This window comes from Pan paniscus, chromosome X (assembly GCF_029289425.2).
Source record: "Pan paniscus chromosome X, NHGRI_mPanPan1-v2.0_pri, whole genome shotgun sequence".
Lineage (NCBI taxonomy): Eukaryota > Metazoa > Chordata > Mammalia > Primates > Hominidae > Pan > Pan paniscus.
Window position 1 is genome coordinate 54,139,361 of NC_073272.2, and position 71,565 is coordinate 54,210,925.

The 71,565-nt window shown below is 44.1% G+C and overlaps 2 protein-coding genes and 2 pseudogenes across 4 annotated transcripts; 2 read left to right on the forward strand and 2 right to left on the reverse strand.

Moving 5' to 3' along the window:
• The first annotated feature begins 14,178 nt into the window (after positions 1 to 14,178).
• LOC129393040 (protein SSX2) lies at positions 14,179 to 28,643 on the forward strand. Of its 3 annotated transcripts, XM_055106392.2 has the most exons (8): positions 14,179 to 18,435; positions 19,778 to 19,866; positions 20,308 to 20,422; positions 20,959 to 21,054; positions 22,906 to 22,955; positions 24,956 to 25,091; positions 27,445 to 27,549; positions 28,013 to 28,643. In XM_055106392.2, the coding sequence occupies exons 2-7, from the start codon at positions 19,798 to 19,800 to the stop codon at positions 27,543 to 27,545; spliced, it is 567 nt and encodes a 188-aa protein (XP_054962367.1). In that variant the 5' UTR covers positions 14,179 to 18,435; positions 19,778 to 19,797; the 3' UTR covers positions 27,546 to 27,549; positions 28,013 to 28,643. The 3 variants fall into 3 exon arrangements, with proteins under 3 accessions (XP_054962367.1, XP_054962368.1, XP_063457982.1); XM_055106393.2 differs by lacking the exons at positions 14,179 to 18,435; positions 28,013 to 28,643 and adding an exon at positions 20,027 to 20,167 and having other exon boundaries at positions 19,304 to 19,866; positions 27,445 to 27,981; XM_063601912.1 differs by lacking the exons at positions 14,179 to 18,435; positions 28,013 to 28,643 and having other exon boundaries at positions 19,304 to 19,866; positions 27,445 to 27,981.
• An 8,425-nt stretch (positions 28,644 to 37,068) lies between these two features.
• LOC129395287 (protein S100-A11-like) lies at positions 37,069 to 39,701 on the forward strand (annotated as a pseudogene).
• A 7,793-nt stretch (positions 39,702 to 47,494) lies between these two features.
• LOC117977571 (protein SSX2-like) lies at positions 47,495 to 63,258 on the reverse strand (annotated as a pseudogene).
• Positions 63,120 to 64,354, reverse strand: LOC129395289 (sperm protein associated with the nucleus on the X chromosome N5). The gene is made up of 2 exons (XM_055106396.1): positions 64,210 to 64,354; positions 63,120 to 63,567 (listed from the first exon to the last, which is right to left on the reverse strand). Exons 1-2 carry the CDS (start codon positions 64,282 to 64,284, stop codon positions 63,424 to 63,426), a joined length of 219 nt encoding a protein of 72 aa, XP_054962371.1. The 5' UTR covers positions 64,285 to 64,354; the 3' UTR covers positions 63,120 to 63,423.
• Between the last annotated feature and the right edge of the window lie 7,211 nt (positions 64,355 to 71,565).

A 71,565-nucleotide genomic window follows, 5' to 3' on the forward strand; every position in this document is an offset into this window, starting at 1 on the left:
AATCTTCATATATATATACGTATATATATGTGTATATATACACATATGTATATATACACATATGTGTATATATGTGTATATACGTATATACACACACACATATATGTATATATACACATATGTGTATATATGTGTATATACGTATACACACACACATATACATATGTATATATGTACGTATATATACACATATACATATGTGTATATGTGTATATATACACGTACATATATACATATACATATATGTGTATATATACATGTATATATGTGTAATATATACGTGTATATATATATAAAACTCAAGTGGATCATAGATTTAAATCTAAAATATAACACTAAAAAAACTTTTACAAGAAAGCGTAGGAGAAACGTCTGAGATCTAGGCATGGTGAATGGTTCAAAAAACATAATCCATAAGGAAAAAAATAAATTAGATTTCATCCAATTTAAAACTTTTGCTCTGTAGAAACCGTGTTAAAAGGATGAAAAAACAGGGTGTAAACTGGGAGAAAATGTTTGCAAACCACGTATCCAAGAAAGGACTCACATCCAGAATATATAACGGATACGTATAGTACTCTCAAAACTCAACGGTATGCCAGGCGTGGTGGCTCACGCTTGTAATCCCAGCACTTTGGGAGGTCGAGGTGGATGGGGGGTAGATCCCTTGAGGCCAGGAGTTCGAGACCAGCCTGGGCAACATGGCAAAACCCATCTCTACTAAACATACAAAAATTAGACAGGCATGATGGTTCGCATCTGTAATCCCAGCTACACCAGAGGCTGAGGCACGAGAATCGCTTGAACCTGGGAGGCAGAGGTTGGAGTGAGCCAAGATCATGCCACTGTATTCCAGCCTTGGTAACAGAGCGAGACTCTGTCTCAAAAACAAAACAAAACAACGGTAAAAACAAACAAACAAATAATTCAATTAGAAAATTATGAAGATATATGAACATACATTTCACTGAAGAGGAAATAAGCAAATAAGCACATGAGAGGCTGTTCAACACTTACTTGCTTCACTAGATGCAAATTAAGACCACGATGAGGCAGCACTACACACTTATTACAACAGGTAAAATAAAAGACATAGTGACAATACGAAATGCTGGAAAGGATGCAGAGAAACTGGACATCTAGTAAAATGCTACTGGGAAGGTAAAATCTTACAGCCACTCTGGAAAGCAGTTTGGTAGTTTCTTATAAAACTAAACATGCAGTGACCATACAATTCATCAATTACACTTCAGAGAAATTAAAATGTATGCCCATCTAGAAACTTGTACATAATTGTTCATAGCAACTTTACTTGTAATAGCCAAATAGCCGGATATAATCAATATGTCCAACAATAGGTGAATGGTGAAACTGTGGTACATCCATACCATGTAATACTACTCAGTAATAAAAATGAACCATTGGCCGTGCGCGGTGGCTCACACTTGTAATCCTGGTATTTTGGGAAGCCGAGGCAGGCAGATCATGAGGTCAGGAGGCAAGTAGATCATGAGGTCAGGAGTCTGAGACCAGCCTGGCTAATACGGTGAAACCCTGTCTCTACTAATAATACAAAAATTAACTGGGCGTGGCGGCGTGCACCTGTAGTCCCAGCTACTTGGGAGGCTGAGGCACGAGAATCGCTTAAACCCGGGAGGCAGAGGTTGCAGTGAGCCAAAACCGCGCCACTGCGCTCCAGCCTGGGTGACATAGTGAGACTCCATCTCAACAACAACAACAACAAAAATATGAACTATTGATACACAAATATTAATAGCTTGGATGAATCTCCAGGGAATTATGCTGAGTGAAATAAGCCTCTAAAATGTTATATACCATGAGATTTCATTCGTATAGCATTGTAGAAAACATAAAATTGTAGAAATGAAAAATAGATTAGTGGTTGTCAGGGGTTAGGGATGGTGGATGGGAGGAGAGTGAGTATTACTAAAAATGAGTAGCACAAGGGATGGCACTGTGGTGATGGAAATGGTCTGTACCATTTTTTTTTTTTTAATTCCAAGATTGAGTCTCACTTTGTCACCCAGGCTGGAATGCAGTGGCAGGATCTCTCGGCTCACTGCAACCTCTGCCTCCCAGGTTTGAGCCATTCACCTGTCTCACACTCCCATGGATCTGGGTATACAGGCACGTGCCACCACGCCTGGCTAATTTTTGTATTTTTAGTAGAGAGGGGGTTTCACCATCTTGACAGGCTGGTCTCGAACTCCTGACCTCAAGTGATCTGCCTACCTTGGCCTACCAATGCGCTGGGATTACAGGCGTGAACCACTGCACCTGGCCATGTTCTGTATCTTTTTTTTTTTTCCTGAAATATAAGCCTTATTTTAAATTTAAAGAAATATTAAAAATAAACTTTTTTTACAAATTATAATCAAGCACTCAAAACAATTTAGGAATTTTAATCACTAATTCTTAATTCAAAATAATGACAACCATAGAATACATTCTGGTGTTGGCCAATATGAAGTTTACTTAATATTAGTATTTTACATATGACTAACCATTCGCCCTTCCTAAAATTCAATGATAGCAGTGATTTGACTTTACAAGATGAAGCCTTTTATGCAATACCCCAGAGATAACTTTTTCAAATACAAAACATTTATACCAGCAAGGAAATTATAAAAACATATATAAAGTATACTGAAGGACGTGATTTAAAGGCTCTTCTGTATACATAGATATGTTTTACCTTAGAAAGTACAGATGCACATCAAAACACTTTCACTGAATATAGATGCCACTACATTCTCTTACTTACGTTACGAAGCAAAAGGCAGGTTCATAAACGTTGTTCTATTGTGTATCAACTGAAAAAAATGGATATTCCACACAAAGGCTTTCAAGACACATGGGAGTGGAATGTGCCTACATTTAGAGCAGAGCTTTTACAGGACCACCTGTCTCCAGCCGGCTCCCAGGGACCACTGAAAACAGCTGCTACCCTCAGAAAGACAAGATGGTCTTGTTAATGATTTCACTGGACTCTCGAATCTCATCCTCCTTGATCACCAGTGGAGGCGCAAACCTGATGATGTCACCATGGGTTGGCTTGGCCAGAAGTCCATTATCTCGAGTCTTAGAATCACCTTCCAAGCATCACGATCTTTGGTTTCTTTAGTAACAATAGCGTTTAATACTTCTTTTCCTCACTGGGCATGGTGGCTCACGCCTGTAATCCCAGCATTTTGGAAGGCCTAGGCAGGTGGATCCATTGTTTTCTTAGTTGGACATGATCCTGGCATTTAGTGAGTACCTATTACTTAATCTAACATAACACAACTTTAATATTTCATCTCCATATGGTAAGAGCAAGAGAAAAAAACATTTCAAATTACATGAAAAGTTCACTTATAAACATGTATCTCACAGTTACCTCATTTGTTCATTTTAACTATTATACCTAGATTACTTATGAAAACTGACATATTAAACAAAGCCAGTCGGCCGGGGTCGGTGGCTCACGCCTGTAATCCCAGCACTTAGGGAGGCCAAGAAGGGCAGATCACTTGAGGTCAGGAGTTCAAGACCAGCCTGGCCAACAAGGTGAAACCCCATCTCTACTAAAAATACAAAAATTATCCAGGCATGGGGGCGCACGCCTAGAGTCCCAGCTACTTGGGAGGCTGAGACAGGACAATCTCTTGAACCTGGGAGGCAGAGGCTGCAGCGAGCCGAGATAGCACCACTGCACTCCAGCCTGGGCGACAGAGGGAGACTCTGCTCTAAATAAATAAATAAATAAATAAATAAATAAATAAATAAAGCTAGTCATTTGGAGTTATTTTCCTATTAAAACATTTTTATAGCCTGTAAATGTCAGGTATCCACCTGAGCAAAAACCTTAAATATATGAGTATTTTGCCAATAACTCAGAAAATACAGCTGTTTTATTACACCCACAATATTAAATTAGTCTTACTTATCAAAGAATTGCACATAAAAGACCATTCTGTTTTTAGGTTAGGTTTATGTTTCATAACCTTAAAACATCCAACAGAGACAAATATAGAACCAGTAAACCCAGCCAAAAATGTGTGGTCACAATTTTGAAAACATTTCTCATTTTATTTTACCAACAATTTTAAAACCAGCTTATTTTTCAACTACTTAATTAAGTTGCATGAACTAAATGCGTTTTAGTTAATTACTGTATATTTATATGAGTACCTAGTTAAGCCAATCTGAATAGGATTCTTTAAATAATTGTTTGCCAACGATTCCAGATTTTACCATGTAGACACATTTAACATAACACATGTACATACGTATGAATACGCCCAAACACAGATACGTACATAAACAAAGATAACTTTCATTTTAGAATTTTGATTATGGGACAGTAAAACATACAAACTCACCAATTTATAAAAGACGTTGGATCTAAATTATATTTCTGACAAAATGGAAGAAGGCTAAACTTTATTTAAGATTTTTCTCCTCAATAGGTAATCTTATGAAGGTGGTGACCCAAATTTTGGGTAAAGCAGTTTGAGTCAGTTACCAACATGTTGAATTAGACAAAGAATTGTTAACTGTAAAAATGTGACTGAATTATGTGAGAAGGCCCAAAAGATAAGTGGTATTCCAATAAGCTTTGTATAGTGTTCTCTTGGTCTCAATTCCTCATCCTTGAAGATAAGAGTGTTGTCTTCCCTTTTAGTATAGGAAGGAGATCTTTTACATGGGAATTTCATCTTTTGCTTTTAAGAAACACTACAAAGGTCAGTGATTTTATTTTATTTGTATCTGATGTCTTTCAACTGTCTTTATTTTAATAGTCAGTATGCCAGAGTAGCTGAGGAGTTTTGGAAAAAGAGTTTTGCTTAAAGAAGGATAAAGAGGAAGAGGTAAACAAAGGAGAGGGGAAGGCTTTGGAGAAGAAAATCTCAGCTAGCTTTAGACAGTATCTTGCAGTGAGGCAGCCTTTGAGTCTTGAATGTGTTCTGGAGCCTCAAGATACCAACTGAGATAGGAGTCCCATTTGGACTGTATTATTTTAGTTCAGTTTGAGGAAAACAGACTGCGTGAATGATCCCCATAATGTTGGCACATATTACCAGCTGGCATCCCAGAAAGAGAGAACTATGTTGGCATGCCTTTGAACTTTGAGAGCCTGTGTGTAAATAAATTAATCTAGGTGATTCGGTTTAATGCCTAATACACAAAAGCCAAATTAAACTCTAAGCATGCAAACGATTCAGAAAATAAAGTACAAACTTACCAGGAAGCATGAGAAGCCTTCCCTAACAGAAAAATCTCTGTAACCAGGCCTCATAACCGGAGGGAGAAAATCCCTCTTAAACAGGCCGTCTCTGGCTGGGTGTAGTGGCTCACGCTTGTAATCCCAGCACTTTGGGAGGCCGAGGCAGGCAGATCACTTGAGCTCAGGACTTCAAGACCAGCCTGGCTAACAGGGTGAAACCACATGTCTACTAAAAAACACAAAAATTATCCAGGCGTAGTGGCGCACACCTGTAATCCCAGTTACTCGGGAGGACGATGCACGAGAATCACTTGAGCCTGGGAGGTGAAGGTTGCAGTGAGCCCAGATCACACCACTGCACTGCAGCCTGGGCGACAGAGCGAAACACTGTCTCAAAAAAAGAAGAAAAGAGAAAGACAAGATAAAAAAGACAAGACAAGAAAAGAAAGGAAAAGAAAAGAGGAGGTTTCATAACCAGGAGAGAGAGAAAGACCCTTCCTAACAAATTCCCAAATAAAACTGAACTCAACTCCTCAGCAAATGGCAGTTTGATCCAAGAAAGACTCACCAGGGGGGAAAGAGGCAACCAGAAAAGCAAAAGCTCAAGGGGACCAAGTACGCAGACCTCACACCATAGTTCCAGAGGTCATTGATATCTCCAAGGTGAGTCAGCTTCGGACCCCACTTCTGACACCACAAATATCAAAGTCAAAACCTATGGAGACGAGTCTCTTTTTTTAACTACAATATTAAGGATGTTACATTATGTTTTTGTTTTTGTTTTTTGTTTTGAGACCGGGTCTCACTCTGTCGCCCACCCCGGAGTGCAGTGGCACAATCTCGGCTCACTGCAACCTCTGCCTCCCCGACTCAGCCTCTGGAATAGCTGGGATTACAGGCATGCACCACCACATCCAGCTAATTTTTGTATTTTTTTGTGGTGACAGGGTTTCACCACGTTGTCCAGGCAGGTCACGAACCCCTGGGCTCAAGCGATCCACCGGCCTCAGCCTCCCACAGGGCTGGGATTACAGGGTGAGCCACCACGCCAGGCCATGAATCTCTAAACATTTTACCTGAGAATCACAGAATTGTGATCTGAGGCATACACCCAAACTGGCTGGTCTTTGGTATGTCCAAAGAAGAAAGAGAAAGTTGAGAGTTTTATTAGAAACAGAAATGTTACCTATAGTTTTTAAAGCAAGTCCATTGGCACCAGAGAAGCTTTCAGGAGCTGGAAGCTCTGATTGGTGAGTGTGGACAATAGGTAAAACAAGCCTTAGAGTCATTGCAGGTTGTTTCAGCAGTTACTAGGTAAAAGTGCTCTTAGGGTGGCAGCAGGCCATTTCAGCCACCAGCCTTGTGGAAAATTCAATTCTTAGAGCAGGTGCAATGTGCCCTGAGTGCTTTTTCCCCTGGCCACACAACTCTGACATAGTTGTGTATGTCAAGAATGAGTCAATTCAGGTGGGTTGCGGTGGAGCACGCCTGTAATCACAGCACTTTGGGAGGCCAAGGCGGACAGATGGCTTGAGGTCAGGAGTTTGAGACCAGCCTGGTCAACATGGCAAAACCCTGTCTCCGGTAAAAATACAAAATTAGTCGGGTGTGGTGGCACGTGGCTGTAGTCCCAGCTACTCGGGAGGCTGAGGCGGGAGAATCGCTTCAACCCAGGAAGCTGAGGTTTCAGTGAGCCGAGATCACGCATGGCACTCCAGCCTGGGTGACACAGCGAGACTTCATCTAAAAAAAACAAAAAACAAAAAAAAAACAAAACACAAAACAAAACAAACAAAAAAAACAACTAAGAGTGACTCACTTCACATAATCAACTTTCACAATGTTTAAAGCAGAGTCCTGTTTAGCAATGCACAAAAATTCTCCTTTGTGACCCATTCATTTTACTGCTGTTGGCTTTCTTGCTTTTGCTTTCAGACAGAGACACTCTCCTTTGACCAAACTTGAATCGGGCTCCTCTGAGTCCTGTTTCTGACTAGGTCCCAACCTCGGGCTCTGTCCTTCATCCAGGGACTCTGCCCATTTAGCCTGTTTCAGCAAAAATCCTGTCAAGTCAGTTTAGCCAGAATTCCCCTGCACCTGAGGTTTCCTCCAAGTAATTTCCCATCTTCTGACCCCCCGACCCTACTCCTTGACTACAAATCCCCACTTGTCCTTGTGGAGTTGAAGTCGATCCCAATATCACTCTCCCACCGCAAGACCCCATTACGGTGGTCCCTGTACCTATCACAGGAGTCCCCCCTCTGAGTAAAATCGTCCTTACGATCTTTTTTTTTTTTTTTTTCAGAGACAAAGTCTCACTCTGTAACTCAGGCTGGAGTGCAGTGACCCAATCCTAGCTCACTGCAGCCTCAAACTCCAGGGCCCAAGCAATCTTCCTGCCCCAGCCTCCCGAATAGCTGGGACTACAGGTACGCACCACCAAATCCAGCCATATATATATATATATATATATATATATATATATTTTTTTTTTTTTTTAATTCTCTACAGACCCAGGAACTTGATATGCCCGTCTAATTTTTGAATTTTTTGTAGAGACGGCGTTTTGCCATGTTGCCCAGGCTGGTCTTGAACTCCCGGGCTCAATCAATCCTCTTGCCTCAGGCTCCCAAAGTGCTGGGATTACAGGCACGAGCCACTGCAGCTGGCCCTTCCTTACAGTCTCTAATAAGTGCAGTAAATACTTGTTTGCTTTAACATTTCCCTGTGTCTTCAATCTCCTGAAGTCATGTGGCTGACATTGTCTTTACTCCACCCGGTATAAAAATTCCTTTCTTTCGTCGGGTGCAGTGGCTTACGCCTGTAATCCCAGCGCTTTGGGAGGCCGAGGCAGGCAGATAACCTGAGGTCAGGAGTTCCAGACCAGCTTGGCCAACATGGCAAGACCCCATCTCTACTAAAAGTACAAAAATTAGCCGAGTGTGGTGGTGTGCGCCTGTAGCCCCAGCTACTCAGGAGGCTGAGGCAGGAGATTTGCTTGAACCCAGGAGGCAGAGGTTGCAGTGAGCTGAGATCATGCCACTGCACTCCAGCCTGGGTGAGAAAGCGAGACTCTGTCTCAAAAAAAAATCATTTTTTTCAACAGCTTGGAGTTATTACACCATTGTATCCTTGCCTCCAGTGTGGTATTTGAGAGATCCGGTGTCAGTTTATTTTTCCTCCGTAAGTAACCTGCTATTTCTCTCTGATTGTTTTTAAAATATTTTTTTCTTTGTCTTTCACAATTTTACATTTCACTTTTCCTGTGTGTATGTGTGTACTATAATACCTTTAAACCTTAAGTCATTTTTTTAAATCTGAGGAATTCTCATTGATTACTTATTTAAGTACACTCTCCTTTTTAATAACTGTATTCTCTTCTTATAAGGCTACTATTAGATGTGTTTTGACATTTATTCTTCTATCCTCTCTATTAATTAACTTTTCTTTCATTTACTTCTTCTCTATCCATTACTGATTACTTTTATGAATTCTTTAGACGCATTTCCTCAGCTCAGTAATTGCTTTTTCAACTATATCGGTTTTAACATCCAATCTATTCCGCTGAATTATTTATTTGAGCAGTTAATGTTTTCATATCCAATCTATCCAATAGGTTTTCTATTTACTTATTTATTTATTTATTTATTTATTTATTTATTTATTTATTTGAGACAGAGTCTTCCTCTGTCGCCCAGGTTGGAGCACAGTGGCACGATCTTGGCTCACTGAACCTCTGCCTCCCGAGTCCAAGCAATTCTCCTGCCTCAGCCTCTTGAGTAGCTGGAACCACAGGCATGTGACACTGTGCCAGGCTAATTTTTGAATTTTTAGTAGAGATGGAGTTTCACCTTGTTGGCCAGACTGGTCTCGAACTCCTGAACTCAAGGGATCCACCTGTCTCGGCCTCCCAAAGTGCTGGGATTACAGGCTTGAGCCACTGTGCCTGGCCTTTTTTTTTTTTTTTCTTTTTCCAGAGTTTCACTCTTGTTTCCCAGGCTGGAGTGCAATGGTGTGATCTCACCTCAATGCAACCTCCACCTCCCAGGTTCAAGTGATTCTCCTGCCCCAGCCTCCTGAATAGCTCAGGTTACAGGCGTGCACCACCGCATTCTATCATTCATTAGCATCTGTATCCCTTCCTTGAACACCAAAAAAACTTATCTTTTCTTTCCTGTCCCTGCTCCCGTCTTCCAAGTTTATAATACTGGGAATTTTAGTTCAAGACTGTAATTTTAAAATTTTTCAATCTAAAGCTTACACTTTTCAATAAATTTTACTATTTTTCTGCTCGCCATTGCTTACTGAAATCACCTCCTTCCTCCTAAATTTAGTTTTCCCTTCTCACAGGACTGGATACCAATAATTATTTCTGAAGGGTATATGCGTCATGAATTTTCTGAAATATTTTTCCCCTCATTCTGGATTATTCTGGCTGTATATAGATATCTAGGTTCAACTTTTTTATTGTTTGTTCTTGTTTTGTTTTTTTGAGACAGTGCCTGGCTCTGTCACCCAGGCTGGAATGCAATGGCACAATCTCGGCTCACTGCAATCTCCACCTCCCGGACTCAAGCAATTCTCCTGCCTCAGCCTCCCAAGTAGCTGGGACTACAGGCATGTGGCACCACACCTGGTTACTTGTATTTTTTGTAGAAGTGGGTTTCGCCTTGTTGGCCAGGCTGGTCTCAAACTCCTGAGCTCAAGCGAGCATCCGGTCTTGGCGCCCAAAGTGCTGGGACTACAGGCATGAGCCACTGCGCCTGGCCCAAAGTTATTTTAAATCAGCTCCTTGAAAAACCTCTCCATTGCATTCTCTCTTCTCTTTTTCTCTCTGGGACCTTTCAGGATTTTATCTTTATCCTAGAAATTTTACCCCGAGGGGGTGTGTGTGTGTGTGTGCGCGCTCCTGCGTGCACAGGTGTGTGTGCACATGTGTGTTAATCAGGCTCAGAACTAGGTGGCTCTTTTCAGGTTGAAGATTCATGTCTTTGTTCAACTGGGAAAATTCTAGAACATTATTTCTTCAAGTAGTGCCTTCTCTCCAGTCTTTTTTTTTTTTCATTTTTGAGATGGAATTTTGCTCTGACACCGAGGTTGGAGTGCTGTGGAAGGACCTCAGCTCACTGCAACATCTGTTTCCCGGGTTCAAGTGATTCCCCTGCCTCAGCCTCCCAAGTAGCTGGGATTTCAGGCGCCCACCACCACACTGGGCTAATTTTTGTATTTTTAGTAGACACAGGGTTTCACCATGTTGGACAGGCTGGTCTCGAACTCCTGACCTCAGGTAATCTGCCTGCCTTGGCCTCCCAAAGTGTTGGAATAACAGGCGTGAGCCACCGCGCCCGTCCCAGTCTTTCTATTCTCTACCTCTGGATCTTCTATTGGATGAACGTTGAAAGTTCTTGGATCTCTTCTCCATTTCCTTTATTATTTTCCTTTCGTAATTTCTATTCTGTAATTCTTTTCTGCTATACGATAAAGTAGTGCCATGCCTGAACACATTTTTTCATTTGGTTGTTCCAGTTTCTCTTATTGATATGGAAAAGCTCTGTTACATATTAGAGATGGTTACTGTTAATTTATTGGGGATGCTTCATTTTCCCCAAAATTTGCCTTTTTTTTTTTTTTTTTTTTTTTTTTGAGACGGAGTCTCACTCTATTGCCCAGGATGGAGTGCAGTGGTGCAATCTCGGCTCACTGCAAGCTCCGCCTCCCAGGTTCACGCCATTCTCCTGCCGGGTTCATACCATTCTCCTGCCTCAGCCTCCCGAGTAGCTGGGACTACAGGCACCCACCACCACACCTGGCTAATTTTTTGTACTTTTAGTAGAGACAGGGTTTCACCGTGGTAGCCAGGATGGTCTTGATCTGCTGACCTCGTGATCTGCCCACCTTGGCCTCCCAAAGTACTGAGATTACAGGCATGAGCCACTGTGCCTGGCCTAAAATTTGCCTTTTTAAACAGTTTTTTTATGGTGTCTTTTGACTTAGATGATACTTTACTTTTTATGTCTTTAAATATGTCAGATTCATTGTTTATAGCCTTGGTGTAATATCAGGAAGTGCCTATGCCAACTCAAGATGTCTTACACTGTAATATTTTCCTAAAATTTCATCTAGCTCTTTATGACTTCACGTTTTCACATTTAAGTCTCTGAATTTTTAGAATTTATTATTTTATGTGGTTGAAAGTAAGGATTTAATGTTTATTTTTCCAAATGGATAGACAACAATCCTTTATTATACAATCCTTTATTATACACCCCATCTTTTGCCCACTGTTTGGAAATGCATGCTGAAGTTTGTATATAAATTAGTCTGTTTCTTGACTTTTTATTTTGTTTCACTAATTAATCTATTTCTATGTGTATTCATTTTTGATTGCTGCTGTAACAAATTGTCAACAGCTAAGACAACACTGGGCCCCGTGTCTCACGCCTGTATTCCCAGCACTTTGGGAGGCTGAGAGGGGCAGATCGCTTGAGGTAAGGAGTTTGAGACCAGCCTGGCCAACATGGCGAAACCCTGTCTCTACTAAAAATACAAAAATTAGCCGGGTGTGGTGGCGTGCACCTGAAATCCCAGCTACTCGGGAAGCTGAGACAGGAGAACCGCTTGAACACAGTAGACAGAAGTTGCGGTGAGCCGAGATCACCCCACTGCCCTCCAGCTTGGGCGACAAAAGTGAGACTCCATCTCAAAAAATATTTATATAGCTAAGACAATTTTTGAAAAAGAAGAATAAGGTGGGAGGAATTGCTCTACCATATTTCAATACTTCTTATATAGCTACAGGAATCAAGACTATATACCATTGGGAGAAAAATAGACACATAGATCGCTGTAACAAAATAGAAAACCTAGAAATAGCCCACACTGATTTTTTACCAAGAGACAAAAATAGGGAAAGATCATCTGCTTAACAAATGGTGCTGGGGCAGTTGCAGAGCCATAGGCCAAAAAAAAAATGATAATAATAAGGCCTAGTCTTCATACCTTTATACAAAAAAGTAAGTCAAGTGGATCATAGATTTAAATCTAAAATATAAAACTAAAAAAGGCCGGGCACGGTGGCTCACGCCTGTAATCCCAGCACTTTGGGAGGCCGAGGTGGGCGGATCACGAGGTCAGGAGATCGAGACCATCCTGGCTAACACAGTGAAACCCTGTCTCTACTAAAAATACAAACAAGTTAGCTGGGCGTGGTGGCAGGCGCCTGTAGTCCCACCTACTCGGGAGGCTGAGGCAGGAGAATGGGGTGAACCCGGGAGGTGGAGCTTGCAGTGAGCCGAGATCGTGCCACTGCCCTCCATCCTGGGCAACAGAGCGAGACTGCATCTCAAAAAACAAACAAACAAACAAACAAAACTAAAAACAAAGTTTTACAAGAAAATATAGGAGAAACGTCTGAGATCTAGGGCATAGTGAATGGTTCAAAAAGCATAATACATAAGGAAAAAAATAAATTAGATTTTATCCAATTTAAAACTTTTGCTCTGCAAGAAATCTTGTTAAAAGGATGAAAAAATAGGGTACGATCTGAAAGAAAATGTTTGCAAACCACATATCCAAGAAAGGACTCACATCCAGAATATATAATGGATACGTATAGTACTCTCAAAACTCAACAGTAGGCTGAGCGTGGTGGCTCACGCTTGTAATCCCAGCACTTTGAAAGGTCGAGGTGGACGGAGGGCAGATCCCTTGAGGCCAGGAGTTCAAGACCAGCCTGGGCAACATGGCAAAAAACCCATCTCTACTAAAAATACAAAAATTAGACAAGCATGATGATGCATGCCTGTAATCCCAGCTACTCTGGAGGCTGAGGCACGAGAATCACTTGAACCTCGGAGGTGGAGGTCGGAGCGAGCCAAGATCGTGCCACCGCACTCCAGCCTGGGTAACAGAGCAAGACTCTGTCTCAAGAAAAAAATAATAATAAAAACCTCAATGGTAAAAAATACAAACAAATAATCCAATTAGAAAATCATGAAAAGATATGAACATACATTTCACTGAAGAGGAAATAAGCAAATAAGCACATGAAAAGATGTTCAACACTCATTTGCTTCACTAGATGCAGAATAACACCACGATGAGGTATCACTACACACTTATTACAATAGCTAAAATAAAAGACATAGTGACAACACCAAATGGTGACAAGGATGCAGAGAAACTGGACACCTCATTAAGTGCTGCTGGGAAGGTAAAATCTTACAGCCACTCTGGAAAGCAGTTTGGTAGTTTCTTATAAAACTAAACAATGCAGTGACCATACAATTCAACAATTACACTTCAGAGAAATTAAAATGTATGCCCATCCAGAAACTTGTACATAATTGTTCATAGCAGCTTTACTTGTAATAGCCAATAGCTGGAAATAATCAATATGTCCTAAAATAAGTGAATGGTCAAACTGTGGTACATCCATCCCCTGGAATGCTACTCAGCAATAAAAATGAACTATCGTCAGGGCACAGTGGCTCACCCTGTTATCACAGCACTTTGGGAGGTCGAGGCGGGTGGATGATGACGTCAGGAGTTCAAGACCAGCCTTGCCAGTATGTTGAAACCCCATCTTTACTACTAATACAAAAATTACCCGGGTGTGGTGGCGCGCACCTGTAGTCAGAGCTACTCGGGAGGCTGAGGCTGGAAAATTGCTTGAACCCGGGAGGCAGACAGTTGCAGTGAGCCGAGACACTGCACTCTAGCCTGGGTGACAGAGTGAGACTCTGTCTCAACAACAACAACAACAACAACAACAACAACAATGAACTATTGATACACAAATATCAATATCTTGGAGGAATCTCCATGGAATTACGCTGAGTGAAATAAGCCCGTAAAACGTTATATACTGTAAGATTTCACTTGTACAGCATTGTAGAAAAGACAAAATTGTGGAAACGAAAAACAGATTTGTGGTTGCCAGGGATTAGGGATGGCGGATGGGAGGAGAGTATTACTAAAAATGAGTAGCACAAGGGATAGCATTGCGGTGATGAAAATGTACTGTACATTTTTTTTTTCAAGAGGGATTCTCACTCTGCCTCCTAGGCTGTAGTGCAGTGGCACACTCTCGAGCTCACTGCAACCTCTGCCTCCCGGGTTCGAGCTATTCTGTCTCAGCCTCCCATGTAGCTGGGACTACAGGCGGGTGCCACCATGCCTGGCTAATTTTTGTACTTTTAGTAGAGACGGGGTTTCTCCATGTTGGCCAGGCTGGTCTCAAACTCCTGACCTCAAGTGATCTGCCCACCTCGGCCTCCCAAAGTGCTGGGATTACAAGCGTGAACCACTGCACCCGGCCATGTTCTGTCTCTCTCTTTTTTTTTTTTTTTTCTGAAATATAAGCTTTGTTTAAAATGTAAAGAAATATTAAAAATAAACTTTTTTTTACAAATTATAATCAAGCACTCAAAACAATTTAGGGATGTTAAACACTAATTCTTAATTCAAAATAATGACATCCATAGAATATATCCTGGTGTTGGTCAACATAAAGTTTACTTAATATTAGCAATTTATAGGCCGGGCTCAGTGGCTCACACCTGTAATCCCAACACTTTGGGAGGTCGAGGCGGGCGGATCACGAGGTCAGGAGATCGAGACCATCCTGGCTAACACGATGAAACCCCGTCTCTACTAAGAATACAAAAAATTAGCCAGGCGTTTTGGTGGGCACCTGTAGTCCCAGCCACTCGGGAGGCTGAGGCAGGAGAATGGCGTGAACCCAGGAGGCGGAGCTTGCAGTGAGCGGAGATCGAGCCACTGCACTCCAGCCTGGGCGACAGAGCGAGACTCCGTCTCAAAACAAAAACAAAAACAAAAAACAAAAGAAAACAAAAGAACTAGTATTTTTTATATGCTTAACCATTGATCCTTCCTAAAATTCAATGAAAACAATGATTTGACTTTATAAGGTGCAGCCTTTTATGTAATACGCTAGAGATACTTTTTCAAATACAAAACCTTTATACCAGCAAGGAGATTATAAAAGCATATATAAAGTATACTGAAGGATGTGATTTAAAGGCTGCCTGTATATACAGATGCATTTCACCTTATAAAGTACACGTGCACATCAAAACACTTTCACTGAATATAGATGCCATTACATTCTCTTAACACTACAAAGCAAATGTCAGGTTCATGAACATTGTTCCATTGTGTATCAACTGAAAAAAACATATATACACAAAAAGATTTTGACGGCACCTGGGAGTGGAATGTGCCTACATTTAGAGCAGAGCTTTTACAGGACCACCTGTCTCCAGCCGGCTCCCAGGGACCACTGAAAACAGCTGCTACCCTCAGAACGACAAGATGGTCTTGTTAATGATTTCACTGGACTCTCGAATCTCATCCTCCTTGATCACCAGCAGAGGTGAAACCTGATGATGTCACCATGGGTGGGCTTGGCCAGAAGTCCATAATCTCAAAGTCATAGACACACCTCCCAAGCATTACAGTCTATGGTTTCTTTAATAACAATAGCATTTAATAATTATTTTCCTCCCGGGCACAGTGGCTCACGCCTGTAATCCCAACACTTTGGGAGGCTGAGGCGGGTGGATCGCCTGAGGTCAGGAGTTCGAGACCAGCCTGGCCAACATGGCGAAACCCCGTCTCTACCAAAAATACAAAAATTAGCTGGGCATAGTGGCGCGTGCCTGTAATCCCAGCTACTCAGGAGGCTGAGGCAGGAGAATCGCTAGAACCCAGCAGGCAGAGGTTGCAGTGAGCCAAGATCGCGCCATTGCACTCCAACCTGGGCAACCAGAATGAACCTCTGACTCAAAATAATAGCAATAATAATAATTCTGTTCCTCTTATGGCAGTTACAACATCAAAAGGTAGCTTCATGGGTTCACTTCTCACGATAATACCCTTTTTTTTCCCTGCATTTTCAGCAAGATTTTCTTGTTCTAAAACCTCAAGGGCTGCGATGGTCACTCAACAGCCTAGTGGATTGCCACCATATGTGGACCCATGTTCCCCTGGCTTAATGGTCAGCATTATGCCATCGTCCCACAGCACTGCAGACACAGAGTATCAACCCCCAGAAAGGGCCTTTCCAAGGAGGACTATATCAGGTCTGACATTTTCATGATCAACAGCCAGCCATCTACCAGTTCTGGCCAATCCTATCTGTATTTCATCAGCAATGAACAGAACCAAGCTGGGAGCATGAGATGGGACGAGGGCAAGTAAAAATACCACAAAGCTCACTGTTCTTACGGAGATTCAGCTGGTCTCTCTCTCGCTCTTTCTTTCTTTCTTTCTTTCTTTCTTTCTTTCTTTCTTTCTTTGTTTCTTTTTTTTTCAGTCTTGCTCTGTCGCCCAAGCTGGAGTGCAGTGGTGTGATCTCAGCTCAATGCAACCTCCACTTCCCGGGTTCAAATCATTGAGTGAGCCCAGGAGGTCAAGACCAACCTGGGAAACATAGCAAAAGGCAGGGTGGTGCATGCCTGTAGTCCCAAGGCCGAGGCGGGAGAATCACTTGAGTCCCAGAGGTAGAGCCCAGCCTGGACAACATAGCGAAACTGTCTCTAATAGAAAAATTAAAAATATTAGTGGGGGCGGGGTGGTGTGAGCCTGTAGTCCCGAGGCCGAGGCGGGAGGATTGCTTGAGCCTAGGAGGTCGAGGCCAGCCTGGCCAACATAGCGAAACCCCATTTCTGCTAACAACAAGAACAACAAAAAAATAGCGTGGGCGGGGTGGCTCACTCCTGTAGTTTTGAGGCCAAGGTGGGAGCATTGCTTGAGCCCAGGAGTTTGATACCAGCCTGGCCAACAAAGCGAAAGCCTGCCTCTCCTAAAAAATAAAAAAATAAATAAATAATAAATAAATAAATAAAAAATGAGCGGGGTAGAATGGCACACGCCTATAGTTCTGAGGCCGAGGTGGAAGCATCATCTGAGCCTGAGAGGTTGAGGCCAGCCTGGGCAACATATCGAAACCCGGTTTCCACTAAAACGAAACAAAACAAAACAAAAAATAGCTTGGGCAGGGTGGTGCATGGCTGTAGTCCTGAGATGGGAGGATCCCTTGAGTCCAGGAGCTTGATGCCGGCCTGGCCAACATAGGGAAACACGGTTTCTACTAAAAAAAAAAAAAAAAAAAAAAAAAAAAAAAAGCGTGGGCAGGGTGGTGCATGCCTGTAGTCTCGGGGCCATGGCGGAAGGATCCCTTGAGCCCAGGACGATGAGACCAGCCCGGCCAACATAGCAAAACCTGGTTTCTACTTAAAAAAAAAAAAAAAAAAAAAAAGCGTGGGCTGGGTGGTGAATGCCTGTAGTCCCGAGGCCGAGGTGGGAGGATCGCTTGAGCCCACGACGTCAAGACCAGCCTGGCCAACACAGCGAAACCTTCTCTATTAAAAAATCAAAAAATAAAAAATATTAGTGGGGGTAGGGTGGTTTGCGCCTGTAGTCCCAAGACGGAGGCTGGAGGATTGGCCAAGGCAGATGTAACCAATACCACAATCACATCCCATAAGTAAATACATTTTCCTCTCTTCAGGGCTACAGGTAAAGGATGGTAATTGTGCGCACCATACTTAGATTCCCTTTCAAAAATGTAAGCAGAGGTTGCGGGGCCTTGGACTGTTTTTTCAGTGGCAACAGATATAGAAGCCACTGAAGAATGAAAGCCACGACTAAGTATAGCAAACCTCCGCAAATGTGCTAGTTTGGAAAACATCGTGTCTTTCAAGTAGAAAAATCACAGATTGACTATTTTTTTCTTCCCACAGTTCAGACTAGAATCCAGATTTTTAACCCAAGATCCAGGAACGGTCTTCAGAGAGTTCAAAATCTGATGGCGCCTGAGGACCACCCACTTTTTCGCAGTGGCGACAAGGTGTGGCTGGAGGAGGAGACATTATTCTGCAATGTCGCTGCCCAAGGATGATGGACCAATCAGGGCAGTTAGTGAACTCCATCTGGCCAATTAGAAGTCAGAACAGTAGGCGGAACAAGCAAAGCGGATGTGGCTTCTATCAGTCCCGGCTCCAGGGACGAAACCTTCTCAAAGTGGGGGTGGAGACTCTAATTTTCCCGCCTAAAGCATCCCCTGGGATTGGCTACTTTAAGTTCAGAGTACGCATGCTCTGACTTTCTCTCTCTTTCGATTCTTCCATACTCAGAGTACGCACGGTCTGATTTTCTCTTTGGATTCTTCCAAAATCAGAGTAAGCATAGGCTGATTTTCTTTTTCCATTCTTCCTACCCCTCCCCTCCTCCGCGGTGCATTTGCTATCTAGTTTTAATAAGGAGTGTATATGAGGCAGGCCGCCATCTCAAATCTTTCCTGTCAGTTTCTAACTTTTTCAGGTACGGGATTTTTCCTAGGAACTCTGTAGCAACTTAAGAAATTTGGGCCGGGCGCGGTGGCTTACACTTGTAATCCCTGCACTTTTGGAAGCCACAGCTGGTGGATCGCCTGAACCTAAGAGGCGGAGGTTGCAGTGAGCCATGATCACGCCAGTGCACTCCCGACTGGGCAACAGAGCGAGACCCTGTCTGAAAAAACAAAAACCAAAAAAGCTCACTCAAATCTTTCCTCCTGGGCTCAAGTGAGCCTCTCGCCTAGGCCTTGGGGCTACAGGCGCGCACCACCCCGCTTCTGCTAAATTTTGTTTTTTTTTTTTAGTAGAGATGGTTTTGCTACGTTTGCGAGCCTGGTCTCCAGCTCCTGGGCTAAGGCGATCCGCCCACCTTGGCCTTCCAAAGTGCTGGGATGGTACAGGCCTGCTCCACCAACCCCAGCTAACTTTTTGTGTATTTTGTAGACGGGGGTTTTGCTGTGTTTCCCAGCCGGGTCTCGACCTCCTGGGCTCAAGCGACCTGCACGCCTCGGCCTCCCAAAGTGCTGGGATTACAGGCGTGAGCCACGGTGCCTGGCTGATTGCTGCATCTTGAAATGCCCCACATTCTCTCTAAGTGATGGCGGGCTCTTGTAGTCTCAGAAATTCTAGCTCTCTGCCTTCTAATAATTTACAAATCACCGAGTAATAGCCTCTGAACACGTTCATATTAGCGATGCTCATTTCTCTTCAATAGAACAGAACCCCCCATCCCTCTGCCTGATCAGATCCATCGCCAAAGAGACCATGTTATCTCTGGGACTAACTTCCCTTCCTTTATTTATTGAGTGGGGGTGTCAGCATGCCCCCACTGAATAAAATTACACAGTCATGTCCCTGCCTCCCCAACAAGGGTCCGTACATCTTTCAGGGTAAGCCTAGCTCCAGGGAAACTACTAACAACATTAGCCAACCCCCTCCCAAAGACTCAAGGCTGCTTTGCCCATAGGAAACCTGTCATTCCCTATCAATACTTCTCCCAGAGACCCCTGGTTCCCTGTTTTCATCTGATTTCTCCCCATATCCTTACTCAGGGACAGATAAGCCCCAGATGGAGAAATGCAGCAGCTGATTCCAGGTGACTGAGGGTGGCCGGCCTTCACTGATTTCTCCCTCCACAGGATCAAAGCTGCTGTGGCTGGAAAGACTCAGGCTATTTCTCTTGCAGGTCAGACTGCTCCCGGTGCCATGAACGGAGACGACGCTTTTGCAAGGAGACCCACGGTTGGTGCTCAAATACCAGAGAAGATCCAAAAGGTGAGGTGACCTGGAGGGAGCAGAGTAGTGGCCCAGGGGACAGTGTGGGGTGACCCGGTTTCTGAGGAGGGGAGGACAGAGATACTGGAGACAAGGAGCAGGGTCTCGGGGGAGATCTGGACCCTTGGGAGCCTCCCACCCTCGCTCTGTCATCACCTAGCATCCCTGGAGACAAGTCTGTGACCTTGCACTACATCTGGTGACTCTCAGTCCATTCTGGAAGGTGGGAAGAGAGCCAGCCAGCAGCATTAAAGCCCTACTGTGTGGCAGGGGTGAAGCTAGGGAAGGTCCCTCGTGTTCTGTCAGTTAGCCATGGCATCAACCAGGAAGGATTATCATCCCCAGTTCCCAGATCTAGCACACAGGAAGCGGCTCCAGCTGAATGGCAGACATGCCTAGCTGAGTCCCTGCCATAATTCCTTTTTTTTTTTTTTTTTGTAGGCCTTCGATGATATTGCCAAATACTTCTCTAAGGAAGAGTGGGAAAAGATGAAAGCCTCAGAGAAAATCTTCTATGTGTATATGAAGAGAAAGTATGAGGCTATGACTAAACTAGGTAACAGAAAGTTCTAGGAACAGACAAGTCTGGGGACACATGAGCATCCCTTTTCCTGCTTTGGCTACTTCTTAGGCTGCAGAAAGTACCTCACATTTTCCTTTTGTGCAGGGAAAAATCGCAAGGCAGCTTCTGGGTGTTCTGCTCTTCTGTATCCTGTCAGGGCTGAGGGCAGGGACTGGCCACAGTGGAGCTTATACCTGGATCCTGCACGTTTCTCTCCCTTAGGCTTCTGTTCTGATGAGCCCAACTGTCTCTGTGGCATCCCGGCAACCCCCCTACCCCCACCCCACACACACCCACCCTACCTTCTCTCGGCTTGTCTCTTCCTTTTTTTTTTTTTTTTTTTGAGTCAGTCTCAGTCTGTCACCTAGGCTAGAGGGCAGTAGTGCAATCATAGCTTACTGCAGCCTTGAATTCCTGGCCTCAAGCAATTCTCCAGCCTTAGCCTCCCAAAGTGTTGGTACTACAGACATGAGCCACCATACCAGGCCCAAGCTTGTCTCTTAAGGAATAAACATTTTGCTTCTTTCTAGGTTTCAAGGCCACCCTCCCACCTTTCATGTGTAATAAACGGGCCGAAGACTTCCAGGGGAATGATTTTGATAATGACCCTAACCGTGGGAATCAGGGTGAGTAGATGGGAAGGGGCTGGAAAGGGTCTCCCCAAGCCCAATTGCTTTTCAGCTCAGCTACCTGAGAAAGATCCTCAGGCATTTGTTCCCTCATACACATCAGGGCTGAGTGAAAAAAAAAAAAATTGCATGCAGAAAGTTAACTACAGAGGCCATTCATATAAAATTTTAAAACATGCAAAAGAAGAATATATATTTTATGGATAATAAGTAAATGGTAAATGTATACAAACATGAATGTGAATAAAAAGCCATCAAATTAAGGTGACTGGCTGTAAGTGGAGGAGGGAGGGAGGGCGGGCAGGGATTGCTGAGTGCGGCACAGACAGCTTCAGCTGTGACTTGTTGATAGTGTGTTTTGTTTGTTTTTGTTTTTGAGATGGAGTTTCACTCTTCTCGGCCAGGGTAGAGTGCAATAAGGCAATCTCAGCTCACTCCAACTTTCACCTCCTGGGTTAAAGTGATTCTCCTGCCTCAGCCTCCCGAGTAGCTGGGGTTACAGGCACGTGCCCCCACACCCAGCTCATTTTTTAATTTATGGTAGAGACGGGGTTTCACCATGTTGGCCAGGCTGGTCTCAAACTTCCTGACCTCAGGTGATCCACCCGCCTCAGCCTTCCAAAGTGCTGGGATTACAACTGTGAGCTACCACGCCCGGCCTATTTGCAGTTTTTCTAATATTCTGAATAAATAAATCAGACCTAACATAGCTGTGGGGTAATGTTGAGATCCGACTGGACTCAATATTATTCCCCATACTTTTCTGTGTGTTTGAAATATTTCTTTTTTAAACGAGATGTTGTTCTTCCTAAGCACCGTTAATGAATCAAAGGACTGCTAAAAAAATGCTACAAGTGAAAAAAAGAAAGAAAGAAAGTGTTAAAACTGTAGATCCGCCAAAAACTTCCAGAGTTTGTTTCATTAACAGCATGTAGGTATTGGATAGGTATCTTAGGAGTGAGGGTGATGAACACATTATGTAATAAAGATCGCTGTTTCTCTGTATTTTATCAAAACCAAATAGTCTTCTCATTCCCAAAGAACCCTGATTCTCCGTGATGAGCTTGGAAGAGAGTTTGAAGGAGTGACCCCTTATCCAACACACAGAGAGCTTTCCCACTTGTCAGAGAGCAGAGATAACATAGGGTGAAAAAAAGACAGGTTCTTGGGTAGAGAGCTTTGTACATTTCAGGAATATAAAGGGGACATATGTGTTTACTTGCTCTTCTACTCTGACAACATAATTATAAGACAAGGTCAGAATGTCCAAACCGTCTCCAATAGACGTATTACTCGCCAACTAAACAGGCCAGATTCTACAATCTCCCGCAATCACTATAAGAGACCTGAAAAGCCAGTGCTTGAGTATCTGCCAAGTTTTGACAGTAAAGGAGTGTCTTTATACTGAAAATATTTCAGAGCCACTGGACCAAATCATCCATGGTTCATCACACATTTAACAGCTTAATTCACATACCATAAGATTCACCCATTTGAAGTGTACAATGATTTTCAGTTGTTGCACATCTTGAGTGGATACAGTTCAGGTTCCCAACCAATCAATTTAATTATTTGGGAAAAAGTAAAAGATATGTAATGGAATAAGATGAGACTGTGATGGGGTGTAGTCCCCATGTGATAAACCATGAGATGGAAAATTCTGAATTGAAGCCACAGATAAATGCACCAACCATGACTAAACATAATTCAGAAGCAAATCTGAAATAACTCCCCAACAATGAGTGGACTCATAACCCTCTGCTGCAGAATACCCTGATGCGACAGAAGTCTCTCTAGAGTTTGGAAACCTTTACCAACAAAGAAAAATTCTGATGTATTCTCTTTCAGTTGAACGTCCTCAGATGACTTTCGGCAGGCTCCAGGGAATCTCCCCGAAGGTGAGTGTCTCTCAGATCTAAAGGACCAGAGAACCTTTGTCCCTCCACGGATGCGAACACTGGTAAGAGTGGGAGAATATCAAAAATGCCCTCACTGCCTTCTTCTCCCCATGTCTATCACAACACCTGATGTAGCACCGACGGCTTGATAGTACCAACAGTTGCGATTGTTAATACTTCTTTTGTTTTCATAGTGATGCCAGATACTATTTCAAGCAGTTCACATGGATTAATTTATTTAATCCTTAAGAAGACATTGTTTCTATTATCTCCAAATAATAATGAGTCACACACTTCAGTTTTCATCCATATGAAAGCCATGTGACTTGACACAAATCTTCTAAGTTCTCTGAGCTCCAGATTCCTGGTCCATGAAATGGAAGTAAAGAATTATAGTTCATGTTTTAGATCATAGTTATCAGCAACATAATAATAAAATGAGGCTATCGTGGTACAGAGATGTTAAAGAATTTTCCTGGGGCGCAGTGGCAGTGGTAGTCTAATCCAGAGCTCCAAGCCATTTAAAGCTCATTCACATTTGCATTTGTTTATGAAGTTCAGATGTTGCTCACTAGGGCTTCACCCCATAGGGCCTGCTGGTGCTTCCATTGAGACACCCACTCTCTCAACAGGAAGGACCATCTGGTCTCTGCTGTGTTGCTGGGGCCACTTGCATGGCTTAGGAATCGCTTTGATTGTCGGCCCCTCCCTACTGTGAGCTCCTTGAGTGCCTTGTCTGCACCTGGGGCATCTGGGAAGGCCCAGTCCTAGCCCAGGGGATCCCTCGGAGGCCCCTGAATGAGTGATCCCACAAGTGCAGATTCAACTCTGGTTTGGAGGGTAAAGGGATCTGGGAGTTGGGTTGCCAGTGTGGAGACTGAATTCAAAGAAGGAATGTGAAAGGTATTAATTGTTATTATTACTACATTTAAACAGTGTTTACAAGCTCAGAGAGGGCTTTACTGTAGGCTATTTGACATGTATGGTTCACTATTTCATAAGGGAGGAAGCTGAATTAAAAGTAGCTTAAGAGCCGGGCGCGGTGGCTCACGACTGTAATCCCAGCGCTTTGGGAGGCTGAGGCGGGCAGATCACGAGGTCAAGAGATCGAGACCATCCTACCCAACATGGTGAAACCGTGTCTCTACTAAAAATACAAAACTTAGCGGGGCGTGGTAGTGCCTGCCTGTAGTCCCAGATACTCTGGAGGCTAAGGAAGGAGAATCGCTTAAACGCGGGAGTCGGATGTTGCCTTGAGCCGATATCATGCCACGGCACCCCAGTCTGGCGACACAGTGAGACTCCGTCTCAAAAAAAAAAAAAAAAAAAAAAGAAAGAAAGAAAGAAAGAAAAAAAAAGTAGCTTAAGATTGTTGGTCAGTGACACATCCCAATGCAACCAGAATTGGTATGGGTACCACCTCACTGAATTCCACATTGAATGTTGGTGCCTCGGTAGGGTAGTATGTCATATCTGGTACTGCTTTGTTTGCTGCCTAGATTAATTTCGGCAAACCATTTCTTTCCCTCTCCCTTCCCTGTATTCATCTCCCCACACCATCTTTCCCAGCAGTGTTTTGTCGCCTCCCTATGTTTTTACATTTACTCTCCCAGCAGCTGTCTACAAGCTTATATGGGATCCCTTGTATTTTACAGAACCTCTTCCCTTTGTAGACCTTGTGAATTCTTAGAATGCTACTCTTCTCCAAATCATCTGTATATCACACTCTCAATTACATGGAGATTTTTGCTGTTTGCAAGAATGTCAGTCCTAAAAGAGTGGGAAGATAAGCATTCTATCCATGGAAACCATATTCACTTAGGCCATTCCTTTCCCTTCTAACCTCCCCTCCCAGGTTTCTCCTAATTTAGGCCTGTGTAACTCTCCCAGTGTTGTTGAGAACATTGAATAAGCTAATGCATGTGAAGACCCTTTGTAAGCTCAAAAGCACTATAGATATGTCACTGATACTATTTATCTGTGATCTTCACATTATAAAGATCATGCCCAAGAAGCCAGCAGAGGAAGGAAATGATTCGGAGGAAGTGCCAGAAGCATCTGGCCCACAAAATGATGGGAAACAGCTGTGCCCCCCGGGAAAACCAACTACCTCTGAGAAGATTCACGAGAGATCTGGTAAGAGGAAGCAATTCAGGAACAATCCCTCTGGCTTCCCTGGCGATGTTCAGGTATATGGACTGGGTGTGTGGCATGGATCCCAGATAACCCTGGGTCTAGACTGGGCTGAGGAGCTCACCCAGCTCCAGATGAGATGTTAGACATGACTTCCAGAGACAGACTTGATTTGTCACCCATAGAAAAAACCATGTGACTTGGGGCAAGTCTTTCAGATTTTCTCAGCTCCAGATTCCTAGTCCGTAAGATGGAAATAAGGAATCATAGTTCATAAATTGTTTGGAGACATTAAATTTAATCTAGAAGGCCTGATGACATGAAAGGTGCTCAAGCAATTCTATCTGTGATTACCTGGGATCATTACCTGATTAAGACTCAGCTCAACGCCATGCCTGTTACCCAATACAGGTGTACTTCAGAGATACTGCAGGTTCAGTTCCAGACCACTGCAATAAAGTGAGTCACACACGTTGTTTTTTGGTTTGGCAGCGCATAAAAACATTATGTTTATACTATAGTGTAGTCTACTAAGTGTGCGATAGCGTTGTGTCTAAAAATGTATATACCTTAATTTTAAAATAATTCTTTGTTAAAAATGCTAACAATCTTCTGAGCCTTCAGTGAGTCACACTCTTTTTGCTGGTGGAGGGTCTTGCCTCGGTGTTGATGGCTGCTGGCTGATCAAGGTGGTGGTTGCTGAAGGGTGGAGTGGCTGTGGCAGTTTCTTAAAAGAACACAACAGTGAAATTTGCCACATCGATTAGCTCTCCGTTTCATGAAGGATTTCTCTGTAGTATGTGATGCTATTCGATAGCATTTAGCCACTTTAGAACTTCTTTCAAAGTTGAAGTGAATCGTCTCTAGCTATGAAAGTTCTAGAAGGCATCTCCTTCCAATAGAAGGCTATTTTATCTACACTGAAAATCTGTTGTTTCGTGTAGCCACCTTCAACAGTGATCTTAGCTAGATCTTCTGGGTAACTTGCTGCAGCTTCTCCATCAGGGTTTGCTGCTTCACCTTGCACTTTTATGTTATGGAAACGGCTTCATTCCTTAAACCTCATGAACCAACCTCTGCTAGCTTCACATGTTTCTCCTGCAGCTTCTTCACCTCTCTCAGCATTCATGGACTTGAAGAGAGTTCTGGTCTTGCTCTGAATTAGACTTTGGCTTAAGGGAATGTTGTGGCTGGTTTCGTCTTCTATCCTGACCACTCAGACTTTCTCTATTTGAGCAGTAAGGCAGTTTTGCTTTCTTATCGTGTGTTCACTGGAGTATTAGTATTATTATTTCCTTCAAGAACTTTTCCTTTGCATTCACAGCTTGGCTGTTTGGTGCAAGAGGCCTAGCTTTCAGCCTGTCTTGGCTTTCAGCATGCTTCCTCACTAAGCTTAGCCATTTCTAGCTTGTGATTTAGAGTGAGAGACATGCGACTCTTCCTTTCATTTGAACACTTAGCGGCCATTGTAAGGTTGTTAATAATCCTCATTTCAGTATTGCTGTGTCTCAGGAAATAGGGAGGCCCAAGAAAAGGAAGAGAGACGCGGAACAGCTCATCGGTGGAGCAGTCAGAACACACACAACATTGGTCGATTCAGTTTGTCATATTCTATGGGTGCAGTTCCTGGTACCCACCCCCCAAACAATTACACAGAACAGGGTGATTATAGTCAATAATAACTTAATTGTACATTAAAAAAACTAAAAGTGTAAATGGATTGTTTGTAACACAAGGATAAATGCTTGAGGATGGATACCCTATTTTCCATGATGTGATTATCATGCATTGCATGCCTGTATCAAAGCATCTCATGTACCCCATAAGAATATACACCTACTGCGTACCCACAAAATAAAGAACAAAAATTATTTTAAAACACTAAAAAACAATAAAAACAATTGCAGTAATAATATCAAAGCTCACCGATCACAGATCACTATAGCAGATATAATAATAATGGAAAAGTGTAAAATTGGTGAGAATTTAAAAAAAAAATTGCAGCATCTGCGAAGCAGTATGAACATGAGGTGCAACAAAACAAGGTACGCCTGTGTGGCCTTAACAAATACGTGCTGGATGAAAGGAGGTATGGGGGAATGTTCCCGTAAGTGAAGAGGTTGGGAATCTAAGCCTGAGAAGGGAAGGAGCCAGAAGCTAAAACTTTAATTGGCATTTGGCCTATGTTGGTGTGGATCTAAGGTCTCAGCCTCTCTAAGCCAGAGAATGTGAAAAACTGGATGAAGAAGGCCCATGGGCACTTGGGAGGAAGCAGGCATCTCCTTTTTTTGAGTAAACAGAGCCTAACACTCTCCAACCTACCCAACCCTCACTTTCCAACTATTCTCCATCATAGGACCCAAAAGGCGGGAACATGCCTGGACCCACAGACTGCGTGAGAGAAAGCAGCTGGTGATTTATGAAGAGATCAGTGACCCTGAGGAAGATGACGAGTAACTCCGTAAGAGAACCTTCCACTCATCCCCCACATCACTGCAGATGTGCTATTCTGTTATGAGACTGGTATCCCATCTGTCACTTGCTCCCCAAATCATTCCCTTCTTATAATTTTCTACTGTACAGCATTGAGGCTGAACGATGAGATTTCCCATGCTCTTTCTACTCCCTGCCCTGTATATATCCAGGGATCCTCCCTACCCAGGATGCTGTGGGGTCCCAAACCCCAGGTAAGCCCTGATATGCGGGCCACACCTTTCTCTAGCCTAGGAATTCATAACCCAGGTGAGGAAGTCACTGTGGCATGAACAGATGGTTCACTTCGAGGAACCGTGGAAGGTGTGTGCAGGTCCTGAGATAGGGCAGAATCGGAGTGTGCAGGGTCTGCAGGTCAGGAGGAGTTGAGATTGAGTTGCCACGTGGTGGGAACTCACTGCCACTTATTTCCTTCTCTCTTCTTGCCTCAGCCTCAGGGATACGACACATGCCCATGATGAGAAGCAGAACGTGGTGACCTTTCACGAACGTGGGCATGGCTGCGGACCCCTCGTCATCAGGTGCATAGCAAGTGAAAGCAAGTGTTCACAACGGTGAAAAGTTAAGCGTCATTTTTCTTAGTGTGCCAAGAGTACGATGTTAGCGTTTACGTTGTATTTTCTTACACTGTGTCATTCTGTTAGATATTAACATTTTCATTGATGAGCAAGACATACTTAATGCATATTTTGGTTTGTGTATCCATGCACCTACCTTAGAAAACAAGTATTGTCGGTTACCTCTGCATGGAACAGCATTACCCTCCTCTCTCCCCAGATGTGACTACTGAGGGCAGTTCTGAGTGTTTAATTTCAGATTTTTTCCTCTGCATTTACACACACACACACACAAACCACACCACACACACACACCACACCACACACACACACACACACACACACACACACACCAAGTACCAGTATAAGCATCTCCCATCTGCTTTTCCCATTGCCATGCGTCCTGGTCAAGCTCCCCTCACTCTGTTTCCTGGTCAGCATGTACTCCCCTCATCCGATTCCCCTGTAGCAGTCACTGACAGTTAATAAACCTTTGCAAACGTTCCCCAGTTGTTTGCTCGTGCCATTATTGTGCACACAGCTCTGTGCACGTGTGTGCATATTTCTTTAGGAAAGATTCTTAGAAGTGGAATTGCTGTGTCAAAGGAGTCATTTATTCAACAAAACACTAATGAGTGCGTCCTCGTGCTGAGCGCTGTTCTAGGTGCTGGAGCGACGTCAGGGAACAAGGCAGACAGGAGTTCCTGACCCCCGTTCTAGAGGAGGATGTTTCCAGTTGTTGGGTTTTATTTGTTTGTTTGTTTCTTCTAGAGATGGTGGTCTTGCTCTGTCCAGGCTAGAGTGCAGTGGCATGATCATAGCTCAGTGCAGCCTTGAACTCCTGGGCTCAAGCAATCCTCCGTCCTCAGCCTCCAGAGAAGCTGTGACTACAGGCATGCACCATCATGATCCACTAATTTTTTTAGGTTTTGTCAAGAAAGTCTCGCTCTGTTACCCAGGCTGGTCTCAAAGTCCTGGGCCAAAGCGATCCTCCCACCTTGGCCTCCTAAAGTGCTGGGATTACAGGAGTGAGCCACCATGCCTGGCCTCCAGTTTTTATTTTGATAGAGACTATACACTTCAGTCCTGGAGCAGGATTCTTCAGCAGGTGTTTGGGCATCTTGGCCTTTGCTCTCTGAATGATTTTCGGGTTCAAGGTCTGGGACGGTCCATTTGGGAGTATGTGGGAGGAGACACAGATGAAATCGTCATCTGGGGAACATGAAGGAATGAGGAAGATGCGTGCATTGTAGACCCTGTGATGGCCAGGGAATAGAAGAGTCCATTTAGTCTCCGTGCAGGGGAGCAGTCGGTGCGAAAGTCCCCTGGACAGAAGCATGAGACTGCCCATCAAGGGTCTCACCAACCAGGGGCCTGGGGGCTGGGGTGGGGACGATGATTTGGGAATGGGACAGTTCTTTGTCACATGTACCATTGCACAGTGTGGAGGGGAAACAGGTGTGGGGAAGGGCAGGGCAGAGGGGAGTCTATTTTAGAACAAACCACTGTGTGTGAATGAAGACATCAAAGCTCCATTCACACACAATGGACTTGAAACACCAGCCCCAGGTGGAGGCAGGATTGGAGCAGTTTTGACCGTGCATGGCCCATCACCTTGGCCTTCTGGTTCTCCCCAGCCTTCGAAGGAGGACACTATCATCATTATGCCAATATAATAGATGAGAGACGGAGTCCCAGAGAGATGGTAGGTGTCTTGTCAGAGGTCCTACAGCTGGCAGGTGCAGGAGGGGCTGAGTTTGGAGCTCACTGACTTCAGAAACTTTAAGGAGGACAGGTGTGTGTGGTGGAGGGAAGGGGAATTGAACAAGCCCCGGGCTCTGTCCCCAATCAAAATGTAAAGGCTGTGGGTTCATTTACCGAAGACAAGGAGCCCTAGGAGAGAGAGAGTGCAGGGAGGGAGAGGCAGTTGTGGTCACAGCAGGGACAGTGGGAGACAGAGATACGAAGGGTGGGCAGAAGAGGGGCAGGCAAAGAAGCGGGGGAGACAAAGCCACATGTGGGCTGTCACAGCCACCAGAGGGAGAGGGTGCCTGGAAGGAGATTGTGGAGCTCCAGGAGCAACAGAGGTTCCCCAGATCTGTGAGCATGCCCTGCCTGGCAGTGCAGGAAGAGATGGCTGCCACCCAGGTCAGTGTGGCAGCGGGAACAAATTCTATTTTATCCCAATATAGTTCTGTATTACACAAATGTAACATTCGGCTACTAGATATTGAGTGGCATGTCCTCCATGCAAATAGAGGAGAGGATACCCTAAAAGAGATACCGAAGCATTTGATTTTTCTTTCTCCCTGGGACAATGGGATCCATAAGTTGGGTCCCCCAGCCCACAAGACAGGTGCAACGTAGTGTGGCAGGGAGATTGTGAGTTATGACAGGGAACATTTTTCCTTAGGTTACATGGGTATATAAAGCTCCGGACTATCTGTCTATCATGGATAGATAAAGAGTGAACATGGTCCCTTCTCCACAAATGTGTTTCTCTCCTCGATTATTACTGTAAAGGGCTGAAGTTACACCAAGTCCTGATACATTACTTTTTCGTGGTTTTTTGTTTTTGTTTTTGTTTTTTTGTTTGTTTGTCTGTTTTTTTTTTTTTGAGACAGTATCGCAGTCTGTTGCTGAGTCTGGAGTGCAGTGATGCAAGTACAGCTCACTGCAGCCTGGATCTCCCAGGCTCAAGGGATTCTCCCACTTCAGCTTCTGATCTAGCTGGAACTACAGGCACACGCCACCACACCCAGCTAGTTTTTGTATTTTTTTGTAGAGACGGCATCCACTATGTTGCCCAGGCTGGTCTGGATCCCCTGGCCTCAGGCAATCCTCCTGCCTCAGCCTCCCAAAGTGCTGGGATGACAAGTGTGAGCCACCTCGCCAGGCCTTCACTTTCTTTAATGAACAATTATCAGAGTTTCATCTTAGAGGCAAAAGTGGCTACTGCCAGCCAATCTGTCTGTGGTGTTGGAGGGGAATCTGGCTGATTCAGATGTTTCTAATGAACTTTTTATTTTCATTATACTTTAAGTTTTAGGGTACATGTGCCCAACGTGCAGGTTTGTTACATATGTATACATGTGCCATGTTGGTGTGCTGCACCCATTAACTCGTCATTTACCATGAGGTATATCTCCTAATGCTATCCCTCCCCCCTCCCCCCACCCCACAACAGGCCCCGGTGTGTGACGTTCCCCTTCCTGTGTCCATGTGTTCTCATTGTTCAATTCCCGCCTATGAGTGACAACATGTGGTGTTTGGTTTTTTGTCCTTGCGATAGTTTGCTGAGAATGATGGTTTCCAGCTTCATCCATGTCCCTACAAAGGACGTGAACTCATCGTTTTTGATGGCTGCATAGTATTCCATGGTGTATATGTGCCACATTTTCTTAATCCAGTCTATCATTGTTGGACATTTGGGTTGGTTCCTCTAATGAACTTTTAAATTAACCTACATGATGTGATTATCCTAAGGCCCTTCCCAGCTCCGTGTTTTTTTTGATTCAGGGTTTGGAGATTTTCAGAGGCTTTGTTACAAAGAGAATCTCCTGGGCGGGCGCGGTGACCCACTCTGTAATATCAGCACTTTGGGAAGCCGAGGCAGGCAGATCACTTGAGGTCAGGAGTTTGAGACCAGCCTGGCCAACAGGGTGAAACCCCCGTCTCTACTAAAAATACAAAAATTAGCCGGTAGTGGCGGCAGGCCTCTGTAAATTCCAATTACTGCGGGGAGTGAGGCGGGAGAATCCCTTGAACCTGAGAGACGGAGGGTGCAGTGAGCCGAGATCACGCCACTGCACTCCAGCCTGGGCAACAGAGTAAGTCTGTCTCACAGAGTAAGTCTGTCTCAAAAAGCAAACAGCATCTCTTTACTACAGTGATTTGAGCTGTGGTCTTGTCTCCTCGGGTTTCTCTATCAGTCTGATCCCATCTACTCTATCTCCCAGGAATGCCTCAATATTTCTGGCGGACCACTGACACGTTTTCTTATTTTCCTCTACTGTTAAGAGTTGACCCTTGAAAACATTTTCTTCTCAGTTCAATGGAATGTTGAGTGGGGCACGGGATCTGTCTGCCATCTTGCTCCAATCATCTGGTTTTAGATATTTTATGTACTTTTGTCACTATGAAAGTGTAATTTTTCTCAATTTGGTTTTCTAAATGGTTATTATTGGTATGTAGTAAACCTATCTATGATTGTATATAATATTTTGTTACCTGTCTGGGTGCAGCTTCCCCTGCATTTTGGCACAAGACTCAACCTGTTTTATTCTCCAAAATAAATGTGACAGGCCGGGTACGGTGGCTCACGCCTGTAATCCCAGCACTTTGGGAGACTGAGGCAGGTGGAACACCTGAGGTCAGGAGTGCGAGACCAGCCTGGCCAAGATGGTGAACCCCCTTGTCTACTAAACACACAAATGAAAAAATTAGCCAGGCACTGGTGTTGCATGCCTGTAGTGCCAGCTACCAGGGCAGCTGAGGAGGGAGGATTACATAAACTCAGGAGGCAGAGATTGCAGTGAGCCGAGATCGGGCCACTGCACTCCAGCCCGGGCGACAGAGACTCTGTCTCTAAATAAAAAAGAAAAAGAAATAAAAAGAAAATTCACTTCACAGGCAGTAGATATCCCACAGGCACGAACTCCCCTACACTTCTAGATTGCATCACCCGCCCCTTTGGCAGCTGTCTGGGAAGCCAGATCCCACACTTGGAAGTGTAGTGTTTCATACAATCCAAAAGTGGTAGCAGAGGCCAGGCGTGGTGGCTCACACCTGTAATCCCAGCACTTTGGGAGGCCAAGGCAGGCGGATCATGAGGTCAGGAGTTGGAGATCAGCCTGGCCAGAATGGAGAAACCCCGTCTCTACTAAAAATAACAGCAATTAGTTGGGCATGGTGGTACGCGCCTGTAATCCCAGCTACTCGGGAGGATGAGGTAGGAGAATCGCTTGAATCTGGGAGGCAGAGGTTTCAATGAGCTGAGATCACACCACTGCACTCCAGCCTGGGCAACAGAGGGCGACTCCGCCTCAAAAAAAAAAAAAAAAAAAAAAGCAAAACAAACAAACAATAAAAAGTGGTAGCAGAAATCAGAAAGTCCAGATATGTAGGTAATTGGCCTGGCTGTATGGCAGCAGCCAAGGGTGAACACTAAATGCTCCCAGGCAAGTCCTAAGTTCATCAGGTAACCGGAGTACCCATCTGTGTTAGTTAATTGCCTTTATCTGAAGGAAAAATAAAACTCATGTCTCTACGACAACCAGCTGCTTACAGCTTAGAGCAAGGCATCTAGGCTAAACTCCCCTGGTGACAGGGAGACAAGGACATCATCTTCCTCAATGTTCACATTTCGAAGAGATGGCTCCAAGGCCCTGAAGAAAGACATTTCGGGGGCAGGGCGTGGTGGCTCACGCCTGTAAGACCAACACTTTGGGAGGCTGAGGCTGGAGGATCACTTGAGGCCTGGAGTTCAAGTTCAAGACATTCCTGGGTTCTAGGATGGCCAGAGGCTTACAGATCAAAGGAAGAATTTACAAATACAAATTTTCTCAAGGAAATGCTCTAAGGAAAGTGAAATGGAGACAGGTTTCTTCTTCCCTCTTGGCAACAGGAAAAATTCAGTTTTATGTTTAGTTACCCTTACAATTTCCCCCTTTTGTTAATTGTTTTATAGGAACACTACAATTTTCTAATTATCTCCACTGCTGTTTCTATCTTTCCCTGTGTAGTTTACAGCCACCTAGATATCCAACAAATCCATAGTAAGATGCAAAGCAAAGCAATTATCAAGATTGTAATAGAATGATTTTTTTTTCGGGATGGAGTTTCGCTCTTGTTGCCCAGGCTGGAGTGCAATGGTGCGATGTCGGCTCACTGTAACCTCTGTCTCCTAAGTTCAAGTGATTCTCCCGCCTCAGCCTCCCGAGTAGCTGGGATTACAGGCATGTGCCACCACGCCCAGCTAATTTGGTATTTTTTTAGAGATGGGATTTCACCATTTTAGCCAGGCTGGTCTTCAACTCCTCACCCTAGGTGATCCACCCACCTCGGCTTCCCAAAGTGTTAGGATGACAGATGTGAGCCACCATGCCCTGCCTAGAAAGAATTTTTAAATTCAGTATAATACTCACCCTGTCAGGGGGTGGGGCAACCTTTAAGCACATCATACTGGTTAACTGTGTCAAAGTCAAAATAAATTATAGAGACAAATCCCTAAATCAAATGCTGTATTTGGGAATCACAAAATTGCAATTCAGGGCATACACACAGACTAGGGTGGTCTTCAGTATGTCCAACGAGCAAACAGAAGTTGGAAGCTTTATTAGAAAGAAAAATGTTACATATCGTTTTGAAATGAGGCTCATTGGCCCTGGAGAAGCTGGTTCATTCGCACAATCAGCTTTCACATTCCCTCTTTTGATCAACATCTTTCTTTCAAAACCTCACCAATCAGCCATCTTAAAGTGAGGCTTCATTGTCACTCCTTGCCAGGATGGACCTGTGCCGGTTGTCTTTATCCCATGTCAAGGGAAAGGTAAGGGAGTCTAGATCAGGGACATGGGCCATATTTGAGCAACAAAGAGGACAGAAGGAAAAAAAATTTCAGGCAGGTTTGCCTGGAGTTCAGCATCAAGTTCCATCTTGTTAGTGCCATCTATATTAGCAATCATCTTGATGCACTGGGCTAACATTATTTTCTTGGGAGAACTGGCTTAACAAATATTAGGCAACAAGTATGGAGCTCAAAGATCATAATTCTAAAATAATTAGCAATTGTTTATTTTATTTTATTTATTTTATTATTTTACTTTATTTTATTTTATTGCAATGGATTCTTGCTCTGTCGCCCAGGCTGAAGTGCAGTGGCGTGATCCCGGCTCACTGTAACCTACATCTCCCGGGTTCAAGCTATTCTCCTGCCTCAGCCTCCCCAGTAGCTGGGATTACAGGTGCCCACCAACATGACTGGCTTATTTTTGTCTTTTCAGTAGAGATGGGGTTTCACCATGTTGGCCAGGCTGGTCTCGAACTCCTGACCTCAAATGATCCCCCCTCTTTGGCATCCCAAAGTGCTGGGATTACAGGCGTGAGCCACCACACCCAGCTATAATTAGCAATAGTATAATAAATTTAGTTTGTGTAATGGTTTTGAACCAAGATCCCAAGCCTAAGGGCCACCAGCTAAACAAATCAAAAAGCTATGGGGGAATTGAATGAGACCTCTTGCAGTCTTTGAGTAGCATTTGAGGACTGGGTCGAATTAAAGCAGAGTGCCAACTCTAAAGGGACCACTAGGTGAGGTAAAGGATTTGGGCGTCGGGTTCTGTCAAGTGAAAAATGTAGACATTCAGGGGGTAAGAGTCTCATTACGATATGAAGACTTATTCTGACGTCTTGGGAAAAGCTGTCTATAGTGTGGAAACGTCAGCTTCTCATCCTGATTTGTCATTCGAATGTCTCCGGTTATGGCATTGGACAGTTTGGTGAACTTTTTGTGTGGTCCATACATCAGGCAGCAGACTTGTTCCTTAAAATGTATGCACTTTTATCTTACAGAACTTGTAGATCAAAAATAAAATCCTATCCCCCGCCAACCCGCAACCATTTGAATGGACTTCTTCCTCAGCCAGGGCTCTTTTAAAATTCAACCTGAGAGATGGTTTCAGGCCATGACAGGAAGTGGGGGTCAGGCATGCCTCATTATACCTCTCTGGCATCAACATCAACACAGACTTTCAGTCTAATAAGAAACATGTTACAACCTAGTCTCTCTGAAGCCTAGTACCTGAAGGCTTCCTCTGCAAATAAGAACTTGGGTCTCCACAATCCTTTATCTTAACCCAGGCATTCCTTTCTGTTGATCCTAGGGTTTTGTTTTGAGATGGAGTCTCTCTCTGTCGCCCAGGCTGGAATGCAATGGGTGGGATCTTGGCTCACTGCAACCTTTGTCTCCCGGGTTCAAGCAATTCTTTTGCCTCCTGTAGCTGGGACCACAGGCGTGGGCCACGACACCCAGCTAATATTTTGTCCTTTTAGTAGAAAAGGGGTTTTGCCATGTCGCTCAGCCTGGTCTTGAACTCCTGGCCTCAAGTGATCTGTCCGCCTCGGCCTCCCAAGGTGCTGGGATTCCAGGCGTGAGCCAACACGCCCGGCCTACTAATTAGGTTTCTTCTTGCTTAGGAAAACTGAGCTTTGAAAGGGTAAGTTTTTAAGTCCATGTAACTTTCTGTATTGCTTTTGAAGTCTGTGGACTATCACTCTGGTTAAATGAGTGACTATTATTTCACAGTGACCCGTGATCCTGTTTTGCACAAGTGTTTTGAGCCTTTTAACATCTTTGACAAACTTCCCCAAAATGCAATTCTTTTTTAATTTATCTATTGCTGTTGAACAAACTAATCAAATTCTAATTTAAGTCTTTTTAACCTAAAATTGACTTTGAGATTTACCAGTGAGGCCCCTGGAGAGCCTCAAAGAATGTGTCTCTCATTAGGCTTATTTGATATGTCACATTATATGAAAAACAATGTCAGATAATAAAAAATACTAATTGGTGTTTACATTTATATAGATATATTATTGATGTTAATGTTCAGAAGATCATATAAAATTTACAGAGGTCTGATGGTCCTGGTGTGATGCTGTTAGTCATGATTCTGGTTGTTATCTTAAGATTCTCTCTATAATAGAAATAACTGAATTTCCTTGTCAATTATTGAACTTTCATCGGATTTTAATCGTTACTATTCTAAGCTTTATCATCTACAGTGCTGATTCTTCTCTAAAGGCATCCAGAATCAGATTCATAAAAAATATTTTAACAAGTACTGTTGAATATAGATTTGTAATAACTTCCAGATCAATGAACTAAATGAATTATTTTTGAAAACTCTAACGAAAACTGATGGGTTCATGCAACTGATTATCAAGATCAAGCAGAACAAACATTAATTATATGAGGCTAAATAACCAATAATGTTTTTGTGACCTTTATTTAAAACTTTATTTATTCTTGGGCTGGGTGCAGTGGCTCACACCTCTGATCCCAGCACTTTTGGAGGCTGGAACAGGAGGATCCCTTGAGTGCAGGAGTTCAAGACCAACCTGGGAAATATAGGAGACCCGGTTTCTGAAAGAAATTAAGAAAATAAAACTTTACTTGTTTTTTACCTAAATGTTTTGTTTTCCACATTTAAGAAAATTTTCTGGTGGGATGTGGTGGCTCACTTTGGAAGCCAAGGCAGGAGGATTGCTTGAGCCCAGGAGTTCCAGACCCGATTGGGCAACATGGCAAAACCCTGTCTCTACAAAAACAAAAACAAAAATAAGAAGATTAGCTGGGCATGGTGGCACGCACCTGTGGTCCCAGCTACTTGCAAGGCCGAGGTGGGAGGATCACTTGAGTCGGGACGCAGAGGTTGCAGGGAGCCGTGTTTGCACCACTGCACTCCAGCCTGGGCGACGGGGCACAATCCTTTCTCAAAAAAATGAAAAAAAAAAAGAGAAAATTTTCTCTGTTAAACTATCTATAGTTTATAATAATTTTGTGAAGTATACTTTTGTAAACTGAGATGGAAATGTTTGCTTTTTCTTACTACTCAATTCCTCCAGAATTTGAAAACTATTTGTAAATATTCCTATGGCAATATGGTTATTTACACAGGTCCAGTAATAACCTGCTCTTGGTGCCTCATTCAACTCCAACATGGCAAAAGTCTCCAGCCCTACAGAGAGTCCCTGATTGCTATTTTCCAGAAATAGGCTGGAAAGGATGGTTACGATAGCACTCACTCCAAGATGGAGTTCCCAAGCTTCATGAATACAGAACTGGATGCCTTCATGAAGAACCAGAGGCCCCCAGTGTCTTTGACCACATGATGAAGAAACTGGACCTCACTAGTGATGGGCAGCTAGATTTCCAAGAATGTCTGCATCTGATGGATGGCATGACTGTGGCTTACCATGACTCTTTTCTCAAGGCTGCCCATTCCAAGAAGCGGATCTGAGGATCCCCTGGGCCTGGTTTCCAAGCCACCCCCTTTCCTTCCAGCCTCACCATCACCATCTCCTCACAGCCCACACGTACCCTGGGCCCAGCACACCCACCACCTCATGCAGGCCCTGCCTGCAGGTAGTAATAAAACCATTCCCTCCTCCGTGCCGCTCCACCGCTCCCCCTCCCCTGTCCCCTTCCTCCCCCTCCCCTCGCCCTTCTCCCCCCCTTTCCTCCCCTCCCCTCTCCTCTCCTCCGTTCCTCTTCTCTTCTCTCAAGTACACCCACCACCTCATGCAGGCCCTACCTGCAGGTAGTTATAAAACCATACTTCTTTTCTCTTTTCCATCTATCTTTCCTTTTTTTTTCTTTTTCTTTTTTTTTTTTTTTTTTTTTTAGCAATGGGGGTCTAGTTATGTTGCCCAGGTTGATCTTGAACTTCTGGGCTCAAGTGGCCTCCCAAAGCTCTGGGATTTTAGGTGTGAGCCATTGCACCTGACCCACCTTTTTTCTAAACACACACAAAAAAATCTGCTCTCTCTTTATAGACAGATACAATTAAAAACATTGGTTATAAGGCCGGGCATGGTGACTCACACCTGTAATCCCAGCACTTTGGGAGTCTGAGGTGGGTGGATCACCTGAGGTCAGGAGTTTGAGACCAGCCTGGCCAACATGGGGAAACCACATCTCTACTAAAAATTATAAAGAAAAAATGTAGTAGGGCATGGTGGTGTACATGTGTAATCCTAGCTACTCAGGAGGCTGAAGCAGGAGAATTGCTTGAACCCAGGAGGTGGAGGCTGCAGCGAGCTGAGATCTCACCAGTCTGGGTGACAGAGCAAGACTCTGTCTCAAAAAGAAAAAGAAATTGGTTATATTACCAAGGCTTTCATCAAAATGCATGGAATGCCTGACTTCAAGTGTTTTTAGCTTTAGAGTGGGTGAATAAAAACGGTCACTTTCTGTCAGGCCCAGGAACCTTAAGAAGGTAGGTGAAATCTAAAGTCGGCCTTGGTTTGACTTTCTATGCTCAAGAGGTTTTTAAATCTGAGATTCCTAAGTGATCAATGTATAGAGAAAAATTATGTTGCTAAAGAAAAGCTCTAATAGACCAGTTATTAGATTGTAGCTCTCTGCATTTTTTCGAGTTCTTGTGTTTTTTTTTCTTTTTTTTTTCTTTTTGTGTTGTTGTTGTTGTTTTTGAGACAGAGTCTCGCTCTGTCACCAGGCTGGAGTGCAGTGGCGGGATCTCGGCTCACTGCAACCTCTGCCTCCCGCGTTCAAGCGATTCTCCTGCCTCAGCCTCCCGAGTAGCTGGGACTACAGGTGCATGCCACCACGCCCGGTTAATTTTTGTATTTTCAGTAGAGACGGTGTTTCACCATGTTGGCCAGGATGGTCTCAATCTCTTGACCGCGTGATCCGCCCGCCTCGGCCTCCCAAAGTGGTGGGAATACAGGCCTGAGCCACTGCGCCTGGCCGAGTTCTTGTTATCTACATACAGACTAGACTAGATCCAACTTTTTCCCATAAAATTACTAAAAACAGAAATTGCTCTGTTCCTGAAGCCTGCTGATGAAAAGAGTCAAACTCTGGAAAACACTTGAAGAGACTTATTCTGAGCCAAATAGGAGCGACCATGGCCCATGACACAGCCTCAGGAGGTCCTGAGTTGCCCAAGGAGGTTGGGGTGCAGCTTGGTTTTACAGATTTTATGGAGACTCAGTCACATACTTTTAAGAAATACATTGGTTTGGTCCAGAAAGGCAGGACAACTCGAAGCAGGGGCTTCCAGCTTACAGGTAGATTAAAAAATTTTCTAGTTGACAATTGGCTGGGTTTTCTAAAAACCTAGGATCGGCCAGGCCTAGTGGCTCATGCCTATAATCCCAGCACTTTGGGAGGCTGAGGCAGATGAATCACCTGAGGTGAGGAGATGGAGACCAGCCTGGCCAACATGGTGAAACCCCGTCTCTACTAAAAATACAAAAAAAATAGCTGGATGTGATGGCGGGTGCCTGTAACCCCAACTACTGGGTAGACTGAGACAGGAGAATTGCTTGAATCCGGGTGGCAGAGGTTACAGTTGGCAGAGAATGCACCATTATACTCCAGCCTGGGCAACAGATCTAGACTCTGTCTCAAAACAAAAACAAACAAACAAACATGCCTAGGATCAACAGAAAGGAATGCCTGGGTTGAGATAAAGGATTGTGGTGACCCAAGTTCTTATTTGCAGAGGAAGCCTTCAGGTACTAGACTTCAGAGAGACTAGGTTGTAACATGTTTCTTATGAGATTTAAGTCTGTGTTCATATTGATGCCAGAGAGATATAATGAGGCATGTCTGACCCACAAGTCCTGTCATGGCCTAAAACAGTCTCCCAGGTTAATTTTAAAAGAGCTCTGGCTGAGGAGGACGTCCATTCAGATGGTTAAGGGTGGGGGTGCTTAGGATGCTATTTTTGGTTTACAAATACTCTAAGATAAAAACTGCATAATTTTTTTTTTTTTTTGAGACGGAGTCTCACACTGTTGCCAAGGCTGGAGTGCAGTGGTGAGATCTCGGCTCACTGCAACCTCCGCTTCCCGGGTTCAAGCGATTCTCCTGCCCAAACCTCTCGAGTAGCTGGGACTACAGGCACGTGACAACATCCCCGGCTAATTTTTTGTATTTTTAGTAGAGGCGGGGTTTCACCGAGTTACCCAGGATGGTCTCTATCTCCTGACCTCGTGATCTGCCCACCTCAGCCTCCCAAAGTGCTAGGATTACAGGCATGAACCACTGCACCCATCCAAACTGCATAAATTTTAAGGAACAAGTCTCGTGTCTGATGTATGGACCACACAAAAAGTTCACCAAACTGTCGAATGCCATAACCAGAGACATTCGAACGACAAATCAGGATGAGAAGTTGACGATTCCACATTGTAGACAGCTTTTCCCAAGATATCAGAATAAGTCTTCATATCATAGTGAGACTCTTATCCCCTTAATGTCTACATTTTTCACTTGGCAGACCATGACTCCCAAATCCTTTGATTCACCTAGTGAATCCTTTTTATAGAGTGGTCCCTTTTATAGAGTTGGCACTCTGCTTTAATTCAACCCAGTCCTCAAATGCTACTCAAAGACTGTAAGAGGTCTCATTCAATTCCCCCATAGTCTTTTGATTTGTTTAGCTGGTGGCCCTTAGGCTTGGGATCTTAGTTCAAAATCATTGTACAAACTAAATTTATTATACTATTGCTAATTATAGCTGGGTGCGGTGGCTTGTGCCTGTAATCCCAGCACTTTGGGATGCCAAGGAGGGCGGATCACTTGAGGTCAGGAGTTCGAGACCAGCCTGGCCAACATGATGAAACCCCGTCTCTACTGAAAAGACAGAAATTAGCCGGGCGTGGTGGTGAGCACTTGTAATCCAAGCTACTCGAGAGGCTGAGGCAGGAGATTCACTTGAACCCAGGAGGTGGAGGTTGCAGTGAGCCGGGATCACGCCACTGCACTCCAGCCTGGGTGACAGAGCAAGACCGCGTTGCAATAAAATAAAATAAAATAAAACAAAATAATAAAATAAAATAACGATAGCTAATTACTTTTGTATTATGATCTTTGAGCTCCATTCTTGTTGCCTGTCTAATATTTGTTAAGCCAGTTCTACCAACAGGAAAATGTTGGCCTAGTGCTTCAAGATGAATGCTAATATAGATGGGACTAACAAGATGGAATTTGATGCTGAACTCCAGACAAACCTGCCTGAATTTTTTTTTTTCCTTCTGGCCTCTTTGTGGCTCAAATATGGCCCATGTCCCTGATCTAGACTCCCTTACCTTTCCCTTGACATGGGACAAAGACAACCGGCCCACGTCCATCCTGGCATGGAGTGACAGTGAAGCCTCACTTTAATATGGTTAATCAGTGAGGTTTTCAAACAAAGATGTTGATCAAAAGAGGGAATGTGAAAGCTGATTGTGCGAATGAACCAGCTTCTCCAGGGCCAATGAGCCTCATTTCAAAACGATATGTAACATTTTTCTTTCTAATAAAATTTCCAACTTCTGTTTGTTCGTTGGACACACTGAAGACCACCCTAGTCCTTGTATATGCCCTGGATTGCACTTTTGTGATTCCCAAATACAGCATTTGATTTAGGGATTTGTCTCTATAATTTATTTTGACTTTGACACAATTAACCAGTATGATGTGTTTAAAGGTCCCGCCGCCCAAACAAGGGGAGTATTATACTGAATTTAAGAATTCTTTCTAGGCAGGGCATGGTGGCTCACGTTTGTAATCCTAATACTTTGGGAGGCCGAGGTGGGCGGATCACCTGGGGTAAGGAGTTCAAGACCAGCCTGGCTAAAATGGTGAAACCGCATATCTACAAAAAATACCAAATTAGCTGGGCATGGTGGCACATGCCTGTAATCCCAGCTACTCGGGAGGCTGAGGCAGGAGAATCGCTTGAACTCAGGAGACAGAGGTTGCAGTGAGCCGACATCGCACCACTGCACTCCAGCCTGGGCAACAAGAGCGAAACTCTGTCCTGAAAAAAAAAATCATTCTATTATAATCCTGATAATTGCTTTGCTTTGCATCTTACTATGGACTTGTTGGATATCTAGGTGGCTCTAAACCACACAGAGAAAGATAGAAACAGCAGTGGAGATAATTAGAAAATTGCAGTGTTACTATAAAACAATAACAAAAGGGGGATATTGTAAGGGTAACTAAACATAAAATTGAATTTTTCCTGTTGCCAAAAGGGAAGAAGAGACCTTTCCCCATTTCACTTTCCTTAGAGCATTTTCTTGAGAAAATTTGTATTTGTAAATTCTTCCTTTGATCTGTAAGCCTCTGGCCATCCTAGAACCCAGGAATGTCTTGAACTTGAACTCCAGGCCTCAAGTGATCCTCCAGCCTCAGCCTCCCAAAGTGTTGGGATTACAGGCGTGAGCCACCATGCCCATCCCCTAGGAATGTCTTTCTTCAGGGCCTTGGAGCCATCTCTTTGAAATGTGAACATTGAGGAAGATGATGTCCTTGTCTCCCTGTCACCAGAGGAGTTTAGCCTAGGTGCCTCGCTCCAAGCTGTAAGCACCTGGTTGTCACAGAGACATGAGTTTTACTTTTCCTTCAGATAAAGGCAATTAACTAACACAGATGGGTACTCCAGTTACTCGGTGAACTTAGGACTTGCCTGGGAGTATTCAGTTTTCACCCTTGGCTGCTGCTTTACAACTAGGCAAAGTAGCTACATACCTGGACTTTCTGACTTCTGCTACCACTTTTGTGTTTGTTTGTTTGTTTGTTTTGTTTTGTTTTTGAGATTGAGTCTCACTCTGTTGTCCAGGCTGGAGTATAATGGTGAGATCTCAGCTCAGTGCAACCTCTGCCTCTCGAGGTCAAGCGATTCTCCCACCTCTGCCTCCGGAGTATCTGGGATTACGGGTGCACGTCACCATGCCCAGCTAAATCTGTACTTTTAGTATAGACGGGGTTTCACCATGCTATCGAGGCTGGTCTCGAACTCCTGACCTCACGATCTGCCTGCATCGGCCTCCCAAAGTGCTGGAATTACAGGCGTGAGCCACCACACCTGGCCTCTGCTACCACTTTTGGATTGTATGAAAAACTACACTTCCAAGTGTGGGATCTGGCTTCCCAGACAGCTGCCAAGGGGGCAGATGATGCAATCTAGAAGTGTAGGGGAGCTCGTGCCTGTGGGATAAATTTTGACCGTTAAGAAAAGGAACCAGGAGTGAGAGCCAGGTATGTAAATTCCCTCTCCTCTCCTCTCCTCATGCACCGTTCCAGGCATGGTTTCTCGGTATAGTCTGTCTAGAGGTGTCCGGAATGGCCCAAATTCTGTTTCCTTGGGAACCTGAGCTAAAACAATGGGCATTCAAACACTCGAAGAGAGTGCTAAGTGTTGTGGAGGACCTAGATCTGGGCAGAGGAAAATTATTGCAATAAGAAAATGGACAATTTGAGGATTTGGAATAGAGGGAAGGACTAGAAGAACCAGTAGTAGAATAGCTTAGGGGTAATAATTTTGGAGAAAAAGGCAGTTCTGGTGATTTTTGCTGTGAACTGCTCAGCTCTGTAAAATATACACTTCTTTCTTTCCATCAGTCTTCTCTATGAAATCTTCCATAAAGTATCCTTTTATAACTCTCTATTGCCTGTGAAGTGATTTTTCTTTTTTTCTTTTTCTTTTTGTTTAGAGATGGAAACTCTGTCGCCCAGCCTGGAGTGCAGTGGTGCCACCTTGGCTCACTGCAATCTCTGCCTCCCGAGTTCAAGTGATCCTCCCGTCTCAGCTGCCCTAGTAGCTGGGAATACAGGCATGCGCCACCAGGCGTGGCTAATTTTTTTTTTATTTTGTATTTTTAGAAGAGATGCGGTTTCACCATCTTGGCCACCCTGGTCTCGAACTCCTGACCTCAGGTGATCTACACACCTCGGCCTACCAAAGTGCTGGGATGACAGGCATGAGCCACCGCACCCAGGCTATCAGGTTTTTGTTTTGTTTTGTTTTGTTTTTGTTTTTGTTTTTGTTTTTTTTTTGAGAATAAAACAGATTGAGTCTTGTGCCAAAATGCAGGGGAAGCTGCACCCAGACAGGTAACAAAATATTATATACAGTAATAGATAGCTTTTCTACATACCAATAATAACCATTTAGAAATCCAAATTGAGAAAAATTACACATATATAGTGACAAAAGTACATAAAATATCTAAAACCAGATGATTGGAGCAAGATGGCAGATAGATCCCGTACCCTACCCAACATTCCTTCGAACTTGGAAGTGCAGTGGGAGATCTCGCCACTGCGCTCCAGCCTGGGCGACAGAGTGACATTCTGTCTCAAAAAAAAAAAAAAAAAAAAAGAGAAAAACAAATAATAATAATAAAAGTAATGTATCAGAACTTGACGGAACTTCAGACCTTCACTGTAATAGTGAAGGAGAGAAACACATTTGTGGAGAGGGGACCATGTTCACTCTTTATCCCTGATAGACAGATAGTCGGGAGCTTTATATACCCATGGAACCTAACGAAAAATGTTCCCTGTCATGACTCACAATCTTCCAGCCACTCTTCTTTGCACCTGTCTTGTGGGCTGGGGGACTCAACTTATGGATCCCATCTTCCCAGGGAGAAAGAAAAATCAAATCCTTCGGTATCTCCTTTAGGGTATCCTCTCCTCTATTTGCATGGAGGATAAGGCACCCAATATCTAGTATCGGAATGTTACATTTGTGTAATACAGAACTATATTGGGATAAAATAGAATTTGTTTCCTCTGAGACACAGGTAGAGGTACGTCCACACTGACCTGGGTGGCAGCCACCTCTTCCTGCAGTGCCAGGCAGGGCATGCTCACAGATCTAGGGAACCTCTTGCTCCTGGAGCCCCCACAACCTCCTTCCTGGCACCCTCTCCCTCTGGTGGCTGTGACAGCCCACACTTGGTCTTGGGTATCCCCTGCTTCTTTGCCTGCCTCTCTTCTGCCCAGGCTGCACATCTCTCTCTCCCACTGTCCCCACTATGTCCACGATTGCCTCTCCCTCCCTGCACTCTCCATCTCTAAGGGCTCCCTGTCTTGGAAAATGAACCCACAACCTCTACCTTGCAACTGGGGACAGAACCCGGGGCTTGTTCAATTCTCCCTCCCTCCACCACACACACCTTTCCTCCTTAATATTTCTAGAGTCAATGAACTCCAAACTCAGCCCCTCCTGCACCTGCCAGCTGTAGGACCTGTGACAAGATGCCTACCATCTGTCTGGGACTCCCTCTCTCATCTATCATATAGGCATAATGATGATCGTGTCCTCCTTCCAAGGCTGGGGAGAACCAGGAGGCCAAGGTGATGGGGTATGAATGGTCAGAAGAGCTCCAATCCTGCCTCCACCCGGGGCTGGTGTTTCAAGTCTGTTGTGTGTGACTGGAGGTTTAATGTCTTCATTCACACACACTGGTTTGTTCTAAAACGGACTCCCCTCTGCCCTTCCTTCCCCACAACTGTTCCACCTCCGCACCGTGCAGCGGTATATGTGAGAAAGAACTGTCCCATTCCCAAATCATCGTCCCCACCCCAGCCCCCAGGCCCTTGGTTGGTGAGATCCTTGATGGGCAGTCTCATGCTCCTGTCCAGGAGACTTTCCCACCGTTGCTCCTTTGCATGGAGACTAAGTGGACTCTTCTATTCCCTGTGCATCACAGGGTCTACAGTGCACGCATCTTCCTCATCCCTCTGCGTTCCCCAGATGACGATTTCATCTGTGTCTCCTCCTACATACTCCCAAATGGACCGTCCCAGCCCTAGAACCCGAAAATGGTTCAGAGAGCGAAGGCCAAGATGCCCAAACACCTGCTGCAGAATCCTGCTCCAGGACTGAAGTGTATAGTCTCTATCAAAATAAAAACTGGAGGCCAGGTGCGGTGGCTTACGCCTGTAATCCCAATATATTAGGAGGCCAAGGTGGGAGGATTGCCTGAACCCAGGAGATGGAGACCAGCCTGGGTAACATAGTGAGACTCTCTAGACAAAACCTAAAAAAATCAGTGGCGCATGATGGCGCATGCCTGTAGTCACAGCTACTCTGGAGGCTGCTGTGGGAGGATCACTTGAGCCCAGGAGTTCAAGGCTGCATTGAGCTATGATCATGCCACTGCACTCTAGCCTGGATAGAGCAAGACCCCATCTCTAGAAGAAACAAACAAACAAACCAAGAAACCCAACAACGGGAAACATCTTCCTCTAGAATGGGGGTCAGAAACATCTGTCTGCCTTGTTCCCTGGTGTCTCTCCAGCACCTAGAACAGCGCTCAGCATGAGTATGCACTCATTAGTTTTTTGTTGAATAAGTGACTCGTTTGACACAGCAATTCCACTTCTAAGAATGTTTCCTAAAGAAATATTCATACACATGCAGAGAGCTGTGTGCACAATAATGAGAGGAGCAAACAACTGGGGAACGTTTGCAAATGTTTATTAACTGTCAGTGACTGATAGAGGGGAATCGGATGAGGGGAGTACAAGCAGATGGGAGATGCTTATAGTGTTACTTGGTGTTTGTGTGTGTGTGCGTGTGGTGTGTAAATGCAGAGGAAAAAATCTGAAATTAAACACTCAGACCTCCCCTCAGCAGTCACATCTGGGGAGAGAGGAGGGTAGTGCTGTTCTATGGAGAGAATACCTGACTATACTTGTTTTCTAAGGTAGGTGCATGGATACACAAACTGAAATATGCATTAAGTATGTCTTGCTGATCAGTGAAAATGTTAATATCTAACAGAATGGCACACTGTAAGAAAGTACAACGTAAACTCTAACATCGAACTCTTGGCACACTAAGAAAAATGACGCTCAACTTTTCACTGTTGTGAACACTTGCTTTCACTTGCTATACACCTGATGACGAGGGGTCCGCAGCCATGCCCATGTTCGTGAAAGGTCACCACGTTCTGCTTCTCATCATGGGCATGTGTCGTATCCCCGAGGCTGAGGCAAGAAGAGAGAAGGAAAGTAAGTGGCAGTGAGTTCCCACCACGTGACAACTCAATCTCAACTCCTCCTGACCTGCAGACCCTGCACACTCTGATTCTGTCCTACCTCAGGACCTGCACACGCCTTCCACGGTTCCTCGAAGTGAACCATCTGTTCATGCCACAGTGACTTCTTCGCCTGGGTTATCCATTCCTAGGCTAGAGGAAGGTGTGGCCCGCATATCAGGGCTGACCTGGGGTTTGGGAACCCACAGCATCCTGGGTAGGGAGCATCCCTGGATATACAGGGTAGAGAGTAGAAAGAGCATGGGAAATCGGCCGGGTGCGGTGGCTCACGCCTGTAAACCCAGCACTTTGGGAGACCGAGGCAGGTGGATCCCGAGGTCAGGAGTTCGAGACCAGCCTGACCAACATGGTGAAAGTTCATCTCTACTAAAAATACAAAAATTAGCCGGGTGTGTGGGGTGCACACGTGTAATCCCAGCTACTCAGGTTGCTGAGGCAAGAAAATTGCTTGAACCGGGATGCGGAAGTTGCAGTGAGGCGAAATCGGGCCACCACATCCAGCCTGGGCGACAGAGCAAGAATCCCTCCAAAAAAAAAAAAAAGAAAGAAAGAAAGAAAGAGAATGGGAAATCTCATCATTCAGCCTCAATGCTGTACCCTAGAAAAGGGAATTATCTGGGGAGCAAGTGAGAAGATGGGATACCAGTATCATAACAGAATAGCACATCTGCAGGGATGTGGGGGATGAGCGGAAGGTTCACTTACGGAGTTACTCGTCATCTTCCTCAGGGTCGCTGATCTCTTCATAAATCACCAGCTGCTTTCTCTCGCGCAGTCTGTGGGTCCAGGCATGTTTCCCCCTTTTGGGTCCTATGATGGAGAATAGTTGGAAAGTGAGGGTTGGGTGGGTTGGAGAGTGTTAGGCTCTGTTTTCTCAAAAAAGGAGATGCCTCCCCACCACCAAGTGCCCATGGGCCTTCTTTATCCAGTTTTTCACATTCTCTGGCTTAGAGAGGCTGAGGCCTTAGATCCACACCAATACACGACAAATACCAATTAAAGTTTTAGCTTCTGGCTCCTTCCGTTGTCAGGTTTAGATTCCCAACCTCTTCACTTATGGGAACACTCACCCATACCTCCTTTCATGCTGCACGTATTTGTTAAGGGCAGAAGGCAAACCTTGTTTTATGGCACCTCATTTTTATCCTGCTTCGCAGATACTGCAATTTTTTTTTGAAATTCTCACCAATTTTACACTTTTCCATTATTATTATATCTGTTATAGTGATCTGTGATCAGTGAGCTTTGATATTATGATTGCGATTGTTTTGTTGTTCTTTAGTCTTTTAAAATAATTTTTTTATTTTTGTGGGTACGCAGTAGGTGTATATACTTATGGGGTACGTGAGATGTTTTGATACATGCATGCAATGCATAATAATCACATCATGGCAAATAGGGTATCCGTCCCCTCAACCATTTATCCTTGTGTTACAAACGATCCATTTACACTGTGTTAGTTTTTTTAAATGTGAAATTAGGTTATTATTGACAATAATCACCCTGTTGTGGGTAATTGTTTTAGGGGTAACAGGAACTGCACCCACAGAAGATGACAAACTTAACTGATCAATGTTGTGTGTGTTCTGACTGCTCCACCGATGAGCTCTTCCTTGCCTACCTTCCTTTTCTTGGGCCTCCCTATTTCTTGAGACACAGCAATACTGAAATTAGGACAATGAACAACCCTACAATGGCCACTAAGTGTTCAAAGGAAGGGAAGAGTCGCATGTCTCTCACTCTAAATCACAAGCTAGAAATGGCTAAGCTTAGTGAGGAAGGCACGCTGAAAGCCAAGACAGGCTGAAAGCTCGGCCTCTTCCACCAAACAGCCAAGCTGTGATTGCAAAGGAAAAGTTCTTGAAGGAAATAATAGTATATAATGCAAAGGAAAGGTCTTGAAGGAAATAATAATACTAATACTCCAGTGAACACACGAATAAGAAAGTAAAGCAGCCTTACTGCTGAAATAGAGGAAGATTGCGTGGTCAGGACAGAACATGAAACCAGCCACAACATTCCCTTAAGCCAAAGTCTAATTCAGAGAAAGACCTGAACTCTCTTCATGTCCATGAAAGCTGAGAGAGGTGAAGAAGCTGCAGGAGAAACACGTGAAGCTAGTAGAGGTTGGTTCGTGAGGTTTAAGGAAAGAAGCCGTCTCCATAACATAAAAGTGCAAGGTGAAGCAGCAAACCCTGATGGAGAAGCTGCAGCAAGTTATCCAGGAGATCTAGCTAAGATCACTGATGAAGGTGGCTACACGAAACAACAGATTTTCAGTGTAGATAAAATAGCCTTCTATTGGAAGGAGATGCCATCTAGGACTTTCATAGCTAGAGAGGATTGACTCCAACTTTGAAAGAAGTTCTACTGTGGGTAAAATGCTATCCAGTAGCATCACACACTACAGGGAAATCTTTCATGAAAGGGAGAGCTAATCAATGTGGCAAATTTCACCGTTGTGTTCTTTTAAGAAACTGCCACAGCCACTCCCATCTTCAGCAACCACCACCTTGATCAGCCAGCAGCCATTAACACCAAGGCAAGACCCTCCACCAGCAAAAAGAGTGTGACTCACGGAAGGCTCAGAAGATTGTTAGCATTTTTTATCAATGAATTATTTTAAAATTAAGGTATGTACATTTTTAGACAATGCTATTGCACACTTAGTAGAGTACACTATAGTGAAAACGTAATGTTTTTATGCACTGCGAAACGACAATAACAAAAAAAAATGTGTGACTCACTTTATTGCAGTGGTCTGGAACCGAACCTGCAATATCTCTGAAGTACACCTGATTGGGTATCAGGCATTGAGCTGCGTAAGACATGATCCCAGGTAATTACAGATAGAATTGCTTGAGCACCTTTCATGTCATCAGGCCTTCTAGACTAAATATAATGTCTCCAAACAATTTGTGAACTATGATTCTTTACTTCCATCGTATGGACTGGGAATCTGGAGCTGAGAAAATTTGGAAGACTTGCCCCAAGTCACGTGGTTTGTATATGGATGACAACTCCACTCTGTGTCTCTGGAAGTCATGTCTAACATCTCTTCTGGAGCTGGGCAAGCTCCTCAGCCCAGCCGGGACCCAGGCTTGTCTGGGGTCCGTGCCACACACCCAATCCACACACCTGAACATAGCCAGGAAAGCCAGAGGGTTTGTTCCCGAATTGTTTCCTCTTACCAGATCTCTTGTGAATCTTCTAGAGGTATTTGCTTTTCCTGGGTGGGCACAGCTGCTTCGGATCGTTTTGTGGGGCAGATGCTTCTGGCACTCCCTTCTAATCATTTCCTTCCTCTGCTGGCTTCTTGGGCATGATCTTTATAATGTGAGGGTCACAGATAAACAGAATCAGTGCCATTTCTGTAGTGCTTTAGAGCTTACAAAGCGTCTTCGCATGCATTACCTTAATCAATGTTCTCAACAAAGCTGGGAGAGTTACACTTGCCTAAATTAGGAGAAACCTGGGAGGGGAGGTTAGAAGGGAAAGGATTGGCCTGCATGAATGGGGTTTCCAGGGATAGAATGCTTATCTTCCCACTCTTTTAGGACTGATATTCTTGCAAACAGCAAAAATCTCCATGTAATTGAGAGTGTGATATACAGAAGATTTGGAGCATAGCATTCTAAGAATTCACAGGTCTACAAAAGGAAGAGCTTCTATAAAATACAAGGGATCCCATAAAAGCTCGTAGACAGCTGCTGGGAGGGTAAATGTAAAAACATAGGGAGGGGACGAAACACTGCTGGGAAAGATGGTGTGGGGAGAGGAATACAGGGAAGGGAGAGGGAAAGAAATGGTTTGCTGAAATTAATCCAGGCAGCAAAGAAAGCAGTACCAGATCTGGCATACCAGCCTACCGAGGCACCAACATTGAATGTGGAATTCAGTGAGGTGGTAACCATATCAATTCTGGTTGCATTGGGATGGGTCACTGACCAACAGTCTTAAGCTACATTTATTCAGCTTCCTCACTTATGAAATAGTGAACAATACATGTAAAATAGGCTAAGGGAAAGTCCTCTCTGAGCTTATAAACACTGTTTAAATGTAGTAATAATAACAATTAATACCTTTCATGATCCTTCTTTGAATTTGGCCTCCATACTGGCAACCCAATCCCAGATCCCTTTACCCTCTAAACCGGAATTGAATATGTACTTGTGGAGTCACTCGTTCAGGGGCCTCCAAGGAAACCCCTGGGCTGGGACTGGGGTTTCTCGGATGCACCAGGTGTAGACAAAGCCCTCAAGGAGCTCACAGTAGGGAAGGGCCCACAGTCAAACCTGTTCCTAAGCCATGCGAGTGGCCCCAGTAACGGATCAGAAGCCAGCTGGTCCTTCCTGTTGCGAGAGTGGGTGTCTCCTTGGAAGCACCAGCAGGCCCTATGGGGTAAAGCCCTAGTGAGCAACATCTGAACTTCATAAACAAATGCAAACGTGAATGAGCTTTAAATGGCTTGGAGCTCTGGATCAGACTACCACTGCCGCTGCACCTCAGGAAAATTCTCTAACATCTCTGTACCACGATAGTCTCATGTTATTATTATTTTGCTGATAACTATGATCTAAAACATGAACTATGATTCTTTACTTCCATTTCATGGCCCAGGAGTCTGGAGCTCAGAGAACTTAGAAGATTTGCGCCAAGTCACATGGCTTTTGTGTGGATGACAACTGAAATGTATGAGACGTTATTATTTGGAGATAATAATAGAAACAACGTCATAGACGTATTCTTAAGGATTAAATAAATTAATCCATGTAACCTGCTTAGAATATCTGGCATCACTATGAAAACAAAAGAAGTGTTAAGGATTACAACTGTCGGTGTTATCAAGCCGTCAATGCTACATCAGGTGTTGTGATAGACATGGGAAAAAGGAGGCAGTGAGGGCATTTTTGATATTCTCCCACTCTTACCAGTTTTCGCATCCATGGAGGGACAAAGGTTCTCTGGTCATTTAGATTTGAGAGATACTCACCTTCGGGAAGATTCTCTAGAGTCTGCCGAAAGTCATCTGAGGACATTCAACTGAAAGAGAATACATCAGAATTTTTCTTTGTTGGTAAAGATTTCCAAAAAGTGCTGGGATTACAGGCCTGAGCCACTGCGCCCAGCGTTGTCTAAGCTACCGAAAATTTGTTACAGCTGCAATAAAAAATGAATGCACATAGAAACATTTATTAGTGAAACAAAATAGAAAGTCAAGAAACAGACTAATCTATACGCAAATTTCAGCATGCATTTTCAAACAGTGGGCAAAAGATGATGGGTTGTATAATAAATGATTGCTTGACAAGTGTCTATCTATTTGAAAAAATGAAGATTAAATCCTTACTTTAAACCACATAAAATAATAAATTCTAAAAAATCAGTTACTTAAACGTGAAAATGTGAAGTCATAAAGAACTAGATGAAAATTTAGGAAAATATTACAGTGTAAGACATCTTGAGGTGTCATAGGCACTTCCTGATATTACACTAAGGCTATGAACAATGAATCTGACATAACGATGTAAAAATTGAAGTATCATCTAATTCAAAAAACACCACAAAACTGTTTAAAAAGGCAAATGTTGGGGAAATTGGTGAAGCATCCTCAATAAATTAACAGTAACCATCTCTAATATACAACAAAGCTTTTGCATATCAGTAAGAGAAACTGGAACAACCCAATGAAAAAATGTGTTCAGGCATGGCACTACTTCACCGTATAGCAGAAAAGGATTATGAAATAGAAAGTATGAAATGAAAATAATAAAGGAAATGGAGGATAGAGCCCAGAGGTTTCAACGTTCATCCAATAGAAGTTGCAGAGGTAGAGAACAGAAAGACTGGACCAGGCGCCGTGGCTCACGCTTGTAATCCCAGCCCTTTGGAGGCTGAGGCAGGCACATCACCTAAGGTCAGGAGTTTGAGACCAGACTGGCCAACATGGCGAAACCCCGTCTCTACTGAAAATACAAAAATTAGCCCGGTGTGGTGGTGGGCGCCTGAAATCCCAACTATGTGGAAGCCTGAGGCAGGAGAATCACTTGAACCCGGGAGGCAGAGGTTGCAGTGAGCTGAGATTGTGCCACTGCACTCCAGCCTGGATGACAGAGCAAAACTCCGACTCGAAAAGGAAAAAAAAAAAAAAAAAATAGAAAGACTGTAGAGAAGGAGGTACTTGAAGAAATAATATTCTAGAATTTTCTCAACTGAACAAACACATGAATCTTCAAACTGAAAAATGTCACCTAGTTCTGAACCTGATTAACACACAGGCACGCACACACACACACACACACTCACACATATACGCACACACTCCCTAGGAGTAAAATTTCTAGGATAAAGATAAAATCCTGAAAGGCCCCAGAGAGAAAGAGAGAAAAGAGAATGCAATGGAGAAGTTTTTCAAGGAGCTGATTAAAAATAACTTTGGGCCAGGCACAGTGGCTCACGCCTGTAGTCCCAGCACTTTGGTAGGCCAAGATGGGAGGACAGCTTGAACTCAGGAAATTGAGACCAGCCTGGCCAACAAGGCAAAACCCATCTCTACAAAAAATACAACAAGTAGCCAGGTGTGGTGCCACGTGCCTGTAGTCCCAGCTACTTGGGAGGCTGAGGCAGGAGAATCACTTGAGTCCGGGAGGTGGAAATTGCTGTGAGCCGAGATGGTGCCACTGCATTCCAGCCTGGGTGACAGAGCCAGACACTGTCTCAAAAAAACAAAACAAAACAAGACAAAAACAAACAAAAAAGTTGAACCTAGATATCTATATACAGCCAGGATAATCCAGAATGAGGGAGAAAATATTTCAGAAAATTCATGACGCATATACCCTTCAGAAATCATTGTTGGTATACAGGTCTATGAGAAGAGAAAAGTAAATTTAAGAGGAAGGAGGTGATTTTAACAAGCAATGATGAGAAGAAAACCAGTAAAACTTATTAAAAAGTGTAAACTTTTGATTGTAAACTTAAAAAATTATAGTCTTGAAATAAAATTCCAGGTATTATAAACATGGAAGATGGGAGGAGGGACAGGAAAAAAAAGAGAAGTTCTTTCGGTGTTCAGGGAATGTATACAGATGTTTATGAATGATAGAACGGTAGAATGGTAAAAGGCACTAGCATTAAATTTTGTTTTATTTTAGACAGGGCCTCACTCTGGTGCCCAGGCTAGAGTTCCATAGCACAATCATGGCTCACTGCAACCCCAGCCTCCTCAGCTCAAGTGACCCTCCTGCCTCAGCCTCCCATGTAGCTGGGACTACAGGTGTGCACCACCATGCCTGGGTAACTAAAAAAAATTTTTTTTTGGTAGAGACAGGGTCTGGCTATGTTGCCCAGGCTGACCTTGAACTCTGGACCTCGAGCAATCCTCCCACATCAGCCTCTCAAAGTGGTGGGATTATAGGAGTGAGTCACTGTGCCCACTTAACGCTAGTATTTTAGAGTACAAACTCTGGAACCAGACAGCTTGGGTTCAGTTTCTGGCTTCTCAACTTATTAAGCTATGTGACCTTGTGTAAGTCATATAACCTTTCCGTGTTTCAGGCTACTCAAGAGTAAACTGGGGATAACCACACTATCTAGCTCATTTGATTGCTATGATTAAATGGGTAAGTACATGTAAAGCACTTAGAATAGTGCCTGTCATGTGGTTAAGTGGTATATATCTTTTACTTGTTGTTAGTAATGACTTCAAATTACTTTTAAAATGTAAAGGCATATCTGGTTCAAGAAGAAGATGGTGAACCAGGAATAGCTGCTGGCTTCCTTCCCAAACCAAACCCTGCAGATGCCACAGACGAGGTGGGAAGTGGTTGGAGTTCAGAACAGTTCCTGTAACAAAACCCTTGATGGTTTAGCCCCACTGGGGGATGAGATGGCTTCGAGTGGGAAAGGTCAGAGGCCACAGATGGAGGATCAGCCCAGGCGGAGCTTTCTAAGTTGCATTCTTGTTTTCTCCTTGTTTCCTAGAAGGCTTATTACCTGTTCTGTAAACATATAGAGCAGACACTTGGCAGGGCTGGCCCAGTGCTAGCCCAAAGTGGCCTGATAACATTAAAGAATAAGGGGCTTGGGAAGCTCCTAGAAAAAGTGCAGACTCATCAAAGCTGGCCAGTAACTGAACATTTCTTTCCTACCTCTCCCTCTGCCCTCTGAGCTGGGCGATTACAACCAATATCATCCACCTGTAGACTCCCTCCACACTGTAAGGCAGAAATCCTGTAAGGGTCTCTGGGGGCTCATAGGCTAGGGACTGGAAGAAGAATTGGCTCAGCTCAGCTCTAGAGGCTCCGTATCCTACGATCTATCAATCCAGAAACCCTGAAACTCATGTGGAGTGTCTGGACTGACACACCTTCCCAGGAACAAAGAGTTATACAGAAAAACTATCGGATAGGCCGGGCGTGGTGGCTCACGCCTGTAATCCCAGTACTTTGGAAGGCAGAGGTGGGAGGATAACCTGAGGTCAGGAGTTCGAGAACAGCCAGGTATTTTTGGTAGAGACGGGGTTTCACCATGTTAGCCAGGATGGTCTCGGTCTCCTGACCTCGTGATCCGCCCGCCTCGGCCTCCCAAAGTGCTGGGATTACAGGCGTGAGCCACCGCGCCTGGCCTTCGCAAGCTCTTTTTACTCCCTGCCCTGTATATCCAGGGATCCTCCCTACTCAGGATGCTGTGGGTTCCCAAGCTCCAGGTCAGCCCTGTATGTGGGCCACACCTTTCTCTAGCCTAGGAATGGATAACCCAGCCAAAGAAGTCACTGTGGCATGAGCAGATGGTTCACTTCAAGGAACCATGGAAGGCGTGTGCAGGTCCTGGGGTAGGGCAGAATCAAGAGTGTGCAGGGTCTGCAGGTCAGGAGGAGTTGAGATTGAGTTATCAGGCAGTGGGAACTCACTGCCACTTACTTTCCTTCTCTCTTCTTGCCTCAGCCTCGGGGATACGACACATGCCCATGATGAGAAGCAGAACGTGGTGACCTTTCACGAACATGGGCATGGCTGCGGACCCCGCGTCATCAGGTGCATAGCAAGTGAAAGCAAGTGTTCACAACAGTGAAAAGTTGAGCGTCATTTTTCTTAGTGTGACAAGAGTTCGATGTTAGTGTTTCCATTGTATTTTCTTACAGTGTGCCATTCTGTTAGATATTAGCGTTTTCGTTGATGAGCAAGACATGCTTAATGTGTATTTCGGTTTGTGTATCCATGCACCTACCTCAGAAAGCAAGTATAGTCAGGTATTCTCTCCATAGAACAGCACTACCCTCCTCTCTCCCCAGATGTGACTACTGAGGGCAGATCTGAGTGTTTAATTTCCAATTTTCCCCTCTGCATTTACACACCAGACACACAAACACACACACACAGACACACACACACACAGACACACCAAGTACCAGTATAAGCATCTCCCATATGCTTTTCCCCATTGCCATGAGTCCTGGTCAAGCCCCCCCTCAATTTGTTTCCTGTTCAGCATGTACTCCCCTCCTCTGATTCCCCGTATCAGTCACTGACAGTTAATAAACCTTTGCAAACGTTCCCCAGTTGTTTGCTCCTCTCATTAATGTGCGCACAGGTCTCTGCACGTGTGTGAATATTTCTTTAGGAAAGATTCTTAGAAGTTGAATTGCTGTGTCAAAGGAGTCATTTATTCAACAAAACACTAATGAGTGTGTTCTCGTGCTGAGCGCTGTTCTAGGTGCTGGAGAGACATCAGGGAACAAGGCAGGCAGATGTTCCTGACCACCATTCCAGAGGAGGATGTTTCCAGTTGTTGGGTTTCTTTGTTTGTTTGCTTTTTCTAGAGAAGGGGTCTTGCACTGCCCAGGCTAAAGTGCAGTGGCATGATCATAGTTCAATGCAGCCTTGAACTCGTGGGCTCAAGTGATCCTCCCACCTTAGCCTCCAGAGAAGCTGTGACTACAGGAATGCACCATCATGACCCACTAAGTTTTTTAAGGTTTTGTCAAGAAAGTCTCTCTATGTTACCCAGGCTGGACTTAAACTCCTGGGCCAAAGCAATCCTCCCACCTTGGTCTCCTAAAGTGTTGGGATTACAGGCGTGAGCCGCAGCACCTGTCCTCCAGTTTTTATTTTGATACAGACTATACACTTCAGTCCTGGAGCAGGATTCTGTAGCAGGTGGTTGGGCATCTTGGCCTTCGCTCTCTGAATGATTTTCGGTTTCAAGGTCTGGGACGGTCCATTTGGGTGGATGTGGGAGGAGACACAGATGAAATCGTCATCTGGGGAACGTGGAAGAATCAGGCAGATGCGTGCAATGTAGACCCTGTGATGGACAGGGAATAGAAGAGTCCACTTAGTCTCCATGCAGGGGAGCAATTGGTGGGAAAGTCTACTGGACAGAAGCATGAGAGCGCCCATCAAGGGTCTCACCAACCAAGGGCCTGGGGGCTGGGGTGGGGATGATGATTTGGGAATGGGACAGTTCTTTCTCACAGGTACCATTGCACGGTACAGAGGTGAAACAGTTGTGGGGAAGGGAAGGGCAGAGGGGAGTCTATTTTAGAACAAACCATTGCGTGTCAATGGAGACATCAAAGCTCCATTCACACACAATGAACTTGAAACACCAGCCCCAGGTGGAGGCAGGTTTGGAGCTGTTTTGACCATCCATAGCCCATCACCTTGGCCTCCTGGTTCTCCCCAGCCTTAGAAGGAGGACACGATCATCATTATGCCTATATGATAGATGAGAGACAGAGTCCCAGACAGATGGTAGGTGTCTTGTCACAGGTCCTACACCTGGCAGGTGCAGGAGGAGTTGAGTTTGGAGCTCACTGACTTCAGAAACATCAAGGCGGACAGGTGTGTGATGGAAGGAGGGAGAACTGAACAAGCCCCAGGCTCTGTTTCCAATCACAATGTAAAGGCTGTGGGTTCATTTACCGAAGACAAGGAGCCCTAGGAGAGAGAGAGTGTAGGGAGGGCAGGCAGTCGTGGTCACAGCAGGGACAGTGGGAGACAGAGATATGCAGGGTGGGCAGAAGAGGGGCAGGCAAAGAAGCAGGGGAGACCCAAGGCCAAGTGTGGGCTGTCACAGCCACCAGAGGGAAAGGATGCCAGGAAGGAGGTTGTGGGGCTCCAGGAGCAAGAGGTTCCCCAGATCCGTGAGCATGCCCTGCCTGGCACTGCAGGAAGAGGTGGCTGCCACCCAGGTCAGTGTGGACGTACCTCTACCTGTGTCTCAGAGGAAACAAATTCTATTTTATCCCAATATAGTTCTGTATTACCCAAATGTAACATTCGGCTACTAGATATTGAATGCCGTATCCTCCATGCAAATAGAGGAGAGCATACCCTAAAAGAGATAATGAAGGATTTGATTTTTCTTTCTCCCTGGGAAGATGGGATCCATAAGTTGGTTCCCCCAGCCCACAAGACAGATACAAGGAAGGGTGGCTGGAAGATTGTGAGTTATGACAGGCAACATTTTTCCTTAGGTTCCATGGGTATATAAAGCTCCGGACTATCTGTCTATCATGGATAGATAAAGAGTGAACATGGTCCTCTCTCCACAAATGTGTTTCTCTCCTTGTGAAGGGCTGAAGTTACACCAAGTTCTGATACGTTACATTTGTGTGTGTGTGTGTGTGTGTGTGTGTGTGTGTTGTTGTTGTTGTTGTTGTTTTCTTTCTTTTTTTGACATGATCACACTCTGTCGCCCAGGCTGGAGTGCGGTGATGCAAGTACAGCTCACTGCAGCCTCGATCTCCCAGGCTCAAGGGATTCTCCCACTTCAGCTTCCGATCTAGTTGGGACTACAGGCACACGCCACCACACCCAGCTAGTTTTTTATTTTTGGTAGAGACGGCATCCACTATGTTGCCCAGGCTGGTCTCGATCTCCTGGCCTCAGGCAATCCTCCTGCCTCAGCCTCCCAAAGTGCTGGGATGACAAGTGTGAGCCACCTCGCCAGGCCTTCACTTTCTTTAATGAACAATTATCAGAGTTTCATCTTAGAGGCAAAAGTGGCTACTGCCAGCCAATCTGAGTGTGGTGTTGGAGGGGACTCTGGCCGATTCAGATGTTTCTAATGAACTTTTAAATTAACCTACCTGATGATTATCCTAAGGCCCTTTCCAGCTCCGTGTTTTTTTGATTCAGGGTTTGGAGTTTTTCAGAGGCTTTGTTACAAAGATCATCTCCTGGGCAGGCACGGTGTCCCATGCTGTAATGTCAGCACTTTGGGATGCCGAGGCAGGCAGATCACTTGAGGTCAGGAGTTGGAGACTAGCCTGGCCAACAGGGTGAAACCCCCGTCTCTACTAAAAATACAAAAATCAGCTGGCCGTGGTGGCAGGCCTCTGTGAATTCCAGTTACAGTTCGGAGTGAAGCAGGAGAATCCCTTCAACCTGGGAGATAGAGTGTGCAGTGAGCCGAGATCACGCCACTGCACTCCAGCCTGGGCGACGGAGTAAGTCTTTGTCTCAAACAGCATCTCTCGTCTACAGTGATGCTCTTGTCTCCTTGGGTTTCTCTACCAGTCTGATCACATCTACTCTATCTCCCAGGAATGCCTCAATATTTCTGGTGAACCACTGACACGTTTTCTTATTTTCCTCTACTCTTGAGAATTGACCCTTGAAAACATTTTCTTCCCAGTTCAATGGAATGTTGAGTGGGGCACGGGATCTATCTGCCATCTTGCTCCAATCATCTGGTTTTAGATATTTTATGTATATTTGTCACTATATAAGTGTAATTTTTCTCAATTTGGTTTTCTAAATGGTTAATATTGGTATGTAGAAAAAACCTATCTATCTATCTATATATATATAATATTTTGTTACCTGTCTGGGTGCAGCTTCCCCTGCATTTTGGCACAAGACTCAATATGTTTTATTCTCCAAAAGGAAAGTGACAGGCTGGGCGCAGTGGCTCACACCAGTAATCCCAGCACTTTAGGAGACTGAGGCGAGTGGATCACCTGAGGTCAGGGGTTCAAGACCAGCCTGGCCAAGATGGTGAACCCCCTTCTCTACTAAAAATACAATAAAATAAAAAAAATTAGCAAGGCATTGGTGGTGTGCACCTGTAGTCCCAGCTACTAGGGCAGCTGAGGCGGGAGGATCATTTGAACTCGGGAGGCGGAGATTGCAGTGAGTCGAGATCGCACCACTGCACTCCAGCCCGGGCGACAGAGACTCTATCTCTAAATAAAAAAGATAAAGAAAAAAAGAAAATTCACTTCACAGGCAATAGAGAGTTATAAAAGGATACTTTACGGATGATTTCATAGGGGAGAATGATGGAAAGAAAGGATATATACATATATATATATATAACAGAGCTGAGCGATTCACTGGAACAATCACCAGAACTGCCCTTTTCTCCAAAAATAGTACCCCTAAGCTATACTACTACTGGTTCTTCTAGTCCTTCCCTCTATTCCACATCCTCAAATTGTCCATTTTCTTATTGGGATAATTTTCCTCTGCCCAGATCTGGGTCCTCCACAACACTTAACACTGTCTTCGAGTGTTTGAATGCCCATTGCTTTAGCTCAGATTCCCAAGGAAACAGGCTTTGGGCCATACAGGACACCTCTAGACAGACTATACTGAGAAACAATGCCTGGAATTGGTGCATGGGGAGAGGGGAGGAGAGGAGAGGGAATTACGTACCTGACTCTCACTCCTGGTTCCTTTTCTTATTGGTCAAAATTTACCCCACAGGTGCGAACTCCCCTACACTTCTAGATTGCATCAACTGCCCCTTTGACAGCTGTCTAGGAAGCCAGATCCCACACTTTGAAGTGTAGTGTTTCATACAATCCAAAAGTGTTAGCAGAGGCCAGGCGTGGTGGCTCACGCCTGTAATCCCAGCACTGTGGGAGGCCAAGGCAGGCGGATCATGAGGTCAGGAGATCGAGACCATCCTGGCCAGCATGGTGAAACCCCGTCTCTACTAAAAATACAGAAATTAGCTGGGCATGATGGTGCATGCCTGTAATCCCAGCTACTCGGGAGGCTGAGGAAGGAGAATCGCTGGACCCTGGGCGGCAGAGGTTGCAATGAGCTGAGATTGCACCATTGCACTCCAGCCTGGGCAACAGAGGGCGATTCCACGTCAAAAACAAACAAACAAAAACAAAACAAAAAATAAAAAGTGGTAGCAGAAATCAGAAAGTCCAGATATGTAGGTAATTGGCCTTGTTGTACAGCAGCAGCCAAGGGTGAACACTAAATGCTCCCAGGCAAGTCCTAAGTTCATCGAGTAACTGGAGTACCCATCTGTGTTAGTTAATTGCCTTTATCTGAAGGAAAAATAAAACTCATATCTCTATGACAAGCAGGTGCTTACGGCTTGGAGCAAGGCACCTAAGTTAAACTCCCCTGGTGACAGGGAGACAAAGACATCATCTTCCTCAACGTTCACCTTTCAAAGAGATGGCTCCGTGGCCCTGAAGAAAGACATTCCTGGTGGCGGTGCTTGGTGGCTCACACCTGTAATCCCAACACTTTGGGAGGCTGAGGCTGGAGGATCACTTGAGGCCTGGAGTTCAAGTTCAAGACATTCCTGGGTTATAGGGTGGCCAGAGGCTTACATATCAAAGGAAGAATTTATAAATACAAATTTTCTCAAGGAAATGCTCTAAGGAAAGTGAAATGGGGAAGGTCTCTTCTTGCTCTTTTGGCAACAGGAAAATCTCAATTTTATGTTTAGTTACCCTTACAATTTCCCCCTTTTGTTATTCTTTTATAGTAACAGTACAATTTTCTAATTATCTCCACTGCTTTGAAATGAGGCTCATTGGCACTGGAGAAGCTGGTTCATTCGCACAGTCAGCTTTCACATTCCCTCTTTTGATCAAGATCTTTCTTTGAAAACCTCACAAACCTGAGGTGATCCACCCACCTCAGCCTCCCAAACTGCTGGGATTACAGGCGCAAGCCACTGCGCCCGGCCCTATAACCAATGTTTTTAATTGTATCCCTCTAGAGAGAGTGAGCAGAGGTGTCTGTGTATGTCTGTATTGTGCTTTGTGTTTTACAGAACATTAACTCTTTATAAAGCATATATTTCTAACCTAGGAAAATATCAAATGGAAATGGGATGGGAATACCTTTGATATGTACATTCAGCAGAACTATGTGCTGCCGGGTACAGTTGCATGAACATATACACATCTCCACTTCCTGTGAGAGGAAATTTTAAGAAGAAAATTTTCTTTAGGAATCAGTGCTCCCCCAGGCCTTATTTACAATGTCTGGCTTACTGTCAACCTGCGAGTCTGTCCACCAACCCTACAGGACCTCATATCCCTCCCTTCTCAAATGCCTACCTCTTCCCTTCCCTTCCCCCCCACCATCAGAAAACAGGCATAGATATATGCAGCCATCAGCTTCTCAAACTTGATTTTATTGTAATCATCACCGTTGGTGGTGAGGATTTGTCCAATTTGGTTTCTCCATGTTTAATTAGTCTTCCTCACCCTCCTCTGACGATCCTTCAGATGAGTCTGGGTCTTCTTCCTCCATCGAAGATCCTTCAGATGAGTCTAGGTCTTCATCCTCCTGTGAAGATCCTTCAGGTAATTGTAGGTCTTCATCCTGCTTTGAAGATTCTGCAGATGAGTCTAGGTCTTCGTCCTCCTGTGAGGATCCTTCGTCCTCCTCCTCTTGGACTGGATTGATGGAGTTCTCTCAGGACTGGTCATTCTCCAGTTGATTTGAATGTATTTTCTTAGTCTTCCTGTAGCACAACACTAATACTGTTGAATATTCTGATGTTTTCATCTTTTTCAAACTCGGTTCGAGGACTAAGTCCCTGTTTGGTGTCTCCTGCATCTGTTAAGAAAACAGGGAGAGGCCAGAAAGACATTATTTTGGGTGAATAGGATAGAGACTGGATAGCAAGGGGGGCTTTATGAGAAGGAATGCAGGTTGAGGAAGGGGTTCGATCCAGAGAAGAACAAGGTTGAATCACAGGGTAGGGATCTATGGGGAAGAAGAGGAGCATGGGTAGGATCATCTGTTAGTCCAAACTGCACCATTTTGTAAGTTCTTTGCTATTTTGCAGACCTTGGTCAAAGTGAAACATCCCATGGGGGTTCAGGCCGTGAGAAACATCCTGCCTAACCACCTGTCCACAAGGCAGACAAAGGCCCAACTAAAGAAACATCCCTATCATATCTTGCTTGGCAAAGTTCTAAGGAACACCACAACGATATTCCACCAGAAAAAGGGCCAAACCACCTGATCATAAGAACATCTTATCAATATCCTGCCGGGCAGCAAGCCATACTGCCCAGATCCCTCCCACCCATACCTGTAAGTACCCCAGGCTGTAAGCGGTGGTGGGATCTGGCATTAAGCTGATCCCCCACTTCCACAAGCGTCTGCAGTATTCCTGTGTTGCTGTTTGAGCTGCCCCCTCTCTGTGTGTCTTTCTTTCACCCTCGCCTTCGCTTCAAAACCTAACAATCTTACCTCATCATTTTTGCTGTTGGAGTCACAGGGGCTCTTCCTCTTCTCCCCATTGGTGCTTGAAGTGGGCTTTTCCATGATTCTGGTTGCTTGTTGAATGTCTACAGCAGGATCTTGTAGAGTCCAGACTTCCACAGCTATATTGAAGCTTCCCAGTGGCCCAGAGCTCTTGCCCTCCCTATATATACCCTCCTGGTGACAAGGCAAAGCCACACCCTTGAGCTTTGTTTGATCATACAGGCAGTGTCCCAGCCAATGGCAGTCCAAGGGTGGCTTAGACATCACAAAGCACCACTGCTGACCACTCCCTGGGCTTATAGGGGAGGGGTGACAGGGGTGTAGAGGAAACCAAATGCTGCTGTTGTTTCAGCATCCCCTGAAGATGCATCCCAAACTGATCTGCTGCCGCTCCTCATTTCTCCACGTTTAATGTTCGTGGTTCACATGGAAGTGAGAGGTTGATTCTGTCAAGCCCTTCCCCACAGCCATTCCTATTAAGTGATTCATTCTTTTGTCTTCCAGCCCTCACCATGACTTAGTATTTTAGATGTCTCACCTCAAATCCCCCAAGCTAGTGTGGCTACATTTAATTATTGGTGGAGATGTGAATTATCCCATTTCCCTCTTACAGTTCCTTCATATGCACCTTGAAGACCATTTACTCTTGGGCTACTGCCAGGCAAATTTCAACCCATGTTCTTTTACCCAATGTCCATGTAGTTCTTTTAAGTTTCCTATTTCCAATCTGAAACAATGGCCTCAGTCTGTCAAAACTTTAGTGAATTAACATTCTTTACCTTGCATCCTAGTCTTGTTTCAAATCAGGGGTGTATGTTCATAGTAAATGTAGTATCCCAACATGAATTCTACCAGTATGTGGGGTGGGGGAAGGAGTAAATATTCAAGTGCTGGAAGTTGTCCTGAGTGTTTACCTGCAGGATACTGCAATCTAAGACTAATATGTGCAAGAATGTGGGCATAGTTAAGCTTTGCACTGGAGATTGTGTCCAGTGACAAAAAAAAATGCATTCAGATTGGAAGGGAGAAGTAAAAGTATCTTTTGTCAAAGACTACATGAGAGTGTATGTAGAAAAGTCAATCTAAAAAAAAATGCTTCTACAATAATTGAGGTTAGCAAGATTGCAGAGTAAGCGATCAACATATAAATCAATTGTATGTTTATCTAGTAGAAGTTATATATTAGAAATTTGCATCCAGTTTTCACCTATAGTCATCATGTCAATATGAATAATGACACATTTTTCACCGGAAAGTATTCCCATTTGTGTAATTAATTAAATGGTAATATAAGTTTTAAGGTATCACTATCATTATTGGCATTAAGACGTGAAAGAGTTATACATCATAAGCAGTGTGGCAAAGAAAAAGAAATGGAGAGGGAAACAAAATCGGAGAGTAACACATCTGGAAAGCTAAATATTTGCTTCTAAAAGTGACTGTTTTTGGCTGGGCGCAGTGGCTCACGCCTGTAATCCCAGCACTTTGGGAGGCCGAGGCAGGCAGATCACCAGGTCAAGAGATCAAGACCATCCTGGCTAACACGGTGAAACCCCGTCTCTACTAAAAATACAAAAAATTAGCCAGGCGTGGTGGCTGGTGCCTGTAGTCCCAGTTGCTCGGGAGGCTGAGGCAGGAGAATGGCATGAACCCGGGAGGCGGGGCTTGCAGTGAGCCAAGATCGTGCCACTGCACTGCAGCCTGGGAAACAGAGAGAGACTCCATCTCAAAAAAAAAAAAAAAAAAAAGTGACTGTTTTTTGAGGTACAACTGGCAAATTTCACGTCCTTCCACAGTCTTTGTGATGTTCAGATATTCAGGTATTTCAGGGATATATTAAATAATGTAGGCATTCTGAGCATATCAACCATATCATCCACACTCTGAAAACATTAGTGTTCAAGAATGTATTCCCTTTCAATTATGCCCTACATTCAATATCTGTGTCTTGTTCATATTCTGTGTTGTGCCTTTTCCATTTTCTTCAAGATTGTTTAATCTACTGGATGCTCTTCCTAGCTATTTCTCAAAAGAACATTCTATTAAATTTATTAATATCAAATTAGTTTTCCTTTTGTTAATGATGCATACCTTTCATTTACTGCCTTTTTCCCTTAAGTTTATTCTGTGACTCTTATTATTTTGCTCTTTCTTAATATTATTTTCTTGTATCATGGAATTTGCTATCTATTTTAATAAGATATACATTTAATGCTATGACTGTCCTAAGAATACAACTGAGGCTTGTTCAGTAGCCTCCTGGAAATCATCTGAAAACAATCTTTTAATGTTAATAGCCTAATGGAGTGGTTCAGAAGTGTGGAGTAAAAACATTTAGGTAATTTCTCCCCTAAACATGCAGTGCTTCCTTTAAATTCAGAAGTTCTTCTAATTAAGTCAGCAATTTGGAAAACATGTGTAAAAGATACTTACGTGGACTACTCAGGACTTAGTATGTTATAGTCTTTGAACTTTAAATCGTATCTTCTGATGACTCAAGGCAGAAACCTGTAATATGTAACCTCTGATATGGTTAGAGGTTACCATATGTGTCTTCAATCTAATTATACACAGTAGCTCATGAAGACTGACAGGAGGGCAGGGAGCATGCTTAGCCCAGGCATCTTACAAACACCTTGAGCATCACTGACCTACATGCATGCTCCCTACTTCTTGGGTCACAAAAACTTGACTGTCTCTTTCCATTTTATTATTCAGTCATTCAAGGTCTCACTGCGGGAAGACTTTAAAATGCAATCACTGGGTCCAGCAAGGGAGGTGGCTCATGCCTATAATCCCAGCACTTTGGGAGGCTGAGGCAGGTGGATCACTTGAGATCAGGAGTTCGAGCCCAGCCTGGCCAACATGGTGAAACTCTGTCTCTACTAGAAATACAAAAATTAGTCCGGCGTGGTGGCACGCACCTGTATTCCCAGCTACACAGGAGTCTGGGGCATGAGAATCCCTTGAAACCGGGAGGTGGAGGTCACAGTGAACCGAGATCAGACCACTGCACTCCAGCCTGGGCGACAGAGTGAGACCCCTACTGAAAAAAAAAAAAAAAGCAATCATTGTTTAAGAGCCTGAGAGAATTCAGGATTTGACAAAATCCAAGAACACTCATGAAGGTCTCCATACAGGAAAACAAACAACAAGTAGAGTGCCAGCTCATTTACTTAGGAGCAATGAAATCTCAACTCGGATATTATAATTGGACTGAAGCTGATTGTTATGATAAACAAATCACGAAAATCAAATTATCTTTGTATTTTCTCCAACAGAACCAAAACATGCAGAAATCAGCAATGAAATGATTTTAATCTATCTGATGTGCATTCACTACTTTCAATAAAAGCAAAAACCGGTGCAGGATTTATGTGTTTTGTCCAGAATCTCACAAATTATCTTAGAGCTGGTATTAGAATCTTCTTCAGGGTCAGCATATTTCATACGAAGTGGTATTACAAATGTATTATGTATTTGTGAAAAGCAGAAAGTAGAAAATAATCTACAAATTTTTAGCTGTTGGTTATACTCAGAAGTAAGAAAATGCTTTTCTTTTCTTTTTTCTTTTCCTTTCTTTTTTTTCCCCCCTGAGATCGGAGTTTCACTCTGTTGCCCAGGCTGGAGTACAGTGGCATGATCTCGGCTCACTGCAACCTCCGCCTCCCGGGTTCAAGCAGTTCCTCTGCCTCACCCTCCCGAGTAGATGGGATTACAGGTGCCTGCCATGAAGCCCGGCTAATTTTTTGTATTTTTAGTAGAGACTGGGTTTCACCATTTGCCCTGGCTGGTCTCGAACTCCTGACCTCAAATTATCCACCCGCCTCGGCCTCCCAAAGTGCTAGGATGACAGGCGTGAGCCCCCGCTTCTATTTGATGATTCAATATGGCTTTGACCCAATTTGTGTCTGTATCTGATAGTCTTTCAGTTTTGCAGTCAGGCTTCTGGGGTCTCGACTACCTTCCCGAGAAAGTCTGCATTTGGACTCTGTTTTTAAAGGGGCAGTAATGTTCTCTCTTTTCATTATCAAAAGTGTAATATTATGGAATACAGAAAGCACGTAATTTTGAATCTTAATGGATAACATACCTCCTTCTGGCATTTTAAATTGCTCTCATTTTGTCAGAGTCTTCCCCTGGACACCAGGGCCAACTCCACATTCATCCCCAGTCTTTGACTGAGACAGCTTCTGGAGATCAGCTTCCAGGTCAGGTACTAAAAAATACCAAGGATATCGACTGGAGCAGCCAAACCAGAATGATAAATAAGGAAATGATCCTATTCTTTTCCTCAGTGTGATGCAATAAAAGCCTGTAGGCTACTGTGGTAATAAATGTGCTGCAAAGATGTCCCACCTTTGTTTTCCTGTATTATGATATCTTAACTAACAATCTGAGGATAAATCACACCACACCTACATTTCCCATACTTTTTAACATTGTGTGTTATAAACACTCAGCTACCTAGGAAATCTGAAGTATCTCAGCTACCTAGGAAATCTGAAGACTGCCCCGTGGATAGCATTTTAATCATACCTTAAATATAATGTTCTGAATGATTAGATCAATGTACTGGTCTGCTTATGACAAATCTTATAGTCCTGACACTAATTCCCTGTTCAGGTACCCTGAAAGTGTTGGGGTTAAACTTAATTAATGTTTAGGTCCAAAGGCCCTATATGTCATTAAGAAAAAGTACCCGATACAACAGCAAAACCACTGTCTTCCAATGAGAGTACGGGAACTGAAGTGCAGAGAGATTAATGGGCATTGTTGACAGTCATATTCTGGAAACCCCTTAACAGTGAATTGCTAAAATAATCCATGGCCCAAATTCTGTCTATCTTTAGTTTGAAAGTGCTATCTATTCGTTGAGGAAACAATTTCTGTTTCATGATAATCTTATTGTACTTGGAGTTTTCTAATTATAAAAATATTGAAACAACTTTTAAAAGCCCCTTCAAAGTCCTACTGATATAGTTATCTGTATTCCAGTGTCCTGAATTATCCACCTTTTACCAAACATACTGTCAAAAATAGGCATCAGAGGAAACAGTGGCTGTCATTTATTGGCCTCTTTTCTGGAGACGCTATCCTACTTCACTGAACTGCGTTTTGTCCTGAGTCAATGCTGAGTACCTTACAGTGCAGACATATTTGAGTATTAAGCATTTTTAAGCAAAATCATTCACATTTTCTGACATGGATGGTGGGAAGAATGCAAACCTTGGAATAAAATATGAATTCCTCCTCCATGATTCAAGTGTTCTTGGTAAGTCTCAATCTCTGAGCCTCATTTTTCTGTTTTATTTATTTATTTATTTATTTATTTATTTATTGACACAGAGTTTCATTCTTTTTGCCCAGGCTGGAGTGCAATGGTGCAGTCCCGGCTCACCGCAACCTCCACCTCCCGGGTTCAAGCAGTTTCTCTGCCTCAGCCTCCCGAGTAGCTGGGATTACAGGCATGTGCCACCACGCCCAGCTAATTTTTGTGTTTTTAGTAGAGACGGGGTTTCGCCATGTTGCCCAGGCTCGTCTCGAACTCCTGAACTCAGGTGATCCACCCACCTTGGCCTCCCAAAGTGCTGGGATTACAGATGTGAGCCACTATGCCTTGTGCAGCAAGGGGCATGCACACTGAGTCAGGCACATGCAGGGCCGGCCAGGGTTTTCCTGCTATCCCCATACCCTTATCCCAGGTAGTTTGTAGTAGGAAGAAAGGGACGTGAGAGATTTTTTAAATTTTTTTTGTCTCTTGCCCAGCCATTCTCAGGCATCCAGAAACATTGAGAACAGAGAGTCCCATGTCACCCTTAGTGGAGGGTGTGTCTCAGAAAGACCTTTTGTGACAGAAATAAAGAATTTTATGTCTATATTTACACATACTGTTTTCTCAGGGTGTTTTTCTGTTGTCCAGGGTGGAAGGCAGTGGCATGACCATGGCTCACTGCAGCCTCCATCTCTTGGGCTCAAGCAATCCTCCTCACACAGCAACCTCCCCTGTAGCTGGGACTGCAGTTGGCCGCCACCACGCCCGCCTAATGTATTTAATTATTATTATATTTTAGATGCGGGGTGTCACTGAGTTGCTCAGGCTGCTTTCAAACACATGGCCTCAAGTGATCCTCCCATGCCTGCCAATTTTTATACATGCTTTTTATACATGCTGTAGACAATCAATTCACACCTGTACTTTTTTTTAAGGTTGTGTTATTGCACTTTTATACCTCTTGACTGGTAGCTGAATTCCCTGAATACCTGTAAGGTAATCACTGGCTGACCAATGAGTGTGGTTTTAACAATGGCTCACAGTGGCTTGGAAAGCCCTCATGGGAAGTATTTCTGAGGAAAAGTGGAGAGTGTGCAGGAATAGTTTTGAAAAACAGAGACAACCGATGTCCTCCTTCCCTCCCTTGCCTCTCCTCATGTGCCAGGTTTTCTGTTTTCTCCACTATTACAGAATCACCATGTTGTATCCTGTGATGAAAAGTTTTTATCTCTTTAATCATCCCATTTCGTCCTCCAGACCTTTTTTTTTTTCTGGAAGGGTTGTAAGCAGAAGGGACGAAACATCTTCAGAAAAACACATTATGATATAAACTTAGTGAAAAGATTCATCATATTTAAGAAATGGACAGGATGAAATCCTGAATTCATAAAAATTTTAAAAATCAGTTTACATAACATCCATCCCTTTTGTCTCTATCCCTTATCCAGTGAGAAGTGTAGAAAAGATGAATTCCTCACTTGTGGCAACTGCATTAAGTAGTCAAACTGCTGGACCCTCTCCGTCAGTATCACACATCCAGATGTAATAGCCACAAAACACAAAGACATTTTACAACTGTACCTTTTTTTATCTCATTGTAATTTCCATCAAAACCCTAGCACTGAACTCAGCATTCACAGAATTACGAGTACCATGGCCAAGAGAGATCCTGCCTCAAATGTTGGGAGGAGGCTGCAGCAGTGGCAGTCCAGCTGAAGACAAGGCTGAAATGTGTCTTCACACACCCCACTCCCTTTTTGAGACAGGATTTCTCTCTGTCATGCAGGCTGGAATACATGGAGGACTTAGAGCTCACCACAACCTAGGACTCCTAGGCTCAAGCAATCCTCCTGTGTTACCTTCCTGAGTAGATGGGACTACAGACACGTGCCATGATGCCCAGCTAATTTTAAAAATTGTGTAGAGCAGGGGTCTCACTATGTTGCCCAGACTGGTCTTGAACTCCTGGCTTCAAGTGATTCTCCTCCCTCAGCCTCTCAAAATACTGGGATTACAGGTGTGAGCCGCTGCATGTGGCCTTTTTTTCTCTCACTTTTTTCCCTTTA

What these genes read in the sequence shown, in the direction of transcription:
- LOC129395289 (XM_055106396.1), bottom strand. Translation starts at nt 64,284, where the DNA reads ATGGAAAAGCCCACTTCAAGCACCAATGGGGAGAAGAGGAAGAGCCCC. An exon ending in CCAACAGCAAAAATGATGAG is followed by an intron (nt 63,568 to 64,209) that starts GTAAGATTGTTA and finishes TTTTCTTAACAG; the next exon opens with ATGCAGGAGACACCAAACAG.
- LOC129393040 (XM_055106393.2), top strand. Translation starts at nt 19,798, where the DNA reads ATGAACGGAGACGACGCTTTTGCAAGGAGACCCACGGTTGGTGCTCAA. An exon ending in CCCTAACCGTGGGAATCAGG is followed by an intron (nt 21,055 to 22,905) that starts GTGAGTAGATGG and finishes ATTCTCTTTCAG; the next exon opens with TTGAACGTCCTCAGATGACT. An exon ending in GAAGATTCACGAGAGATCTG is followed by an intron (nt 25,092 to 27,444) that starts GTAAGAGGAAGC and finishes TCTCCATCATAG; the next exon opens with GACCCAAAAGGCGGGAACAT.